The 72089-nt window shown below is 34.5% G+C and overlaps 1 protein-coding gene across 1 annotated transcript; it reads left to right on the top strand.

Moving 5' to 3' along the window:
- The first annotated feature begins 12246 nt into the window (after positions 1-12246).
- On the top strand, positions 12247-55996 carry LOC124363730 (sushi, von Willebrand factor type A, EGF and pentraxin domain-containing protein 1-like). Its single transcript, XM_046818992.1, is given in 18 exon segments — positions 12247-12305; positions 40661-40793; positions 41142-41312; positions 41397-41637; positions 42514-42726; positions 42868-43023; positions 43685-43799; positions 48345-48538; positions 48627-48800; positions 49212-49363; positions 49476-49662; positions 50463-50587; positions 50716-50866; positions 51887-51936; positions 51938-52086; positions 53456-53655; positions 54284-54397; positions 55362-55996. Coding segments are annotated over 18 exon segments (2616 nt in total). The 3' UTR covers positions 55394-55996.
- Positions 55997-72089: the final 16093 nt, after the last annotated feature.

Below are 72089 nucleotides of genomic sequence, written 5' to 3'. Positions count from 1 at the left end.
TTTGTATTTATACAACTGAGGTCCATTTATTTGTCAGTAGCAGTTTACCTCACATTAATCATTGTTGTGGGCTATGCGACTGATATTTATGAGATACTGGAGAGCGACACTAGGAGTTTGTATTTATACAACCGAGGTCCATTTATATGTCAGTAGCAGTTTACCTCACATTAATAATTGTTATGGGCTATGCGACTGATATTTATGAGATACTGGAGAGCGACACTAGGAGTTTGTATTTATACAACCGAGGTCCATTTATATGTCAGTAGCAGTTTACCTCACATTAATCATTGTTGTGGGCTATGCGACTGATATTTATGAGATACTGGAGAGCGACACTAGGAGTTTGTATTTATACAACCGAGGTCCATTTATATGTCAGTAGCAGTTTACCTCACATTAATCATTGTTATGGGCTATGCGACTAAGATTTATGAGATACTGGAGAGCGACACTAGGTTTTGTATTTATACAACCGAGGTCCATTTATATGTCAGTAGCAGTTTACCTCACATTAATAATTGTTATGGGCTATGCGACTGATATTTTATGAGATACTGGAGAGCGACACTAAGTGTTTGTATTTATACAACTGAGGTCCATTTATTTGTCAGTAGCAGTTTACCTCACATTAATCATTGTTATGGGCTATGCGACTAAGATTTATGAGATACTGGAGAGCGACACTAGGTGATTGTATTCATACAATTGAGGTCCATTTATATGTCAGTAGCAATTTACCTCACATTAATCATTGTTATGGGCTATGCGACTGATATTTTATGAGATACTGGAGAGCGAAACTAGGTGTTTGTATTCATATAATTGAGGTCCATTTATATGTCAGTAGCAATTTACCTCACATTAATCATTGTTATGGGCTATGCGACTGATATTTTATGAGATACTGGAGAGCGAAACTAGGTGTTTGTATTCATACAATTGAGGTCCATTTATATGTCAGTAGCAATTTACCTCACATTAATCATTGTTATGGGCTATGCGACTGTGATGTATGAGATACTGGAGAGCGACACTAGGTGTTTGTATTCATACAATTGAGGTCCATTTATATGTCAGTAGCAATTTACCTCACATTACTCATTGTTATGGGCTATGCGACGAAGGTTTATGAGATACTGGAGAGCGACACTAGGTGTTTGTATTCATACAATTGAGGTCCATTTATATGTCAGTAGCAATTTACCTCACATTACTCATTGTTATGGGCTATGCGACGAAGGTTTATGAGATACTGGGGAGCGACACTAGGTGTTTGTATTCATACAACTGAGGTCCATTTATATGTCAGTAGCAATTTACCTCACATTACTCATTGTTATGGGCTATGCGACTGTGATGTATGAGATACTGGAGAGCGACACTAGGTGTTTGTATTCATACAATTGAGGTCCATTCATATGTCAGTAGCAATTTACCTCACATTAATCATTGTTGTGGGCCGTGCGACTGTGATGTATGAGATACTGGAGAGCGACACTAGGTGTTTGTATTCATACAATTGAGGTCCATTTATATGTCAGTAGCAATTTACCTCACATTACTCATTGTTATGGGCTATGCGACTGTGATGTATGAGATACTGGAGAGCGGCGACACTAGGTGTTTGTATTCATACAATTGAGGTCCATTCATATGTCAGTAGCAATTTACCTCACATTAATCATTGTTGTGGGCCGTGCGACTGTGATGTATGAGATACTGGAGAGCGACACTAGGTGTTTGTATTCATACAATTGAGGTCCATTTACATGTCAGTAGCAATTTACCTCACATTAATCATTGTTGTGGGCCGTGCGACTGTGATGTATGAGATACTGGAGAGCGACACTAGGTGTTTGTATTCATACAATTGAGGTCCATTTACATGTCAGTAGCAATTTACCTCACATTAATCATTGTTGTGGGCCGTGCGACTGTGATGTATGAGATTCTGGAGAGCGACACTAGGTGTTTGTATTCATACAATTGAGGTCCATTTACATGTCAGTAGCAATTTACCTCACATTAATCATTGTTGTGGGCCGTGCGACTGTGATGTATGAGATACTGGAGAGCGACACTAGGTGTTTGTATTCATACAATTGAGGTCCATTTACATGTCAGTAGCAATTTACCTCACATTAATCATTGTTGTGGGCCGTGCGACTGTGATGTATGAGATACTGGAGAGCGACACTAGGTGTTTGTATTCATACAATTGAGGTCCATTCATATGTCAGTAGCAATTTACCTCACATTAATCATTGTTGTGGGTCGTGCGACTGTGATGTATGAGATACTGGAGAGCGACACTAGGTGTTTGTACTCATACAATTGAGGTCCATTTATATGTCAGTAGCAGTTTACCTCACATTAATCATTGTTATGGGCTATGCGACTGTGATGTATGAGATACTGGAGAGTGACACTAGGTGTTTGTATTCATACAATTGAGGTCCATTTATGTGTCAGTAGCAATTTACCTCACATTAATCATTGTTATGGGCTATGCGACTGTGATGTATGAGATACTGGAGAGCGACACTAGGTGTTTGTATTCATACAATTGAGGTCCATTTATGTGTCAGTAGCAATTTACCTCACATTAATCATTGTTATGGGCTATGCGACTGTGATGTATGAGATACTGGAGAGCGACACTAGGTGTTTGTATTCATACAATTGAGGTCCATTTATATGTCAGTAGCAATTTACCTCACATTAATCATTGTTATGGGCTATGCGACTGTGATGTATGAGATACTGGAGAGCGACACTAGGTGTTTGTATTCATACAATTGAGGTCCATTTATGTGTCAGTAGCAATTTACCTCACATTAATCATTGTTATGGGCTATGCGACTGTGATGTATGAGATACTGGAGAGCGACACTAGGTGTTTGTATTCATACAATTGAGGTCCATTTATGTCAGTAGCAATTTACCTCACATTAATCATTGTTATGGGCTATGCGACTGTGATGTATGAGATACTGGAGAGCGACACTAGGTGTTTGTATTCATACAATTGAGGTCCATTTATATGTCAGTAGCAATTTACCTCACATTAATCATTGTTATGGGCTATGCGACTGTGATGTATGAGATACTGGAGAGCGACACTAGGTGTTTGTATTCATACAATTGAGGTCCATTTATATGTCAGTAGCAATTTACCTCATATTAATCATTGCTGTGGGCTATGCGACTGTGATGTATGAGATACTGGAGAGCGACACTAGGTGTTTGTATTCATACAATTGAGGTCCATTTATATGTCAGTAGCAATTTACCTCACATTAATCATTGCTGTGGGCTATGCGAAATACTGTAGAGGGACACTAGGAGTTTGTATTTATAAAGTTAATGTCCATTTATATGTCCATTATATGTCCATTTAAAGTGTTAATGTATTGTTCATGTGATGTTATGTACCTACGAGTTGGTAAATAATATAAGTATATCTAAAGTATTTATCTGACTGCCCAGCACTGAATGAATCTTGTTCAGTAAGCAGTTCAACAAACATTGCAATCTTATAAGATATTCACTCATATACTCTGGAAATCAAGGAATTAAAAGGTAGTCATTTGCTCTCATGGAAACATATTTATAAAAACTTTTCAAGTTTTATTGCCAGTGGAGCAATTAATTTTGGTGATTCAATGTTTATAGCAAAATTTGTTAATATAAAATATATGAAAGGTACACAAAATAATGTAAATGTAATTTAAATGTCCATCGTGTTATACAACCCTCCTGGCAGAATAACTAATTACGGTTTTATACCTCCCCCAGTAACCTCACCCTACACACTGAAACTTTGTAACACCTCGAAATGTGTTTGGGCTGCGTAACTTTGAGGATTGTTGTTTTAATTAAGTAGGATTAAATTATAAACTAATTTTGAAAATTAAATGCAAAATTCTTAGTTAAGTATATCATTGGTATTTCATTTATAATTTAGTTCGTGATCAAACACAAACGACATTCGTTAATTGAAGACTAAATGGCCAATAACGATTACTTTATAATGATACTTTTCCATATGTAAAAACATATGAAATATTTCCCAATTTTATATACTCGCAACAAAATGTATGCACTTGTTCCAATGATTATACATATTTTTATACAGACCGCAAAAAACGTCTGAATCTTGGAGTTATACTATAAGATCAAAACCGCTCTCTATAAATAGAGGTGTGCCACAAGGATCTGTCCTTGGCCCTGTATTGTTTATCTTATTTACAAACGACATGCCTCAATATTTGGACAGTCTCTGTCATACGCTCATGTATACAGATGATAAAATCCTTCTCTCTTCAGAAAACTCTACTGAATGAGCCATTTATCTACAAAATTTTTGACATAACTTCTTCACTCGTAATACCTCCTGCACTGTGACATGTGGCTATCATATAACACTGTACCACAACTTCTAGAATAGGAACTGAAAGCTAATTTTCACTGTATAAGTACAGAAAAGCTGACAGAGACTTAAGAAGTGTGACATCAAGCTGACATCCAAGAGGTTAATGAATATTGCATATGCTTAAACAAGATAATAAATAATTTAATCAAAACTCACACACACACTAATGACATATTGGCCTCCTTAACGCTTACAGTCATCACTTATACAATAAACACCTTGAGGTTTTGTAAAATAGTCAATTGTCTCTTGAGTTGATAGAGGAATTTCCCCTCTGAAAGAAATCGATCATCAGCCCAGCTAGATATAGTGGAGATCAAAATGGGAGCGTGTAGGAAGGGTTAGAAATACAATATAATACGTTTTCCCTCATTGTATTTTCCAATGGTTAACAAAAATATAACCGCCCAGCACATTCATAATCGTCAGAAAACACTGTAAATCGTGAAACTTACCACATATAGAAATAATAGGTCTACATCAGGTTTGCTGGGGAATAATCTTTTATATTTTAACCCTATCCGTTTTGAATTTTATAAACACTAGCCCAACTGGCACTTGAAGACTTTCTTAGCGGGGATTCCTCTATCAATTTCACATAAAACCAAATATTGCGCTTAGAGAGATAACCTCTGGATATCTGGACTATATAGGAGAGATAAATCAGTAGCTCCCAAACCATTGCGATTCTCGACTATATAAGAGAGATGTCAGTAGCTCCCAAACCACTGCGATTCTGGACTATATAGGAGAGATGAGTCAGTAGCTCCCAAACCTCTGCGATTCTGGACTATATAGGAGAGATGAGTCAGTAGCTCCCAAATCACTGCGATTCTCGACTATATAGGAGAGATGAGTCAGTAGCTCCCAAACCACTGCGTTCTCGACTATATAGGAGAGATGAGTCAGTAGCTCCCAAACCACTGCGATTCTAGACTATATAGGAGAGATGAGTCAGTAGCTCTCAAACCTCTGCGATTCTGGACTATATAGGAGAGATGAGTCAGTAGCTCCCAAACCACTGCGATTCTAGACTATATAGGAGAGATGAGTCAGTAGCTCCCAAACCACTGCGTTCTCGACTATATAGGAGAGATGAGTCAGTAGCTCCCAAACCACTGCGATTCTAGACTATATAGGAGAGATGAGTCAGTAGCTCACAAACCACTGCGATTCTAGACTATATAGGAGAGATGAGTCAGTAGCTCTCAAACCTCTGCGATTCTGGACTATATAGGAGAGATGAGTCAGTAGCTCCCAAACCACTGCGATTTTCGACTATATAGGATGGATGATTCAGTCGCTCCCAAACCATTAACTTGATGGTTTCCAATACAGTAGAGTAGCATTAGGGCGCGCAGTGTAAGCCTGGATAATGAGAAACGCTGGAAAATACATTCATTAGATTGTTTGAGCCTGTGAGGTATATTAGAGTTTCAAATGAAATAATTGGAACTTCAATTATCGGTCCAGAATATCAAGCATTGAATCTAAGCCGTTGCGAATGCTCTTCCCATTTTTCACGAGGCCACTAAAACAATTTTATAATGTATACTGTATTATAGGGGTTTTCACGTATAGTAATAATTAACCTGCATAAAACCATAAAATTTATCAATCAAAGTGGAAAGTTTACGTAGATGTTCAAATGTTAAACGTAATGTTTAGTTCTTTGTTTGAAGTTTATTTTTACGATGTTTATGTTTAGATTACGAAACAAAAATTGAGTCATACACTGAGCATGTCCTATTTTAGGAATGCCAAGTAATTAAGACGGTTAAAGCCAGTATTTCAAACCGTCGTTCTACACATATTTTAGACTATTTTATGTTTCTGTCTCTAATATTTAGAATTAACATTATGTTAAATAATTACTGCTCTATTTTTAACTCCGCTCCTATATAATAAGTTATTTATAAATTGGACTAAAAGTTTTACAGCTTTCACCAATAAAATGTTACAGTAAAATAAAATTATTTTATTGACAATCACATACGTTTGTCATCACGTTAGTTCCCCGCAATCTATTATTTAAGTTTTACGAATATGAATTCTCACACTACTGTATGGAACTAAGCTAGGCACTGTATGAAATTAGCTAGATACTGTATGAACTTAGCTAGGTACTGTATGAACTTAGCTACGTACTGTATGAACTTAGCTAGGTACTGTATGAACTAAGCTAGGTACTGTATGAACTTAGCTAGGTACTATATGAACTTAGCTAGGTACTGTATGGTACTTAGCTAGGTACTGTATGAACTAAGCTAGGTACTGTATGAACTTAGCTAGGTACTGTACGAACTTAGTTAGGTACTGTATGGTACTTAGCTAGGTACTGTATGGACTTAGCTAGGTACTGTATGAACTTAGCTACGTACTGTATGAACTTAGCTAGGTACTGTATGAACTTAGCTAGATACTGTATGAACTTAGCTACGTACTGTATGAACTTAGCTAGGTACTGTACGAACTTAGTTAGGTACTGTATGGTACTTAGCTAGGTACTGTATGGACTTAGCTAGGTATTGTATGAATGTATGAACTTAAATACGTACTGTATGAACTTAGCTAGGTACTGTATGAACTTAGCTAGATACTGTATGAACTTAGCTAGGTACTGTATGAACTTAGCTAGGTACTGTATGAACTTAGCTAGGTCTGGTAAACCCAATGTTAAGTTGGAGCAATCTGTTGTGGTTACGCTCATTTCTCTTCCGAAGTGACTTTGCTCTAAGCCCTCATTTCACGTTCAAGAGATATGTTGGCGTCTTTTCTCATTTCTTTTCCGTACTTAGAAAAAGTTTTTGTCATATTACTTCCTCTACCTACATAAAGTTATAATATAGATAGATAAAACAACGCGAAGTTTTTAATAGTTACTCTGATTTTCCATATGTTTCATTGCTATGGTCTTAATTTATTTATTGAATTGATTTATATCAATGTATTTAAGTCAAGGAAATATAAGTTCCTTCGTATTAAACAAAAAGTATTATTAAACTTAAGCTACTTTAGAGCTAGGCAGTTGTAAAAGAATTGGTCGAGAAGACTAAAATATAATATTACATGGACAAACATTGACATTGTTACATCGTTTAAAAGGCAAAGTGCATTGATTAGAAGAAACTTACATAATTATTTACTTGTGTTTCAAATTGTAATGAAAGTTCAATCACAATTATCTCAGAAAAAACCAGAGGATAATCAATGACCAGGCAAGATGGTGGCCGCAATCAATTTTCATTATCAGCCAGGACATTGATGGTCTCACAGTTCTTGTAATAAAAAGTTAAAATATTCTAAATTAGTACTTTTGACTCATTACCCCCAATAACACAAGGTAGAATTACTCCACACCACATAACACGCTTTGGTGAGGCTGCATGTAACATTTATAATCACATTCTCGAGATGTCCTGCGGGTAGATAGACGGACAGACAATCATAGAAAAAAGAAGTTGACGCGAAAATGACGCAATACAGAACTCATTTTTGTAGACAAGAAGTTTCATGCAAAATTTTAAGTCTACATAGGACATCTTTCTCGACATGTCTTGCCACATGATACATTCAGATTTGTGTTCTTAAGTGTAAGAACACAAATCTGGTTCTTATAAGAACACAAATATGAACCCCCCAATGGGGGTTCATATCAGTGTTTAAATAATAAAATTCTACGCACCAAATCAGTCATTATCAACATGTATGTGTTTGAAAAGTTAGGCTACATGTATTCATATGTAACCTAAGGATGTATTTAGTTTGTTTGCCCAATTGCCGTCATGGTTACCCATAAGATTAATGTAAAAGTATTCGTGAACGCTCAGCCAAACTTGGTGGCGTGACTCTATCATCGAACTCAGTGTTCCTTATATAGAAATGAAGCTTCATGAACGATTTTAAGTCTATACGACAGATCGTTTTGAAATATCATGTGGAAAGACGATATATCCATATTACTATTCTTTAATACTTTACTAGGAAATGTATGTAATGTATGACTTCCCTATTACTTTGCAATTAACTCAAACTATAAACAGTTGAAATTTTTCCTTAACATAGTATGAATTTGAACACGGTCTTCAAATTGGTTTTGATTTTCAAATTTTGCTAGAATACTTTTTTTATTTCTAGAACATCGATTTATAAACAAATTTTGATATTTCGACTGTATATAAATGGGCAACCCTAATTACCTTGGTATAAATCATAACGTTATCCTATAGGAACTCATAAGGCGTTCATGTGGATATTCGAAAGGGTCTAGTAATCACGCGAGATGATATTGTGGTTGATTATCTGACACAAATATCTGCCGCTCGACCCTGCAACCCTTGGTTTGTTTAGCTAACCTTGTTGTGTTGCTTTGAGCCCACAGCCCTTAGGCTACTCGACCTTCCATGCCACGATAAACAGGCACAGAAATTTCAGCTAGGTATGCGATATTACCTTTTTTAGTCAGTGTTATATAGGTTAATGAATCCATCACCTTTTTTACGCATTGTTATGAACTTCAAAATTCTAATGCAAGTCTGAAGGAAGCGCCTTTGTAAAGATAACAATAGACTTGAACTTTCTTGTGGATCTCGGTATTTAATCTTTAATGTAATTAATTCATTATAATTAAATTACTGATCTTCAAAGTGAGCAACCTGCAGTTAAACTATAAAAAATGTACTATTATTGTGATTGGAAATCATACAAGATTATTTTAAGCTAATAATACAAAATATGGAATAAAACCATTAATAATTAAAATTATTCTATGTATTTAATTAAATATTCCCCACGATTTCAGTAAAATTTGATTTTACATAAATGAGCAGGAAGTTTACAACTGAAGTCCGTTAGATTTCTTTGTGAAAACACTTATGATGTAATCCGATGGAGTTCTATATTTTTTAAACGGAAAAACATATAACGCAGCAGGTAGACATTTAAAAGCGTTAATCGTTAGGTAGGTAATAGGTTAAGCTAGTTCCTAGTTCAGGTTTTTGCGAAGACTCCAAATTTTAGTTTGCTTTTTTACCCCTATACACACCTTAATAGGCCTATATATACCTTTGTAGTGAGTTTGGATTAAAAACAATGTCGTTTTCTATTGTTATGGGTGTTGATAATGTTATCGAAAATATAATATTTAAAACCAAAAATACAACACTTGCATTATGAAAGTTACGATTGAGTCCTATGACCATGTTAAAATGAAACATTTTCGTTTAAGAGGAACAAGAATAATAAACGAATTGTTATCAGAAACAAATATTTTTCATAATTTGATGAATACACTGCGTACTGTGCCATTCACTCCATTCTGTATACTGTAGGAATCTATTAGATGTGTACTAAGTCATGTTGTCTACAACTAGAGTCTAGAGCATTTTGGCGACTGCCAGGAAATGTGGTCATACTCCTCGAGTTGAAACATTTAACAGATGGCGTCTACTGTATGTTACTGCTCTCCGCCAACGTTAATTTCTGTTACCAGTTTTTTGTTGCGAACACTGCAACCAACAAATGTCATCACATAAGAGGTGCTCTTATGTTACAATTTGTTACACTGAGTAGCCTGGGTCCGTAAAGGATTACCACCTCGCCATAGACACAAGTGTTTCATAACGGTACAGAACATTATAGTTGTTTCTTATAATGATATTATCAAGTTCACCTAGACCAGACTCCAAACAGTTTTTGTTGCGAACACTGCAACCAACAAATGTCATCACATAAGAGGTGCACTCTACAAAACTTGTTACACTGAGTAGCCTGGGTCCGTAAAGGATTACCACCTCGCCATAGACACAAGTACAGTACTTTCATAACGGTACAGTACTTTCTAGTTGTTTATTATTATTATATAATAAGAAATGCTGGACTGGACCCCAAGCAGTTTTTGGATGTGTTTGAACCCTTTTATTTCCCTTATTTTCTTCCCTCTATTTTTTATTTTTGTATGTTTTAATATCCCCCCCCAACCTGACGAAGGGGATAGATTCCAATCCTCGAAACGTTGAGTTATATATTTGTAACATATAACGATGGCAAATGTCCGAAATTCTGTTACCCTTCAAAATCTTCCATCGTAAATAACAAAATTTAAACAAAGGACATTAATTAAATTCAGGTATCACCCCGGAATAAGGTAAATTGTGATATATTTTGTTATATGTTTCCATATTTGTCAGAAAAAGCTTATGTCCATTAGTAAATGTGTACTTACATATCCAAACAATGTTCTTCTTGTAGACTTAATAACGTATGCTTATTATCGATAGCGACTGTTGTGTTTGTTGGATTGTTTCTCATTGTTGCATTACCTCGTTATTGAATTGTTTTATAACAAAATTGTACTGTAATAAATTGAGATAAAATTACTTCCACCATAAGAATTAAATAATATTTCTTCAATTCAATTTTCATTGCAAAAAATGTTTAAAAATATTATACGGGGCTTATTTAATTTAAAAAACCGTAATTACCAAGAAATTGTAATTAATTATTTAATTATGTGCATTGTTTACATTGTTGGGAGGCAATAAAACCAGTCTGATTGTTTAGCGCACTAATTAAAAAATAGTAAATTTCAAAAATATTATTGAAATTAAAACACTAAAAAAAAATCAATATATATATATATATAATTTGCCAAAATTTGTTTTAAAAATTAATTAACCTTTATAGTATCAAAATCACAGAATGTGTAATAAAAACTTAGGTAGCGTTAAGCTGACATACTTAACAAGTCTGACATCAAGCTGACATCCAAGAGGTTAATGAATATGCCTAAACAAGATAATTAATAATTTAATCAAAACTCACACACACTAATTAAATCTCGGTCTCCTTAACGCTTACAGTCATCACTTATACAATAAACACCTTGAGGTTTTATAAAACAATTAATTTCCCTCGTGACCACCCAGGAACTCGCCAAAATGGTAAAATTTATTTGTCATCAACAGAACTTTCAAACGAGATTTCAGTTGATTTGATTTTGATAATTCAATATGCTCAGGAAGACTGTCAGTTCTATCTTCAACGTTAAATAGAAACCGTTCGAAATTCTGTTCTGCTGAACACGGAAATAGCTTACTGTTCCTTGGTTATATTAAAAGTAATTTTAATAAATCTATTATTTATAATTTATTATCTATTATTATTATTATATTATTTAGCTAAAATTTATTTGTGTACTGAAATAATTTATTCTTAGTCCTTAAACTATTTTAATGTTATATGCGTTATTTAAAAATAATCACCTTGAAAAGGTGCTTTTTTATATTTTCAGAAATTCTTAACAAAAGGGCTCAACCCCACTGACTTCTTGTATCTTGAATATTATTTAAAATTGCATTGAAAATGTTTAGACTTCCAGATGGTTTCGAATATTATGGTAAAGTAAACAATAACACTTTCATAACCTAAATCTGTAACCAAAACAACAATGTGTAAAGCTAGCGGAACAACAAAGTGTGTTTATGAGTATATGTATGAATAATTACAATTAGGCTTAAAATTTTGTTCTAATTTACAATGATAATATATGCATATAAAAGTATTATTTATTAAAAAAAGAATAGAACAACGAATCGTTTTCTGTGCTAATACCCAACATTTATTTAAATCTCCCCATTTTTGATCAGCATTTTTAAAGTATGAAGACGAAGAGTGATGCCGCTAATTACGAAATCAAATTATTTAATGCATTAGTATTTTTAAATTTAACACTGCTATTAAATCAAATTTGGCCAAAAGCCTATGTATGTGTGCACGTAATGATCAAAAGATGGGCTTCTCTAACAATGGGGTATGGAATAGATGAGAGTGTGAAAGACAAAAGGACGGAGTTGTCACGCAAAAGGTACTAATGACATTACGGCAGGCACAAAGAAAACGCGTTCAACGTGAAGAGCATATAAAATACAACACAATACAGTATTCAGAGACTGATCAGTATTGTACTGCTTATTTAACTTTGTATAGTCTAATGCCCAGATTTACCAATAAAGACGTAGAAAATAAGGCAGTGTAGGAAATTATAAGTATGTAGTGTACTGCAAAGAGTAATTACAAAACCCTTATGTAACTTTTACGACAGATGGCGCAAATGACTGAATTAAATTATTTAATGCATTAAGTATATTATTTAAACATTGCCATTAAATTATAAAAAAAACAATGTCCTGTAGCACGCAGGGGAGTCAAAATTGGCTTAATTAATAAGGTTGGCTGAGATTCTGTGGTTTTTTTAATTTGAGAACCTTGTGGACCATGTAAAAAGTCAGCAGCCTACACACAGCCTCCACAGGAAGTAACTTGACAGCATCCTGGAAAGGAGAAATATGATATGGTTAAAAACCTGATGGCTGAGTTCTGCAGCTTTTGGATTCTGCCAATGTCCTCTCTCGAAATGCTGTTCCCATAAGCAGGTAGACAGCTAGCAGTACAAGACCGACAGGACTAACGTCTGCACGATGACTATGACTATAGTGAATTTCACTCACATGAACAAACACAACATTGTAAGATTTTAAGGGCAGTACTTAGACCTAATCAATGGTAGCTAATGGGAATCAGCATCCTGACAACCGTGTCCTTACGAGTGCGGATATAAAGATATTAAAATCTAACAATAAACGTAAAATCACAACTTTGACTGTTTATGGTTATGATGTTGGTTGGAGACGTTGAAAGGCAAAACCATCGATTTCGTTATAACGTTTAGAAACAAATGTTTCTAAATAATATTATTTAAAAGTCCACTACTCTACCTTTATGCATTTTTTCGAATCCAAAATCAAACCGATATATCGAGTACCAGAGCCAGGACACAATGGTTATGACCTCGTGTTTATTACAGATGTTCTCTTTGATATTGTGATATTTGTTTATTCCTCAGCGCACTTGGCGGGTAAATGTACAGGAATGTACTCCTAACTGCTCTGCGTTTGTTGTTTAGCCACTACCATGTATGAAAATAAATAAATATGCATGTTTTCACTTTTTTTTACTACATTACACTAAATACGGTAAATCTTAAGCTTACACTACGTTTTGCTTTTGTTTAAAGTTTGTTATTGACGATGGAAGGTTTGAAATTATAACAGGATTTCGGACATTTGCCATCGTTACAGTTTATAAAAGTTATAACACAACGTTTCGAGGATTGGAATCTATCCTCTTCGTCAGGTGGGGAGGTATTAATACATACAGAAACAAAAAACAGAAAGAAGTATATGTGGGGAAGAAAAGGGTTCAAACATACCCACAAACATCCCCTTTTTAGGTTTTCTAGTTAGTTCTTTTTTATTATTGGTACCCAAAGTGGTCTAACGGTTACAAAGTGTTATACCTTTTATAATCTATAACAATGGCAAATGTCCGAAATCCTGTTATCCTTTCTGCACTACATTATTATTTTAAACAGTGTATTCGAAATATTAACAGTCCTATTTCTATAATATACTTTTCCAATTAATATCACCACATCAATCTGTTTACTCCAGATTACAAAATATTAAGATTTAGAGCTTAATATTTTTGACAATATCGTATCTGGACTGTGTTATTTTAGTTTGTACAATTCTCATAACACCCTTATTTACTCGACTAGAATACATAACTCTCTTAATACATTCCACCTTCGTTTACAATATCCCTGATTTTATATTTAATGTAATGTTTATTAACTTGAATATAAATATAACTTAGTTAATCGTGAACTAATGCATTTTTACAATGAACAATTTACCACTTATTAAACATTTTTCTCAGCGCATCGTACAAAACTCGTCAACATTGAACGTGACAGGCAAGTATGAACATGTCGGTCGTCCATATCGATGTGTTCATATTTTCACCGTGAATTGAACTCGGTGATATTGTCCTACATTCTATATCAGGTACCAATATTTTTCACGTCGGCATACACAGGCAATATGTACATATTAAACGGATAGTGGACACGTACAGTGTTCCTAGTAAAATGTTTGTATTTTATGAATAGTACGATAAATTTAATAAAACATTGTATACAACCTTATATTTCCAGTATAGTTCCTTTCTAAGTTGGGCTTTTGGAATTATTCAGAACTACATAGTACGTTGATCTACATAAAACTAGTTTGATGTTGATCATAGTTTTATTGACGTTCTGTGTAAAATTTGAATAACAATGTTTTAACAAAATTTATTTTTAATATACCGACATTTTAAGGTAGGTAAATTTAAGTTAAACATTATTTGCCTCATTAAGGTGAACCTAAGTATTTGATAAAAATAAATTGAGCGTATTTTGAGCGAAATCTTCTGTTACACTTTATCTCATGGAGGATGAAATCTATAGACCAGTTTGTTCTTGAGAGCGGACAGATAGACACAAAGATTGAAAGAACATTTTTATAGTCCTTCAAGTAATAGCTTTTTGGGGAAGGTAATTTTTTATTTTAATACTGTATCCCCTTTAATATAGCTAAGAGGAGGTCTAAGTCATACGCGAGACATTATAAGAGCTTAAATTAGATATATAGGTAATTTTGTAACCAGACACAATTAACAAAAAAAAAAAAAAAAAAAAAAAAAAAATGTACATTTTTACATTACGAGTACGAGGTATTGCTCCAGGGAGATCACATAGACCCTTAATGAAATATAAATAAGTAAGTGACACTTTTATTGTCAAATAATACCAAACAAATTACACGTTTTTATAAGTAAAAAACTTAAATTCTCAAGTTTTAAAATCTTCAAAGTGTTTCTTTGGGCCAGATTTTAATATGCCTCTTAATTTTGTTGAAGTGTATAAAATTCTTCATGTAATAAAAAAATCATTGTTTTAGTTATTAAATCTCAAAGAACTGGCCAGAGGTTTTTTAATAATGAAAGGAAACACTCCAACGACAATTTCATGAAAATTAATTTAGATAAATTATGAGAAGACTTCTTCTGCATAACGAAATGTCTGCTTGAGAAATTATTATTATTTATATATACATTGCATAAGATATTATATATTCATTTATATGTTACTATTATTATATATTTACGAGAGTTACACATAGTTACTCGTATTACACATTTTAAGAGTTCCTACCTGACGATAATATTGTATTTCAAATTAAAGACGTTTTTCTTTTCGTTTCGTACGACGTTACTGCCTTGAACAGATATTTTATGACTTTCTGTTGCGGAAACATTATTATACCCGAGTATTACACGTGCATGTGTTATCAGTTTATAGATGAGTTAAGTGGATTAAGGAGGCGAGCGGGTCCAAGTTATAACGGTATTAGCGCCAAAGTTTCTCAGCATGTCAGAGGCGCTGATGAAGGACTGAGGTGGGATGAGCGTAAACAAACCACCCGCTAGCCTGCAGATCTAAGCTTCTTACCCTCAATATCTCAACCCTTTCCACATATATCAGTGGGATGAGCGTAAGCAAACCACCCGCTAGCCTGCAGATCTAAGCTTATTACCCTCAGTATCTCAACCCTTTCCACATATATCAGTGGGATGAGCGTAAACAAACCACCCGCTAGCCTGCAGATCTAAGCTTATTACCCTCAGTATCTCAACCCTTTCCACATATATCAGTGGGGTGAGCATAAACAAACCACCCGCTAGCCTGCAGATCTAAGCTTCTTAACCTCAATATCTCAACCCTTTCCTCATATATCAGTGGGATGAGCGTAAACAAACCACCCGCTAGCCTGCAGATCTAAGCTTCTTAACCTCAATATCTCAACCCTTTCCTCATATATCAGTGGGATGAACGTAAACAAACCATCCGCTAGCCTGCAGATCTAAGCTTCTTAACCTCAATATCTCAACCCTTTCCACATATACCAGTGGGATGAGCGTAAACAAACCACCCGCTAGCCTGCAGATCTAAGCTTCTTACCCTCAATATCTCAACCCTTTCCTCATATATCAGTGGGATGAGCGTAAACAAACCACCCGCTAGCCTGCAGATATAAGCTTCTTACCCTCAATATCTCAACCCTTTCCTCATATATCAGTGGGATGAGCGTAAACAAACCACCCGCTAGCCTGCAGATCTAAGCTTCTTACCCTCAATATCTCAACCCTTTCCACATATACCAGTGGGATGAGCGTAAACAAACCACCCGCTAGCCTGCAGATCTAAGCTTCTTAACCTCAATATCTCAACCCTTTCCACATATACCAGTGGGATGAGCGTAAACAAACCACCCGCTAGCCTGCAGATCTAAGCTTCTTAACCTCAATATCTCAACCCTTTCCACATATACCAGTGGGATGAGCGTAAACAAACCACCCGCTAGCCTGCAGATATAAGCTTCTTACCCTCAATATCTCAACCCTTTCCTCATATATCAGTGGGATGAGCGTAAACAAACCACCCGCTAGCCTGCAGATCTAAGCTTCTTACCCTCAGTATCACAACCCTTTCCTCATATATCAGTGGGATGAGCGTAAACAAACCACCCGCTAGCCTGCAGATCTAAGCTTCTTACCCTCAGTATCACAACCCTTTCCACATATACCAGTGGGATGAGCGTAAACAAACCACCCGCTAGCCTGCAGATCTAAGCTTCTTACCCTCAGTATCACAACCCTTTCCTCATATATCAGTGGGATGAGCGTAAACAAACCACCCGCTAGCCTGCAGATATAAGCTTCTTACCCTCAATATCTCAACCCTTTCCTCATATATCAGTGGGATGAGCGTAAACAAACCACCCGCTAGCCTGCAGATATAAGCTTCTTACCCTCAATATCTCAACCCTTTCCTCATATATCAGTGGGATGAGCGTAAACAAACCACCCGCTAGCCTGCAGATCTAAGCTTCTTACCCTCAGTATCACAACCCTTTCCTCATATAATCAGTGGGATGAGCGTAAACAAACCACCCGCTAGCCTGCAGATCTAAGCTTCTTACCCTCAGTATCACAACCCTTTCCTCATATATCAGTGGGATGAGCGTAAACAAACCACCCGCTAGCCTGCAGATCTAAGCTTCTTACCCTCAGTATCACAACCCTTTCCTCATATATCAGTGGGATGAGCGTAAACAAACCACCCGCTAGCCTGCAGATATAAGCTTCTTACCCTCAATATCTCAACCCTTTCCTCATATATCAGTGGGATGAGCGTAAACAAACCACCCGCTAGCCTGCAGATCTAAGCTTCTTACCCTCAGTATCACAACCCTTTCCTCATATATCAGTGGGATGAGCGTAAACAAACCACCCGCTAGCCTGCAGATCTAAGCTTCTTACCCTCAGTATCACAACCCTTTCCTCATATATCGGAGCTTGAAAAGGGACATAAGTTGTTAGTTGAAAAGAACACAACACCCCCTTCTATGTCTTAATGTTTTTCTAATACTTGGGATTGAGTAAATTATTCGAATTTTGAATGATAATAATAGTTATTTATGCAACAAATATTATTTTTATGTTCTTGATGTTTACGAGCTCTCTGAAGATATTTTGGGCTGGTTCTTTGGGGCAAGCCAAAAAAATTTAATATTAATAGGGGTTAGAAATTAAGTCACTTTAAATTTTGTTTAAATGTTGTGCATTTTATTTTATTTTTTTAGAAACCAGTAAAGTTAAAAATTAAAATGTTTGCACAAATAATGTTCACGCTGTCACAAAACAAGAAATAATTTTAATATTAATAAAAATAATGACTATTTGGAGCGAATTTGAACAGTATATTTATTTTAAAAACCAACAACTTAACTAAAACTATTTTTTATAAATAAACAAGTATAAATAAATAAATTAAATTATGATATCAAGTTTCACACTGACGAACGGTTGATAGCGTAAAGTTAATAAAGTAAAACATAATAAAGTTTAGGATGGTGGAGTTTCAAATTAAAAATAATATATTAATTTCCACCAAATAAAGACTTGTCATCATAAACATTTCTTTATAAATCAAAATCTAAAGTAAAGTAAAGTTTTGGAAACTATTGTTTTCGATTCAGAGGTTCTAGAGGTGTTCTCTCTACGACTTTGATCTATCAAGGTCTTAGATTATGCGCATAGCATAAACTTGCACAAGCACATATACTATACTGTATATGAAAGTATATATTTTAGCTCTAAACAAGTTTAGTACGATAAACGACTAAACCATTTAAAATAATTAAAAACCTTTCTTTTTATATAAATTTCATCTAACGTGGTGTAGCAACAGTCCATATATTTAATTTTTCTTGAACACTAAACGAACAGCTCTGAAATTGGTTAATGTATTATTGTTATTAAAATCTGTTAAAGTTCTTAAATATATTTTAGGAGAAAAATAAAAATGTTTATAAGTTAAATAATTTTACTAGACATAGTTACTAATAAATAAATGGAGAATGAATCGTTATTATTTACACTAACTGAGAAACCTTTGATTAGACAGCTTAAAAAATTATATACTATACGCGTGTAATTTATTTGCCGCTTGTAACAGAGGTACTTAAATTTAGGTTTTTTATCTGTTTAAAGCCTCACGTAACAGAATAAAACTGAACCGTTCAGTAAAGGGGAGGAAAACGGTATAGCAGATATTTATGGCAGTTTTTGCCTCTTGTTTCAATAACGACATAACCGCCCACCGCGGTTTATCTGAACTTCACTCCAATTGATAACATCCATTTAATGTTGAGTTTATTTCTCTGAGTAGCAGAAACGTCTCTCACCTTCAACAGCTTCAGGGGTTTTGTCGAGAGCAATGATTTGAGAGATGAGAACAACTCACTCTTTTAGCTCTACTTTGGTTGGTAACCAAAAAGTTTATCTGAAATGGTACAGATTACGTTTATAAGGTCTTGAATTAAAAAACAAATAAAATTTTGGATTTTATAATAAGAAATGTATAATGTTTATTAGATTAGATAAAATTTCCAAAAATGAAGTAGTTTTTCAAACAAACAAAAAACATCCGTGTATAACTCCACTCCTCCCAACAAGTGTTTGATTTTTTAATATAAAAACGGCTATTTTTCATGTTAGTTCGTATATAATTGTGACTTCTAGCTCTACTTTGGTTAGTAACAAAAAAATTTTATCTCAAATCCTATGGATAACGTTTATAAGTCCTTGAAGTTTAAAAACAAATGAAATTTTGGATTGTTCAATAATAAGAATTTCGTGATGTATATTACATTTGATAATTTTGTCCAAAAATAAAGGAGTTTTTCACGGCCCAAAGAGAAATATCTCAGTGTATAACTCCCCCCCCCCCAACAAGGGTATGCCATTTTAATATAATATATGTTATTGCTCATGTTGGTTGATTTATAACTGTGGCTGGCTTATCATATTCAAAGGTAAAACGCCCTGTCAGAAAATCTTAAATAGTACAAATCTAGTTTTGCTCCAATTAATAAATTATCCGAAGAGTTGGTTAGATCTCTAAAACGCTTCATAGGTTTTTTAACAAACGATATGTACCTGTATTTTACCTAAAATATAAAACTAAATTTCGAGGTTTGCTGTTTAAACTGAAATATAATTAAAAAAAGCCTGATACATTCAACTCTGACATAGAGCTATGAATGAAACCATGAAGAATTGTACCCCGGATATGGCATGTTTGAAGCTACGGATACCTTACTCGGGTCACACAAGAATCCTTCCTATATAGTCCTCATTAAAGTCAAGAGAAGAAAACATTGTTCAGAAGATAGAGGATAATGAAGGTTTAGAACTAGATAATTTGTGTAATCCTTCCTGATTGTCTTAGGGTGTTTAAAGTTTTAATAAATCCATGTCCAATTTTGAGTTTAGCTTCAGTTCACCTGCCTTTATTGCAGCGTGTGTGGTATCTACATCAATCTGCTATCAATTTCAATTGAATCAACCCTTCCCACCATAGCAATGTTATGTGTAGAAAATTCAGTTGCTCCACCGTGCTCAAAGATCGTGTCTATCACATGGTAGTGCTCAAATAGTACTAAATTGTGTACCAGAATAGGACTACCACTTCAATTATTTATTGGTATCTCTGATGTCGAAACGATGTAAATGTCTCGTTTTAAGCTTCTTCGTCGTCGATTTTCTTTGGATCTCTTCAGACGAACATGACTCCAGATTCCACGTTAAAGTCAAGTCTGATGCAGTGTCAGATACCAGACGCTGCAATAAAAGGAAGTTGAACTGGAGGTAAACTTAAAATTCAATTAAATCAACCCTTCCTACCATAGCTACGTTATGTGTAGAAACCCATGTAGGTCTGATTTTATATAAACACAATCAAAAAGAAAAATTTTGTATCTTGTGTTTTTTCCCTAGACCATAATCTGGCCTAGGACGATTTTAAATCAGTAGGAAAACTCTTTGTAATATTGGAAAGTGATATAAATGTTAGTGTAGAATATAACCTACTATTGAAAATTAATTGTTTAGGGTTTAGGAGAAATAAATTTGCTGTTTCTAAATTTTCTGTTACTAAGAGATGATACAGTTTGTCGTCATCAGCCCTCGTTACCACTGATGCAGACAGAGGTGGAGACAAACAGACGGTAAATTCAATTTGTCGCTGCCACCTCTCGACTGTGACACCTTCTTTATATTAAATGTTTCCTCCAAGGAGGCAGTACATTGTCGTTGGTACACAGATACACCTCTAGATATTACCTTCTGTGAGTATAAAGAAGGTAATGATGTGACAAAGGTGGATGGTGTTCATGTTCATGATGTTGTCGGTAATCATTCAGGTGTGAGAGAATTGTTCAAGTCCTTTATAGCAGTGGTGTTAAAGTAGTGTATACAAAGTGTCGTTCACCTTTCGTAAAGAACAAGAATGGATTTCAAAGTAATTATTATAGGCCTAATTATTATATAATTAATTAATTAGCAGTGCTAAACTATAAATTTGGATTTTTTTGTTTTCTTTTGTCTTTGGCAAGTACAATAATCCCTATGTACTTGTAAAATGGTGTTAAATTTTACAAAACATGTAGATAAGTGGCAGAGACAGCTTTCTAATGAAGTTGTTTCACAGCTTAATCGAGTTCATATGGTGTGATATGATTAAGTTTACACTTTATTGACAATACCGTTATACACCTAAATGTTTTAGGATATACAATGAAATTTAACATTTTGCTTATTATCTAATACAAGCAAGAAACTATCAAAACTTATGCAGGAGTAAGTAAACTAGTACGCGATTTCATTTAATACTCTCAACAGCAAAAACATTGTGATAATGTAGTTTTGGAGACCAGCTCTTATAATTATGTGCAGCAGAACCAAAACTGTCATAAGTGGTTCATCTCCTAATTTTAAAACGAAAACTTCCAGTGACAGGATGTTATGGAATCATGGCGATTGATCTTAAAAAGACGAAATATACAATTACATGTTTGTCAAGGTCTAAGAGCAACCAGTTATTTATCAGTTATCATTTAAAATTGTAATTCTTGTGTCAGGAAACGACTTGTTAAGGAATAAGAAGAAGTTAATTAAGAATAAGTATCTAATTCCTACAAGTTTAATTGAGTAAATACCTCATGAGAAAGAACTAATAGTTAGACTATATAAAATATCTAATATACTCTAGTTCCTAGCTCTGTAGATATTTAGAGGTACTTAAAACAAAATCAGTCTTGTCAAATGCGCTGCGCTGCGTATTTCCAATAATTCCAGATACAACCACCTCTTACATTTAATAATTCCGGTTCCAATCACCTCTTACATTTAATAATTCCGGTTCCAACCACCTCTTACATTTAATAATTCCAGTTATAACCACCTCTTACATTTAATAATTCCTGTTACAACCACCTCATACATTTAATAATTTCTGTTAGAACCACCTCTTACTTTTAATAATTCTGGTTCCAACCTCCTCTTACATTTAATTATTCCGGTTCCAACCACCTCTTACATTTAATAATTCCGGTTCCAACCAAGTCTTACATTTAATAATTCCTGTTCCAACCACCTCTTACATTTTAATAATTCCGGTTCCAACCCCCTATTAAATTCAATAATTCCGGTTCCAACCACCTCTTACATTTAATAATTCCGGTTCCAACCACATCTTACTTTTAATAATTCATGTTCCATTATATTTTGCAAAGAGTCATCAATGTCAGTTGGTATTGATAGTAATAAATTTAGCATTTTAGGTAAGAATGGTGGTATTTCTTGTTCTTCCGCTGCATTAAATGTTTTCTCTCCACGTAACGATCTTATCAAAACCAATGTCTTACTTACTCTCTAAATAGATTCTGAGATTTAGTTTTAATTTCTAAGCCGTTGACTTCCTTAAAAGTTCATGACACACACACACACACACACACACACACACACACACACACACACACACACACACACACACACACACACAGTAACTGTTTACGTAACGTTTATGGATAAAATTACCTCTAAGCTACGGCCAATGACTGCTCTCATTGTTTTTAGGGGTGGTGAGAGGGGGCTTTACAGGTTTTACTTGAAGCCAATGTAATCTATTTTGTAAAACCATGTACGTGTTCCGACATCTCCATCGTAATTACACTATGATGTATATTAACGCAATGTTTTAATTTAAATTTGTAAGTCGCTCACTTTAAATGTTAGATTTATAGAAATTTCGCTTTAAAACGGGGGTTTTAAATAAAACTAATATTTCGCGGTATCTGTTGTTCGCGTAACATATTTTAAGTAAGTTAAAAAATGAACGTTTTTCAGTTTTGGTTATTTTCTAATTATATTCATGAAAGCCGAAAAATACCATTCTGACTTTCATTTTCATTATTAAATACGAATTAGGTTAGAGGACATAACGAACAGCTAAATATAACCCAGTTAGGAGAAGGACTTGTATGCAGATTGCTGTCAGCTGACAGCGACTAGTGACGTAATAGCAGCGAACACAGGTGTCTCTTTATAAAATTAGTTCAGAATTACGTTATTCAGCGTTATTTCTGCTGCTGCTCTCTACCCGATATTACACGTTTTTGTTTAGCATTTTGAGAAAATTACTTTTGGAGCTAATCCTTTTTAACGTGTTTTAATCGTTTATTTATTTAAATCAAAGAGTGTTTAAAAAGTGTTTTAAAACAATGGAATAACTTGTAAAATATACAACAGTTAGTACTCGTAAAACGGAGGATAGGGATGGTATTTTAACAGTTATTTCATCAATATAATTGTTATTTGTGTTTGATTATGTGTATAATCGCAATCCAAACTATACACAGTAGTACATATTGGAGGTTTTAAATATGTTATTTTTTATAGATATATCTGGAATGTCTAATAATCTGTAAGATATAATTATTTGTTCAGTAATGATATTAAAAGGAAATGCAAAAGTGTGTCGCGGTCAGTATTCATGATGAACTCAGTTATAAAGTCGACTAATTATATTATTAAAAGGAATTGGAAAATATTGTTGGGTTTTCTACCCTATTTAATTTATCGGCGGTAAAATAATACAAAATCTTTGAGAAATAAATAGTATTTTTTTAATAAACTATGACTGTGTTTTCAAATCAAAGTTATTTTGTTATATATTTGAAAATTCCCTTTTTAATTTTTTGTTTATTTAATTAAATATAATATTTCCTAAATTTTCTTCACTAGGGATGATTTTCTTAACTGTTAGGATATTTATTGCATACTAAAATAGATTGATTTGATGTTGGATTATATTTTTTTATTGCGTAAAGACACATAATTGTCCTTGATTACAATGTACGGTGTTTTACTGCCCTAATCACGGGAGCGATACAGAAATATGTTCCCAACTGGAGTAGCTCGTAAAGTACTTTTGAAAATCAAACCTTGAGTCCCCACAGAAAATATCTGACATAATATTTTGATTATTTGCATTAAGACATATCTGTGAAAAAATGTATCTGACACTTTAAAGTATTAAAAATAAAAGGAACCATTAAAATATTTAATGCCACCAGTTAACGGATAACTAAATTTTTAAACTGCAATAAATTAAACTTTGGAACATTACACAGCTTTTTCTAATAATTAAAACTCAGAGATAATTAAATATAGATGAAATAAATAATCAACTTCGCAGGAGAGTGTAATGTTTTAAGTGGTATTCAATAGTTCATGGGGGGGGAGGTTGTCACAACGACTTGTCACGCACCTAGCGGACGGGACCTTAATTACTGCAGAGCCATAATGAATAGACTTCCACATTCAGTCCTAACATTGTTGGCTTTTTCAGAGCCGGAACGTGAATGGAATTGTAAATTATTGAGATACATCGCATGGCAACCAAACTGTTTGCTCAAGAAATTAGTTTGAAGAAATACGTCTAGCCACCTAACCACAAATTGTGGTAACACAAAAATATCATTAACTTCATTAATATCTAATATTTTGCTCTTTTTTCATTTACAAACGCTGGTTTAATAACAAATTACATTATTAAAAAAATCAATCAAGATGTTAAGATTTACCGATTTTTTAGTATTTTTTTTAATATAAAATGAACTCGTATGTTATAAATTATGAAATCAACACAGAGTCAGGTTTTCAGACGATTCGATAATCCACTAATATTGACATTTAATTATTTCGTTTTCTATGGTGGAACGACCAATACAAAAAAACTTAAGGATATTTGTATTTGTGCAAAATGAAAATTTAATCCATATTATTATGTTCATACATACGCACTTTATTTATGAACGACACGAGACAAGTTATGACAAAGTTATCATGAATTCATTGTAAAGTTGTACTATCCATTTCCATGATATTAGCTTATATCTCAATTCACCTTCTCATTTAGGTTTTGTCTCTCCACCAATGTAACACAATTAATTTACTGTAATGGCTTTGCGCCAGTAATAAAATAATATGAACCTAACTATCGTTGATTCAAAAGTACATTTGCATATTTTGTACCGAGATATAGTATATTACGATAAAACGAGCTTAACTGAACACCTCCGATTGTTTTATACGTACGAGTAGCTGAGTTAGACGCCCACTTCCGGCACAAGTGTGGAAATGTCTGTTACACTAGTTGGCCTGTGTCAGCCATGGGGCCAAATACCACGAACTAACCAGAGACATTCCAGTAAATATCAATCTTAATGAATGAAAAACAGTAAATTATCAAAGTAATTGAGTTCGTACATTTTCGTTTTTGATCATTAAAGCCAGTAAACAAAGTTGCACGTGCTCATCCTTATGGTAAAGCAGTTTTTTATTTTATTAGTTAATGTCTTAAAACAATACTAGTCTGTGTGTGTTTTAGGCGGGTTTGAGGTTAAATACTGTATTTCGTGGTGAGCATGTGTGGTCAACATTCGTTGCAGCATCGTTTCGTGGTTGCAGCATGCTTGGAAATCATCCTTGTTACTTAGTTATAAAGAAGCATTTTTATTTGGAAATTTATTTAGGAAATTTGAGTGATTCCCAGGAAAAGTGGCATTAAGTTACATCAGTTTCTAATATTATAAAATACTATCAGCTCTAAAGGCTAAGATCTATTTATTGGTGTACCACTCCCTTGCAATTCGGTAAAATTTATTTTACCTTACAGACATAATTTAATTTGAAGGAGTTAAAATTACTCCTTGTGTTATAAAATACACAAACACAGTTTCTCAGTTACAGGAGACCTTGCTACGGTGGGAAGGGATGTGACGAAACAACCCTGTTACTGTGTCACAGAAGGGCCAAACCACGCGCAATAAACTCAGTTTAACGCCGCAGCTGTATTCCCATATCCGAGAGTAAAAGTTTTCAGCCAGCGTCAGCAAAGGATTGAATCCAAAAGGGAATAACATTATCGTCTAAATCCTCCGATTTTATTCCTGAACACATGGTCTAAATACTCAGATTTTGGGTTTTATGCCACTATTATCGTGTAAGTCAGTATTTAGTTCATATTATTATAAGCAGTATCTGATAAACAATAGACACAACTTCCCAGACACACATCAATTACTTAGTTGACTGTATAAATCAGATTGTGTATATAATGTGTGCAGAGAAAGGAAGTATTATTAATTTTTGTGGGCTGTATCGTACGTGCAGGTTCAATAAGTTACAAAGTCATTATTTTTATGAACATAAACATAAACATCCAGTGCTACGAATACGGTAAAACCGAACGCTCTGACTCACGCTCGAAACCATAAAACCTTCGCGGGTACTTCAAGTTTGAGTGTTGCATGCGTTTTAAACCTGACAATCCTACAGTTTATACTTGTACTTTAAAAGATTACTTATTTTTCTGTTCTACTCCCGAAAAAAATGTATGTGGCAAATTTTAGCTAACAAGTATTGTTAAATTGAAATGCATTGTTCATGTCAGTTTGCACCCAAGACGGAGGTAGCCTTCATTATAGTTTTCTAGAAGTAATTCATAATTTGTATCAGTGAATCGGTGATTCATGGCTAGTTGAATGATAAGGTATAATATTTTAAGAATAAATTATAAAGATTTGTACACTTTAATTAATTTTATGCGCATTTATAGAGTATTAATTGCTACAATAGATATCGAATGGGTGGCCTGAACTTCCATAACGACAGTGAAATATTAAATCTGGGCTACATAAATTATTGGTGATTCAATTGTACATGTATCCTTCCCATGCCGTTTAAACTCAAAGGATGCTAGTGTAAGATATTCGTAAATATAATACTTGCTACATAATACATTAAATTTTTTTGAGTTTAATATCAGCGTTTAAATAAGAACAGTCTACACACAAAGTTACCATAGTTGGAAGTATTGGAATAATTGGGGTACATTTGTCAAAACATCACATATTACATTTCTTAGGAGTATATTGAGTTTATTTATTCTGCTATTGAGTCGTTGCCATCATGTTTATCCATAAGACTAATAGTAAACTATTCGATAACGCTCAGCAAAATAGCATAGAGTGACATGGACCATGATTGAACTCCGTGTTCCTGATATAAAAATGAAATTCCATATTTCACTTTGTCTTCACGATATGTACGGACAGAAATAAAATTATTTCCAGCTCCACAACTGATAAACTTCGCTAACGCTCAGCTAAACACCATAGAGTGACATGGACCATGATTGAACTCCGTGTTCCTGATATAAAAATGAAATTCAATATTTCACTTTGTCTTCACGATATGTACGGACAGAAATAAAATTATTTCCAGCTCCACAACTGATAAACTTCGCTAACGCTCAGCTAAACACCATAGAGTGACATGGACCATGATTGAACTCCGTGTTCCTGATATAAAAATGAAATTCCATATTTCACTTTGTCTTCACGATATGTACGGACAGAAATAAAATTATTTCCAGCTCCACAACTGATAAACTTCGCTAACGCTCAGCTAAACACCATAGAGTGACATGGACCATGATTGAACTCCGTGTTCCTGACATAAAAATGAAATTCCATATTTCACTTTGTCTTCACGATATGTACGGACAGAAATAAAATTATTTCCAGCTCCACAACTGATAAACTTCGCTGACGCTCCGCTAAACACCATAGAGTGACATGGACCATGATTGAACTCCGTGTTCCTGATATAAAAATGAAATTCCATATTTCACTTTGTCTTCACGATATGTACGGACAGAAATAAAATTATTTCCAGCTCCACAACTGATAAACTTCGCTGACGCTCAGCTAAACACCATAGAGTGACATGGACCATGATTGAACTCCGTGTTCCTGACATAAAAATGAAATTCCATATTTCACTTTGTCTTCACGATATGTACGGACAGAAATAAAATTATTTCCAGCTCCACAACTGATAAACTTCGCTGACGCTCAGCTAAACACCATAGAGTGACATGGACCATGATTGAACTCCGTGTTCCTGATATAAAAATGAAATTCCATATTTCACTTTGTCTTCACGATATGTACGGACAGAAATAAAATTATTTCCAGCTCCACAACTGATAAACTTCGCTGACGCTCAGCTAAACACCATAGAGTGACATGGACCATGATTGAACTCCGTGTTCCTGATATAAAAATGAAATTCCATATTTTACTTTGTCTTCACGATATGTACGGACAGAAATAAAATTATTTCCAGCTCCACAACTGATAAACTTCCGCTGACGCTCAGCTAAACACCATAGAGTGACATGGACCATGATTGAACTCCGTGTTCCTGACATAAAAATGAAATTCCATATTTCACTTTGTCTTCACGATATGTACGGACAGAAATAAAATTATTTCCAGCTCCACAACTGATAAACTTCGCTGACGCTCAGCTAAACACCATAGAGTGACATGGACCATGATTGAACTCCGTGTTCCTGATATAAAAAATGAAATTCCCATATTTCACTTTGTCTTCACGATATGTACGGACAGAAATAAAATTATTTCCAGCTCCCACAACTGATTAAACTTCGCTGACGCTCAGCTAAACACCATAGAGTGACATGGACCATGATTGAACTCCGTGTTCCTGATATAAAAATGAAATTCCATATTTCACTTTGTCTTCACGATATGTACGGACAGAAATAAAATTATTTCCAGCTCCACAACTGATAAGCTTCACTGACGCTCAGCTAAACACCATAGAGTGACATGGTCCATGATTGAACTCCGTGTTCCTGATATAAAAATGAAATTCCATATTTCACTTTGTCTTCACGATATGTACGGACAGAAATAAAATTATTTTCCAGCTCCACAACTGATAAACTTCGCTGACGCTCAGCTAAACACCATAGAGTGACATGGACCATGATTGAACTCCGTGTTCCTGATATAAAAAATGAAATTCCATATTTCACTTTGTCTTCACGATATGTACGGACAGAAATAAAATTATTTCCAGCTCCACAACTGATAAACTTCGCTGACGCTCAGCTAAACACCATAGAGAGTGACATGGACCATGATTGAACTCCGTGTTCCTGATATAAAAATGAAATTCCATATTTCACTTTGTCTTCACGATATGTACGGACAGAAATAAAATTATTTCCAGCTCCACAACTGATAAGCTTCGCTAACGCTCAGCCAACGAGGTAAATAAAATTCTTATTCGGAACACTTATCTGGGTTGAACCAGATACATTTCAAGTAAGTGCTCATTGTATCTCCCTGCAGCTTCAGCAGTAAACTGAAAACTTTTAAAACATCGATCTTATCAACCTATTGAAAGTTTGAACATTTTCTTGAATTGTGGCTGCAGCTTGTATTCTGTCTACTACATCAAGTTCATCGTGTATTGTTGTACTATAAACGATCGATAGTTTTTGAGGTTTATATGTCTTCTCAATGACGAGTCACGTGGTTCACTGTCGGTTGATGTAGGATTCAATTAATCCCACACCATTAAGCCGATATGGACAGTAACTCAGTTGTGGTGGAGGCCACATTTGCAATATAGTCTGCTTATATAGCCTGCTCATATAGTCTGCTCGTGTAGTCTGCTCGTGTAGTCTGCCCGTGTAGTCCTGCTCGTGTAGTCTGCTCGTGTAGTCTGCTCGTGTAATCTGCTCGTGTAGTCTGCTCTTAGAGTCTGCTTATATAGTCTGCCTAGAACAGATAGCATAGATATTAAAATTGTAATATAGCAGTTTAAGTGATTCGCCATAATATAAGGTCAAAACATTCTGCCATCTAAATTTTGATCGACCCATAAATGATAATCAGTTTTTTAAACGTTAAAAGTGTACATACCTAGTCACTAAAGTGATGATATCTTTTTATTGGTGTAATTAGGCTCCATGTTATATGTTAAAATCTCATATGATTGCACTTAGTTTATTTATCCTGCAATTTTCTGGTTACCTATCATATAAAACTAGTGTAAAAACTTTAGCTAACGCTCAGCCAATTCCCGTGGAGTGGCATTCATCATCATGAAACTCAGTTCTTCTTTCATAGAAAAGACGCTTTATGCAAAATTTCAAGTCTGTATGTCAGTTCGTTCCCGAGATATCATGCAGACAGACAGACAGACAGACAGACAGAAATGAATTTTTCGCCTCTTCAATGAAAGGTGTCGATGACTCTCAGCCAATACCTAAGGACTCATCTGTGAATAGTTTTATTTAGGAAATTTGAAATGTCTTGGATTTATTTGGATATGGTATGGGTAGAATATTTTTATACTTTGGTAACTCTAGAACTGGCATCTGATTTGTGCTTTGAGCATTTGACAACTGCTCGAACGTCTTTTTTGGCATTTCGGTTAGTAGTTTGGTGTAGTGAACATTTTTCAAAGTCAAACAGACAATACAAACGCCAGACCTCTCACATAGGTTTCTACCTAGGACCAACCGACAGGAGCGCTATTTCCTGCAGGAGTTTCGAGGTCTGACAGTCGAATGGCGCTGTGAGTAATGTCCAATGAGACCTCTGTATTCTATCGCTTCTTTGGTTCTCATTACCGCGAATGAAATGCAGTTTAGTTAAATCTCACTTTAAATGAATTATTTTCATCTAGTGGATTATGTAAGAAGCCGAGCTTTATCGAAACATCACTTGAGGGCCTATCACTCATTTTGTCTGTCTGTCTATCTGTCTGCTGCACGCGCAATTTCTCAAAAGCCAAAAAAAATTAAATGAATCTTCATTTCTGTGTATGCAATATCGGGAACGTCACTCAATACAATTTCTATGAGTGGTATTAAATATTCTTACATCCTCTTATGAGTAACTATGATGGCAACGTGAAAATCGCAGATTAAGCACATTTATAAACAGAGCATAATCAAATGCTAATTTAATACTCGAATGTGACATGTAACGTGTAGTTTAATGAAATGAGCTTAAATATACTTGAAGTCTTGCAAGAAATCTCAGCGAAATTACGCAATACGTGGTTTGGGGTACCTTGTTCTTATTTTAAATAAGGATTTTATGGCTGCCTATCACAGAAAACTAACAGTGTAATCTTCTAACCTCTGAGGCACAGAAACACAGTTCACAGCAACATCTGACGGTCGGGACTAGGACCGACCATTGGAAGGTCATAGCACCATAAGTTCCGTTTAGTTGTCCCAGTTACTAGATCGTCCTTGCACTATGGCTTACAGAAATTTGCTATAGACTATATACACTATAGTTACAATTAATAATCTACAACTACCTCAAATATTTGCAAAAATGTAATATATATATATATATATATTATTTTGAAAAAAAAAAATACTCCTGAGTTAATAAATCGAGTAGTTTCTATACTTCTATATAATGTTTGACTGCTTATGTAAATTAATTACGTAAATAATTGTCGGTGTTATGTTACACCCCAGGGCTACCCGCACATGTTGTAAAGACGGTTACGATAGTAACATGCAATAGTAGTAACAGTGAAGATATCACAATAGCAACAAAAAGTACATTAAAATGTTATAGTAATTCAGGCTAACTAATTATATCACTATATAATAATACAAAACAATGTGATCTTACATAAATGTTAATTCTGTGATTTTTGTTTAACGCCTTTCAGTTGGCTAAGTTATTTTCACTCACAAATCAACAAAGAATTAATAAAACTAAAATTTTAGATAATTTCTCTTACGTGGATAACAATGGGTTACTGTGTTGTAAACAGCGGCATACAAACACATTTCTCATTGAATAATGTAACACTGTATCGGACATAGTGGACTAAGTATATTACCCACAGTTCTACCCACCAGTATTTGTGTGGGGTACAACATTGTAGAGAAAATAGTAAACTAAGTATATTACCCACAGTTCTACCCACCAGTATTTGTGTATGACAATACTGTAGAGAGTATAGCAAACTAAGTATATTACCCACAGTTCTACCCACCAGTATTTGTGTGGGGTACAACATTGTAGAGAAAATAGTAAACTAAGTATATTACCCACAGTTCTACCCACCAGTATTTGTGTATGACAATACTGTAGAGAGTATAGCATACTAAGTATATTACCCACAGTTCTACCCACCAGTATTTGTGTATGACAATACTGTAGAGAGTATAGCAAACTAAGTATATTACCCACAGTTCTACCCACCAGTATTTGTGTAGGACAATACTGTAGAGAATGTAGTAAACTAAGTATATTACCCACAGTTCTACCCACCAGTATTTGTGTAGGACAATACTGTAGAAAATATAGTAAACTAAGTATATTACCCACAGTTCTACCCACCAGTATTTGTGTAGGACAATAGTGTAGAGAATGTAGTAAACTAAGTATATTACCCACAGTTCTACTAACCAGTTGTGTATGACAATACTGTAGAGAGTATAACATACTAAGTATATTACCCACAGTTCTACTAACCAGTATTTGTGTATGACAATACTGTAGAGAATGTAGTAAACTAAGTATATTACCCACAGTTCTACCCACCAGTATTTGTGTAGGACAATAGTGTAGAGAATATAGTAAACTAAGTATATTACCCACAGTTCTACTAACCAGTTGTGTATGACAATACTGTAGAGAGTATAGCAAACTAAGTATATTAACCCACAGTTCTACTAACCAGTATTTGTGTATGACAATACTGTAGAGAATGTAGTAAACTAAGTATATTACCCACAGTTCTACCCACCAGTATTTGTGTAGGACAATACTGTAGAGAATGTAGTAAACTAAGTATATTACCCACAGTTCTACCCAATCAGTTGTGTATGACAATAATGTAGAGAATATAGTGAACTAAGTATATTACCCACAGTTCTACTCACCAGTATTTGTGTACGACAACACTGTAGAGAATATAGTAAACTAAGTATATTACCCACAGTTCTACTCACCAGTATTTGTGTACGACAACACTGCAGAGAATATAGTAAACTAAGTATATTACCCACAGTTCTACTCACCAGTATTTGTGTATGACAATACTGTAGAGAATATAGTAAACTAAGTATATTACCCACAGTTCTACTCACCAGTATTTGTGTATGACAATACTGTAGAGAGTATAGTAAACTAAGTATATTACCCACAGTTTTACTGACCAGTATTTGTGTATGACAATAATGTAGAGAATATAATAAACTAAGTATATTACCCACAGTTCTACTCACCAGTATTTGTGTAGGACAATAATGTAGAGAATATAGTAAACTAAGCATATTACCCACATTTCTACTCACCAGTATTTGTGTAGGACAAATACTGTAGAGAATATAGTAAACTAAGTATATTACCCACAGTTCTACTCACCAGTATTTGTGTAGGACAATAATGTAGAGAATATAGTAAACTAAGTATAATTACCCACAGTTCTACTCACCAGTTGTGTATGACAATACTGTGTAGAGAGAATATAGTAAACTAAGTATATTACCCACAGTTCTACTCACCAGTATTTGTGTATGACAATACTGTAGAGAATATAGTAAACTAAGTATATTACCCACAGTTCTACCCATCAGTATTTGTGTAGGACAATACTGTAGAGAATATAGTAAACTAAGTATATTACCCACAGTTCTACTCACCAGTATTTTGTGTATGACAATACTGTAGAGAATATAGTAAACTAAGTATATTACCCACAGTTCTACTCACCAGTATTTGTGTATGACAATGCTGTAGAGAATATAGTAAACTAAGTATATTACCCACAGTTCTACTCACCAGTATTTGTGTAGGACAATACTGTAGAGAATATAGTAAAACTAAGTATATTACCCACAGTTCTAGCAATCCAGTATTTGTGTATGACAATACTGTAGAGGAATATAGTAAACTAAGTATATTACCCACAGTTACTAGCTAACCAGTTCTGTTGTACGTAAAAATGTAGTAAACAAAGTTAAATTACCTTGCACAATTCCTACCCACCAGTATTTGAATATAGGACAATACTGTAAGAGATATGTAGTAAACTAAGAATATTTACCGACAGTCCTACCCACCCGTATTTGTGTTGGACTAACTAAACTGTACAGAATGTAGTGTAAACTAAGGAATATATTACCCACAGTTAATACCATACCAGTATTTGTGTATGACAATAATGTAGAGAATATAGTGAACTAAGTATATTACCCACAGTTCTACTCACTAGTATTTGTGTACGACAACACTGCAGAGAATATAGTAAACTAAGTATATTACCCACAGTTCTACTCACCAGTATTTGTGTAGGAAAACACTGCAATGAATGTTGTAAACTAAGTATATTATCTACAGTTCTACCTACCAGTATTTTTATACGAAAATACTGTATGGAACATACGAGACTAAATATATTGCCCAGAGCTGTAGCAACTGGTATTTGTGTAGGAACAACACTGTAGAGAACATAGTATGTTTCCGACTTTAAATGTAATAACAGTCTTGAGAATTAATTTTGAAGGGTGTAAAGAGTACTCCGGGCAACGTGAAGTGACAGTCTGGTTCCAATAACAATAGAACCGCTGCAACTTATCACTGTGGGACACATTTTATTTATGTTTTGTTTGAAAAAAAGTTCCAAATGTACGTATTTTACAATTACACTCAGCATTTTTTAATGTGGTACTAGTCATAAATACTATACAAAAACATAAATATTTTTCTACTAACGTAGCACTAGCCATCGCAAATAGACTAGAGTCTTACTTAAATCTGTATTTGCCAGTATTGACAACAATTTCATCACGACTGTCGTCGCTGTTTTTTTATTGTTTAAGAGATCTTTCAGTAGTTATAATTTATTATCATTAGTTATTTTTATGGTAGTACCGTTTCTTAATAAATATCTAAAATAACCATAGTAAAATAATGTAATATATATGAAATTTCTTCAATGAAGACTTAATTTTAAGAAATGCGTATATTCTATATTCCATACTTTAACTGTATTACAAGTGTAATAAAATGAAAGATATTTTAAAACCAATGTACAACAATGAGCTCACTAATCATAAAATTAAAATTAACACATGAAACAATGTTTTGTAACTATTTTTAGAGCCACTAATAGGAAGAGAAAATGTGTACGACTTAGAAAAAAACATTTATCTGCACCACTGTAACACCGTCATTAACAGAAAAAGTATTTAATGACTTGCCTTCAATACCAACAATTTAAGGTGAAATTCACAGATAGTATTATGTGTACAGTTTATGTATTTATTCAAACTATAAGGAGGTTCTCCTGGATTAATGTTAATATTTCACACGGGTCACGACATTGCAATAACAGTTAAGTTATTGGTCGTTGTTGTTGTCCTCACACACGTCACTGTCACTGTCACTCATCAGTTACGTCTGAGTCGGAACTAATAACCACAAGTTCAACTCTGTAACGTCAACTACACTTTCGACTGTACGAAATTTCTCTTGTATTTTAAAAACATGCTTCAAGCATTTATTTAAAAGGTTCTCAGTATATAACAATTATATCTGATGCCAGTTAACATACTTTGTCACATTTAATAGTTTACTATTGCATTTTGCCACCTCATCTTTACAGATGCCCACAATAATTCAAATTGCATTTAACTCGCAATGAGCAACGAAATTACTTTAATGTCCTTACTACTTTAAGCAACAATTTTGTCAAGTAATCTTTCCCTAACTTGAAAGTATAGCCTGGTGTGTTTAAATAGGAATTGATTTTGATACGCCCACAGCTTTTAACCATATACTTAAGGGGTTTCTTATTTCAGGATTAAAACGGCATGGTACGGAATCTAATAGGATAATAGTATGGCAGACATTTCAGGAAGAATATTAAAAACCTATCAAAACCATTCTTAGTAATGTGTTGCGTTAATTTCATCATTGTAGTCGAAATATGTAAGTTTTTCCAACAAAAAACCATATTAAGTTATAATCTTTCTTAGGCAATAATTGATCTTGCCTTTCTGTCCTTCGTCCTGAATCACGAAACCTTTTAATCTTCATTAGGAACTCAGCTCTAGCTCTTCTAATGAATTGATCGATTTCATTAGAATAGGGTTGGTATAAAGTTTCTTGAATTGAAAACCCATTAATTTTAATTGTTTTTAAAAGCGGAGATTTATTGGTGTTATGAAAACTTTTCAATCGTTGGAAAATATGTTTTAATGTAAAACTAGTGTATTCTAAGCCTTATTACCACCTTTAAATATTTGTTCAAGGCAAGTTTTGGACTTCATATACATCCCTTTATTTGGTGACCCTGTGTGCTTTAAGAATATTTAAACAATCTGTTTACATACGCATAATATCTGTGCAAATCCCTCTTATTTTCAAAACTTCTTAACAGATTATAAGAACATTTTGGATTTTTTACAAATAATTAATCCACTCAAAAGAAAATAATTATGAAAACAATAATGAATTTAACTTACAATCGGTTCTTAAAAACACTGAAAGTTACACAATTATTTAATACAAATACAGTACAGTCAAACAATTGTTGCCATAACATTACACGAAAGGGGTGTGTATCTGTAAGCGATAAGACAAGAAGTGCAAGAGCTGACCTTACACAACTAAGTCTGACAGCTCAACAAAAACGGCTATAATTGGAACTGACTTTACAATCCCATTACTCACTGTCGGCCGTACAAGAATACTTTTCAATTAAAACTGCAAAAAAGGAGCTAGTTGACTTTATTGGAAATCTCTTTAAATGTCCAATGCATATATAGGCACTTAAATAGAACTTACCAATTATGCAGGGTGTCCCGTAACTATGGACAAAGGTATATCACATTATTCTCAGGTCAAAACGAACATATTTCACTATGTGGATCTCCGATGCTTAGTTTCCCATTTGCATGTCTGTATGTGTTTTTTATAAAAAAAAATAATATCTTAAAAACTAATAATTTTAAGTTTTAGAAAATTTGGCTCAAATGTTTATAATAGGCCCAGTTACTGAAAACAATAAATTGGGATTATCTTTAGTATTTTCAAAATGGTGGCCAATACAACTTTTTAACTTTGACATCTTAAAACTAGCATTTTTTCTCCAGAATAATTGCAAGAATAATAGTTTTTCGAAAATGTAATAAAAAATCTAGAGAGACCAAAATTACTTAAATAGAATTATAAATAACTGATTTAGAGCAGATTTACTGTGACAAGACATGACTCGTATTAAGGTTTTCAGCGAATAGCCAACAAACAAAAACTAAATAAACGTAGCTCTCAGTCTGTACATAATTGACTTTTCTCTTAAGAATAAAGCTGATTTAATTGCTCTTAAGGGTGGCACACATCCTTATGTCTATACTAGCAACATCCCTTAACGTTTTGGGACTCACTAACTCCAACAGTCCGGAAATACTTCCCATCGTACTACTGATATCTCGACATTTGCAGTTAATGATGTGTCGCTCTTAACAACCATAAGGTTGCCTTGGAGGACGGGTGGAGTGCTAATGAATGTGTGTCTGAATGAGTTATACGTATTTAAATTCTTAAAGAGACCTTTATTATATCATTTTGTTATATTTTGAAATGCATTAGTTTTTATTTGACTTACATACAATATTATTGCATTAGGGTTAATTGTAAGACAGGGCCTTATGGCCCTAAATTCGCCCTTTTGTACATTATGTATATGATACAAATAACATAATTTGATTTGATTTAGATTAAAGTAACTCATCGGTTTTTGTTGCATTCGGTTTAGGTTTAACTGGAAGGTATAAACCAGCCAGAAGGAAACCCTCCCGGGTAGTATCACGTAATAGTCCAGTTTTTATGTATGAAAAAACATACTATAAAATCAAAATAGGGCTTTACATTGCTACAAACTGCTGTAAATTGAAGATTGGAAAAAATCGAGTACTAACACCTATAGCGTTAAACACTCTGGACATTTCGCTCACATATAAGCATTCAGTACCGTAAGTAACTCGAAAGAGTTTTGAAACATCCGTGATGACTATTGTGATAAGTTTTAATACTCCCTGGACACCCAATCGATACAAATTCTGCCCTAATTCGCAATACTTGGCTCAAATGTTATCAATCCGCAAAGAACTGTCTTTTTATACAAGTTTGACAGAGGTGACACGAATGTCATATGGAACTACAATCATGTCAATGTTGCTTGGAAAACGCACCTGTGTCTTCGCCGAGTTACTGACTGTACATATACAAGTATCCGGTTATACTCTGAACAAATCAATTCGCTATGTTAAAAACGCTTCATATAAACCACTAATTTAGTTCATTTACATAAACATTGTACAAGTAATTGCGTTTCATTAATGAAACATCTCGATCTCAATGAATATTTGTAATTTATATTTATGTTTAAATATTACATCACACTTATATCCAAATCGTGTTTTAAAGTAGCAGTGATGACCCCCAGTACAGTATTAAACTACAATATAAGCGTATAAAACACTATACGACTCAATACAGGGTTTTGTGATGCTAATCATCAGGTACAATAAACAGTAAGGTCCCAGTTGCCATAAAGCGGGATCTAAGGTTAACCCTGTCCTGCCAGAGTCAGCATCGTTAAATTACATCAGACACATACGCGGTGTAATGTTGCTATCTTTTGAGTTTATTTAGGCTCTATTATTTTTAATGAGTGTCACGGTTAGTAGGACATTATTTTGTAAATAACTCGGTATAAAATAAATCGCTGTTAGTTCTATGGTCCGCCGCAGGGCTGCGCCACGACCACAGCGTGTAATGAAGTGTCGTGCCGAGTGACAGCGCTAGTATCGCGATCGCCTCCATCTTCACTCTGTCATAGTGATCAGCGCTCCTCTTGCATAGCGGACTACAGTTGCAATCCTAGTGAGCCGACCTGAACAGAGACATCAACTCATCACTAGCTACGTCATCGACGGAGAGAGATGATAGGTTCACTTCAACTAAATGTTTAAGTTGTTTGAACGTATTTCCTTCTAAGTTTTTTCCTCAAAATTAGCTGAAGGGTTTCATGTAACACGCAACTAATAAATAGCTAAACATTGGAAAGGACAACAAGAAATCGTGTCTTAACTTTATACTTTAATTGTTCTTAAAACTAAGTTTTAATTAATTTTTATCGTCCAACCACATCGGATTCCTGAATGTTTTTGGGGTTCATTATATATATTAGTTTAGGACTTTCCTGGTCCTGATCGCCTTATCGGGTTAACAGCTCAATAACAACATCAAAGGAAAGTAATAACATGAACTGTGTGTTCTACTGGATATCTGGGAAATTTAATATCGGGATTAGTTTTATTAAGTAAAGTTGAAACATAAATTACGAATATCACTTGGTAAATATCACCGACGGCGCTTACAATGTTTGGTGAGATACCATAGAGTCTATTGCGGCGCTGAAATATAAGGTAAACAAGTTGGGTTGGTTCGAAATTTACTCTTTGAAAATAAACGAGTGATGATACTAAAATAAATTAAAATCATCTCTGAAAACTTGTAATGGGATATCAAAGCAACTAAATTGAAACTACAGGGAATGTTCATATTTCGTGCTTTATTGGATTCTGGAGCGGAATCCGAGTGATGGTGACATAATATTGTGGAATATTGGGAAGATACTGGTGGGAGGTTTTGAGGTAAATTACCTTTGATAGGAGGTGAGGAAGTGTTGTATAAGTCAATAACACATATTGCATGATCTCTGGTGTTATGTAATTGAATGTGTTAGGTATATTTTACGTTAAACATTACACGTAATACACACCTCCGCCTTGTATCCAATCGCGTAGATTGCCCAGTTTATTATTTACATGACTGTCTAATTGCACTTTGAATAGTTATAATACATTTTAAGTAACAGTTAAAATTAAATGTGTTTACTGGCCATTTGACCCCGCTATTATATTACTTGTTTAACCCTGTAACAGATGTATGATCATACGGTTGTGTTCTCGCACAAAATGTAAACTTTATAATTCGATAATTTGGGCGGATACGGGTTAAATGAGTCGTGTAAAACAAATATAAATGTAGTAATGCTACATATGCCATGCCTTGACATTTATTGCCAAAATAAAATAGTTTTTTCCCAAAAATATATCTTGAAATAAAATTGATCTTGGGGGGGGTGGGGGGGGGGGGGGGTGGGGGGGGGGGGGGGTGGGGGGGGGGGGGGGTGGGGGGGGGGGGGGGTGGGGGGGGGGGGGGGTGGGGGGGGGGAACCAGAGTCACCAGCGCCGCATAAATTTTTATTTTTATCCCTGAGCCAAATGTTATCGCATAAGATCAATTAAAATTAATATAAATGACCTTAAAAATATCACTGGTAAAATATGGTTTACTTTCTTAGATATGTCAATGCTTTTTTTTATAAAATTCTTGGATTAGTCCTGTTAAGTTCTTGTATGTGTTACAGTGGATGGGTTGTCCTTGGGAAACCAAAGTCTGACGGTACCAAAGCTTACACAGAGACAGGATTCCAAGGCCATTTGACGAAGGTGCAAATTTGGGGCAGAGCTCTTGATGTGACAAATGAAATACAGAAACAGGTATTGCTGTGGTTAACTCTGTAATAAATAAAATAATTACAATAAATGTTTAGAGAAATGTACTGTACTTAAATTTAATTTTTTGGTTGTTGGTGGTTTTGAGAACTAAATTATTTTTCAGCGAACCCCAATGTTATTTTTAAATGTTACATCATAAATTTGTGAAATCATAATTTACTTTTACATCATCAATTTGTAAAATCATAATTTACTTTTATGTCATCATTTTTGTAAAATCATAATTTGACTTTTTACGTCATTAATTTGTAAAATCATAATTGACTTTTACATCATAAATTTGTAAAACCTTAACTTAGTTTGAAAGTGAGACAAGCTAATCTTTTACAGGTACGAGACTGCAGGACAGAGCCAGTACTCTACCAAGGTCTGGTCTTGACTTGGGCTGGTTATGACAACATCCAGGGTGGAGTAGAGCGTAGAGTGCCTTCGCACTGCAGCCAACACTCTTGTCCGAGCGGATACACAGGCCCACAGTGTGACCAACTCCAAGTTGACAAGGTAATTTAAACACCATTGCCAACATTGCAAAGGGAAATTTTGTTTATTAAGAGAAAGCGATCTTAGTAATTATATATTTTGCAGATTCCTCCACAAGTGGAACATTGCCCAGGAGATCTGTGGGTGATTGCGAAGAATGGCACAGCCGTGGTGACATGGGATGAGCCACAGTTCAGTGACAATGTGGGTATCGCTCGGGTGGAGGAGAAGAGCGGACATAGGCCCGGACAAACGTTGTTGTGGGGCACGTACCACATCGCTTACGTAGCATATGACCAGGCAGGCAACTCTGCTACTACATGTTCCTTCAAGGTTTATCTGCTTTGTAAGTGTTTGGTTTCATTTATGCTTACAACGTAATTGAAAGTTTCTTGCACTATTAGAACTTTTTATATTTTATTCTAGCAATTCTTTAACCCTGCACGGGGCAAAAACCCAATATCAGGTGAATTAGTTGTATTCTAATTTACATCTTTAAAATATGTTCAAAACGTATCAGTGATGATAATGATAGAAAAAGAAATATCCAATTTACTTGAATAATAAACTTTTAGATCATTTTTATGTTCCGTTACGTATCTATACATTTTGTTATCTTGGAACTATTTCTTACATTTTTACATGCTGTACCAACTGAGCTCACTACGACGGATATTTATGTTATAGGCATAATATTCCAAATATAATACACTTAATATTTATAAGGAAAATGTTGAATGTTCCAGAGTATCTATTAAAATCTTCAAATTATTTTACTTACACTGTAAAATTACAAATAAACAATATTTTTTTAAAGTTTATATAATTTTGCATTAAATAGTTTATAACTATTGTGTATAAACTGTTGTGTATTTAGTACATAATTATATGGCAAAACTGTTCTATGTCAGTTTTATAAAAATGATCAAATCCAAAATTACGTGGGTAAAAACTGTCATTAAAGTTTGTTTATTTTATTCCATATTTTTAGCTCATTACTAAAAGACATCAAATTTTCTATACTAAACTCATGTATCATGTTAAATTACTTTAGAAATCATTATCTAACATAAAAAATGTCTTTTCCGTTCGAAAAGTTGGAGAGACTTATATGTACTAAATATGAAGTCAGTTATAAAATATTTTCGCTAAAGTAATCTAATTTCAGGCTTAAACTATTGCAAATATTTTTCCTGATCACTAACGAAAAGTGTGGTTGTAGCCGAGTTCTGTCCACCTTTGGCCGACCCTGTCGGAGGGTTCCAGCAGTGCAAGGACTGGGGCTCCGGAGGCCAGTTCAAGGTCTGTGAGATCCAATGTAACTCCGGCCTCAAGTTCTCGCAACCAGTGCCTAAGTTCTACACCTGTGGCGCTGAAGGCTTCTGGAGACCTACAGAGAACCCGGCTCTACCTTTGGTCTACCCTGCATGCTCAGGTTAGCTAACATTACATATGAGGCTTATATTTAGCATTTTTTTTTTTTTATTTTCATTTAAACTAAGCATTTGTTTCTAGCTACCTATCCAATGCTTCGAGTTATTAACATTAACATTAACATTGATCCCATGTCGTACAGTGGCCAAGCCAGCACAGAGGGTGTTCAAGGTCAGCATGCTGTTCCCGACGTCGGTACTGTGTAACGAGGCAGGTCAGGGCGTGCTGAGACAGAAGGTGCGCACGGCCATCAATGCTCTCAACCGAGACTGGAACTACTGCTCATACTCTCTGGAAGGTTGGTGCACTTCTTTTGAGTTACATACTGATCGGTAGTATCTCGAGGGATGATGTGGGAGACATTATTGTCAGCCCGTTCAACTATTAATCCAATGAAAAATGCCTTTATTAACAAACAGTTTTTCATAAACTATAATGCAATTTTTATATTTTATGACTGTAATAATATTTTATGACCTTTGTTTGTTTTGCAGTTAATTTTTTAACCGCAATCTACAATGTTGACTAGTGTTTAATTATACTGATACGAGATGAACTTAAATAAAGTATTACAAATAACAAATATTATTTATTTGAATAATACAAAGGATGATTTCAATAAATTTGCTATAAGAACCAAATCAAGCGTACAATAGCATTAAGATAATTAATTATGTTACCTTACACTGCTTCCTTTGTTTAATAATACAATGAAACGTACTACCAATGATGTTTGGTTACGTACTTAGTCCTTTCTGGTACATTTTGAATTGACGTTCACGAACGTCATTACTATTAAGAAGGACTTATTCTCTTCAAAGGGGTAAAATTTTTTTTCCCTTTCTCAAGATTAAATGTAAACATATCTGAATGATTACATCAGAACAATCTATTATAACTAACACCAATATATAATTTAAAGTACTTAACCTCACTTATGTGTATGTGGTGTACCGCAGGAACCCGAGAGTGCAAAGATCTCGACATCGAAGTGAAGTGCGACCACCGATCCCGACCTGTCAGGGACTTGACAGAAAGCAACGCTTACTCTCTCACAGCGGAGATGCCAGTAAAACAGGTAACTTGAGCCAACAACCATCCACCTAACTGCCTGTGTCATCTCACCTGTTTTTTCTCACAGGATGGCCATTCTTTGATGAGATCAAATGTTCTATGTAGCTACAGTAGTTGTTTTTGTGTGTGTCACTGTTTAAACGCATGACGGGTTAATGAATACAAGTTAGTCAAAAAGGACTTTATTATTATGAAATCAGCGGTTTGTTAAATGCTGAAATCTTAAACTGGTTGGCCTCATTGTATACTTCTGGGGTCCGCAAAATGCCCTTGAGGTTTAAGTGCATTGTAATAGGCCACCCCTTAAAAGAAGAAGAAACCTGTTGACAGGATCTTTACCATCTTTCGAGTGAAATCTACAATAAAAGCTGTTGAAAAGTTTGTTGTGACAATAATGTACAGGGAGCTCGTTTTTCAACAATGATTATTCATTTCAACATCGTATTACACTGACTGAACTCAGTACTACATTTCAAATAGTGCTTTGAGAGAAATGAAACCTCTATCAATTTCTGTCAGTTATCTTGATAGAGTTCTATATGTTTTCAATGTTGTCAAGTCCTTTTTGCCTCATTCTGTATTAAAAAGAGCGTATTTACATAAAAATTAATTATTCAGATATTTTATCTGTAATTGATCCAGATGTTGGTAACTACAGCTGTAGAAAATCCTAATCGTGTCCATTAATCCTATTGTTTATGCAATTTTGTCTTGTTGCAAAAAATCTTTGAAATATTTTACAAATATATATTTGTAGTATGAGTGCTAAAAATGGTTATTTGGTTTTATTTTAAATCGGGGGTTTTAGTGAATTTATGATTAGTGTTTACACTCTCAGCTACAAGGCTGGTAAATATTTTAACAACATCTAACAAATTAATAAATAAAAAAACAACAATGAATAAATGCTGTTAGTATCACTAAAAGCTGTTGTTTAAATATTAACATGAAAACAATTGCATTTGATTTTTTCAAGTACAGATAGTATTTTTAACTTTTCAATAAATTTATGTTCCTAATTTTTTTGGATGTTGGAACAATACACAATACAATACACAATTCTGTAATTTTTCATTATTTTTTATAAAAAAATGGAATATTTTTTTTATTAGTAGGGAAGTTGCTTGTTTCAAATGGTTTTCTTAAAGGTAATAAGAATACTTTACAACCAGAATATTACATAATTAGTGCAAAGCAGGCAACATAACATCACTGAAGAACATGCCTTACATGATAACCTCCCTTTCTTACATTCAAAAGCACTAGAGAAACAGTTAAAATTTTTGAAATGATGTAGCTGGTCTTGTTTTCTTATGGGTATATGGATCACATGAGTATTATCCACCAGTTACGCACTTTTTATCTGTCTGCGTTTTCTAATTTTTACTCTATGTAGTTATGATTTTCAAAACATAAATCATATAAACCAAACAATAAAGGATTAATATTAATCATTTTTTTTGGTATGCAATCTTTTTTACAGGGTGTTCAGTAAAAGTTCCCAATACTTTGAGATTTTGTTCGACATATAAAAATGAGCAAAAAAGTTCATATGAAGGTATGTTCTAAAACCTTTAGTTTTCGGTCTAGCTGTCTGTATATGTTTTTTTATAAAAATAATTATATCTCTTGAACCAGTTTAGATAAATTTATGAAACTTGAGAATTTTATTAACCTTTAGTGACAGATTTATTTGAAAAAGGTACCGTTGGAATTGGTATAAAAATTACTAAATAGTTGGTATCTTACGCATATTTTATAACTGTACCATTTTAAATTTTTTTTATTTGACTTTAACAATTTTAAACAGACGCCAATTTGAAACGGATCAAAGGATTTTGTTATTATTTTATTTTTAAAAAGGTGTACCGAAGGCTAATACAATTCCAACGTTTCATAACTTTAACTTAACTGGTTATAAAAATATATATTTTTTAATAAAAAACACATACAGACAGATAGACAGAAAACTAAAGGTTTTAGGACTTACCTTTGGCTCATTTTTTGTGTAGAAAATATCCCAAAGTTTTGGAACACTTTTACTGAATATAAGCCTTTCCAGGGCCAAAATTCATTTTTTAAAGCGCAATCCAATGCACATCACGATCACTTATTCACAAGTGCACTCATTCTCAAATGATTGTATTGGTAAAAAAACGAACTTGTAATTTGTGTTTTCACCCTCTGTCTGTGTGCACCCTGTAGTAGTGTAGTGTGTAGAACAGTAGTAGTGTAGCTGTGTGTTGTAGTTGAGTTGTCTGTGTTCTGTAGGGTGACACGTCAAGCCAGTGACACTTACGCTGTCCAGATCTCTTTCCCTGCCGTCAAGTAAGTCTCTTTCTGTTGTGTTGCCAAGTGGTGTCGGGTGCTTTGTTTCTCTGTCATTTGTTTTCGTGTGATTGCCATTTCACTTGTCACACTCTTATTTTCTCCAATTTACTTACTGTATACATAGAATTAATGAAAGTACTATAATGGTTTACAAGCTATAATGTTGGTTTTCAATATATCTATTTTGGGATTATTTGAGCCATACAAGTGACTTTTACGAGAACGTTTGTCTTTATGTACAGGCTATGAGTTGAGTAAAGAAACTGGAAATGGATTATTTAAGCCATACTAAGTGATTCTTATGAAAATGTTTGTCTTTATGTACAGGCTATGATTTGAATAAAGAAACTGGAAATGAATAAGAGGAGAAATAGTAAGAGAGAACTATTTTTCTCCTTAAAACATCAAGCTGAATAAAAACAATCATACCCACTCTGGAATTTATCAAAAACGTTTTTAACTCTTTCACCAGTGTGCCAAAGGGTAGCCGAATAATTTCAGTATTGGCCGTTTGGTCCTGTATGACCTTACTCGCCTTTGGCAGACTCCAGAAAAGATATTCTGCCAGACCCATCATATCCCACCACTGTGCTATTCGTCGACACCGTCCCTTCATATAGATGTGTAGGGGGCCTGCCTGGGCCCTCTGAAGGCCCGGGCCCTGGTAAAATTGTCTGAAAAAAACCGGTCTGAGTACAGGCCTAGCAATCTTCATAGGCTAGTACGTACATAGGCTGAGAATTAACGTTTGTACTGATGTATTGTGACATCAGTGAACTGTTACTAGCCAAATGTGCACTCAGGTATTGCTGTCACAATGCACAACATATGCCACGCACACTCGCAGAGTGTTCAAGTAGACATATGATTAGATTAGTACTCCCAATTTTGAGGATTTCAAAACTGTCAGAACTCTTTCTGTCCGTTTCAGTGCAACTCGAGGAAAACAAAACACTTTTTTTGGAATGGCTAATATACAGACTGTATTAACAATTGAATTGAAATGTACAACAGCTGAGAATAACGAAACATCATTTTTTCAGCCACGCACATATGCAGAGTTGCTTCTAATTCTGTACATCTCTGTATCAGTTTCTTTACTCACCTCTGTCTGTGCATGTGTGTAGTAAGCATCAACTATGATCAAACAAACCAATCAACTTTAGTTTTGTATACGGATGCGCTTAGTAAATACTATCTAGGCATTTATCGTTTTATACAATATTTCATTTAAAAAGATTTTTTTGTAAAATATTAAAATCTTTTCCGAGTAGTTATTAAATTCGAGTTATAATCTCATAGTTTACATTCCATTACATGCTTATCAAAATGTGTCGGGTAAACATATTTTTGTATCAAGCCTAAAAAACTAGATTTAATTTTGCTGATTTTCAGCCGTCTGAGAAGGGTAAAAGGGAGAAAGCTTGTACTGAATGTAGGTATCGTTTATTTATTATGGACAGGCATTTGTTGTAAATGCAATCTCCTGGTTGACTTATCTCTATGCACTTCTGACACTACTGGTCTTTTGATGCAGGAGGAATACTTATTTGCATTTTTATAATATTAACAAATTTAAGCAAAACTGTTATACATCATATATTATTTTAAAGAGTTCTCTTTCTTATAATTTTCAAAATACACAATCAATTTAATTACTATGCAAATATTGTCTTGTATCTGCTGCCTTAGTAGAATAGAATGAACAATTTAATGGTTAAACTGTTAAAACAGCATAGCAATAATGTCCTCCATAAAAGTTAGTTATGGTAAGTTGAAAAATCTCCATTAATTGCATAGGATAAAAGCTAGTGGCAATCGGAAGGAATTGGAACTAACACCTTTTAATGGAATGATGTACAAAACGTTTTGTATTTTACGCCTAGGTAGAAAAACAAGGACTACATTACTGCAAATAGATGATCTCAAAGCAAATTAAATAAAAATAAAATATTAAAAAATGGTAGCACAAAGCAAAACAGGGAAATCAGATTTAATTACCAGGCACTCCGACAAGGCAATTGGAGAAAAAACATATAATCATGTTCCAACATGACAATACAATCTCTACCTCAGATGGAGGAACAACCTTAAATTTGCAATCCAATGTAACAATTAAAATAATGTAACATTTGATTCTAATGTTATAACTTGCATATTGTAACATTTATGTAAAATTACGAATAAAAAACAGATCTAATTGAAATGCTCTTGCAGTGATCCTGTGGTGAACCTCAATTCCAACCAGAGGTCAACAGTACAACGGCTGCTAGAACAGCTGATCCTAGAAGAGGACCAACTGGACGTCCATGACATCCTGCCCAATACTGTCCCAGATCCAGCATCTCTCACGCTCACCTCCGACTACGCCTGTCCCACTGGCCAGGTGGTTGTCGCTCCTGACTGTGGTAAGTTTCAGAGGCTTTTCCATACCGCAGAACTTTTTCCAATGTGAATTGTATATTATATTTGATGATTTTTATGTTTGATTTGCAGTGCCGTGTGCTGTCGGTAGTTACTACGACAAAGACAGTATGTCCTGCAAGCCCTGCACAGTAGGAACCTACCAGTCAGAGTCAGGCCAACTGCAATGTTCCGTGTGTCCTGCAATCGCAGGCAGACAGGGTGTCACCATCGGTCCTGGAGCTCGCAGCGCTTCCGATTGTAAAGGTTAGTTATTTAACCCTTTCAGGACAACGGAAATTTTTGTTTTTTTCTGGTACATACTTTTTAAGTGACTACTTTTTTCCAAAGGGTGTATTGAAGAAGAAGAATGTGATATACATATATTTTTTATCCTGTCATTTACAATATAATTGCCTACAATATAACATTATCTAATAATAATTTGATAGTGCACATTAAAAAAAAGTTTAACTTTAGTTTTGTTTTATTGTTTAACTTACATTAACAGACATTAAAACAAATATTGGACTACAAATAGTCTGCATTGTCTTCTTGAACAACGAACTTTGTGAACTATAAATAGCCCGTCATCCTTAAAGAGTTAAAATTTGCAAATATTTTTTTAATATAACCTTTTTATATTCATGGAATTAACACTGTTACATTTCTGTGTAGAACGGTGCCCTGCTGGCAAGTTTTATGATGAAGAGGCAGGTCTATGTCGTAGCTGTGGGCATGGGTTCTACCAGCCCAGCGAAGGCAGCTTCAAGTGTCTGCTCTGCGGTCTCGGCAAGACTACTCGTACTTCAGAGGCTGTATCACAAGAGGTAGTGTAAAGTTCATTCATAACCTTCCACTATGAGTCTATTTGGATCTCTTTTACCTCATAACATTGAGGAAATACTGTACCGTACTAATGATGTACTGTGTGTGCTACAGGAATGTAGAGACGAATGCGGATCTGGTATGCAGCTGGCGCTGGAAGGTCAGTGTGAACCGTGTCCCAGAGGCTCGTATCGCACGCAGGGAGTGGAGGCAGCATGTCAGCCCTGCCCAACAGGTCGTACCACACCCAAACTGGGAGCAGCCACTGTCGAGGAGTGCTCTTTGCCTGTCTGTGGTCCAGGTTAGGAGTTCATTCTTTAATAGCAGTATTTAAATTAGCCTCAGCTCAGCATATCCTTCCGAAAGAGAAAATAAATACTGTACTCAAACACAATATTTTGCAAAGCAAAATCAAAAATAAAATTGAATAATCTTACAGTTCCACTTCCTTAGTTTCAATTAACATATTGAAATTTCATACAAGACTGGATATGTTATTTGGGTTGTATTCTCCAAATACTGTCAATCAACTTGCAGAATCGTAAGATCTTAGGTTTTTAACCTAACATCTTCAACTCTTCCAGTTCACACCATTCCTCAAGGCTAGGCCAAAATATTTTGAGAAGATAATAAATTGTGTAAGTACCCAATATAATGCACTACCCGAATCCATGAAGAACCTCAGCTCTACAAAACTCAAGAAACAACTGCATGACTGGCTGATGGAACGACCACTTTACACACTGGAAGAATTCTTCACTACAACGAAAAACTCATAAGCAATGTAAAGCAAGACCAAGAAAAATACCTACTATGCAATTTTGACACCATTACATTTCTTAACGAAATTGTAAATAAAGCATTTTTGACTTTGACTTTGAAGTATAATGTTTTGACACAGTGTGAACTGGAAGACTTTGATGTCAGTTAAAAGTTATGTAATTACAAAATTTTTAATTGAAAATTTTTGATAGTTTGAACTTATCTTTTGATCTGATTTATAATCAAGAAGAATTTGAGTTTTTATATCGATCCTTTGAGCTATGAATAATTTAAATTCCACTTGCTTGGCCACATGATTACATCGTTTTTTATCTACAGGATCGTTCCTAAACACAAGTCTCAACAGCTGCATTGCCTGCAAGAAAGGAACATACCAACCTTCTGCCCAACAGACTCTCTGTCTGCCTTGTCCTCCCAACACCAGCACCAAGGGAACGTCCTCGGTAAGTTTGCTTATCATTTTAAACTTTGAATATTAAAGTGACAAAAAGAAATCTGAATATATATCTTTACTGAGCTGCACACATAGTAACTGTATGGAATATTAACACTGCCTTTATAATGTCTGCAGAAGAGCAAGTCTGACTGCTGGAACCCTTGTGAGATGAATGGTCCGGAGATGCACTGTGACCCCAACGCTTACTGTCTGCTTATACCCGAAACCAGTGACTTCAAGTGTGAATGTAAGCCTGGTTACAATGGAACGGGCAAGCTCTGCACAGGTAATGCCAACTGCTGTTCATAGTATTTCCAGAGAATTTCTTAATGTCTAAGATGGGAAGTTATTAGATTTTCATGATTGCATTGTCATTATACAAAATACAAATCAAATATTATTTTTTTTCAGTTGCTTCATTATATGTGGTTGATCTATGCTACTTGCAATCATTTCATCCTCTATGAAAAGTGAACATTTCATCAAAATAGCCTTGATAACATTAAATTATTGTATTTTAAATTTTTGTAAATATGTACCATGATTTAAATTGAGTTCAAAAATATTTAAAATTGTTAAAATATAGAAAAATATCTAAGATTGACTTACTTGAATATTTTATAAAGATCACATGATCTATGTGGATATTATGATAGACTCAATAGCATCTTACATTTTTGGTTTTGGCCAAAATCATACTTAAATTTTGATAATTTTTGTAACATAGAGATTTGTGCAAAAAGTAGAGATGTTTTAGTAAAAATCATTATAGTGTCTTTTATAATTATCTAGGTACATTTCTTTGGCCACCCATCTTTTCCCATTTCTATAAATGGGAAATAACAATAAATTGAATATTTTCATTCGTATTTCCTCATATTGCACTTTAGCACCATGGTTTTGCTGTTCTAAGACACCAAATTGTAATGAGGAAAAATAATGTAATTGAACTTTTTCATTTTGCAAACATTAACAATCACCTAACATACTTCTTGATCACTTTTAATGTATTGATGGAATACATCATTGTGCTTTTTCAAACAATTTTATCCATTATAATTAACTGGTTTGATCTTTGTCTTTAAAAACACTCTCATCTTAAAAATTCCAGTAAATTTTTATTTATCAAAACCAATTTTCTCTTTTCAATGATTTAAAATTGGTAAAAATAATGTTAAACACACAACGGCTCATGACAACAACAAAGGACTTCATCAATCATAATCAGTTAATAAAACCAAACTAAATAAGTAGAAATATTAAAACTGTTGTGAAGTATGTAAAAGTAAAACATTGATTGTGACAGACGTGTGTGCCGGATACTGCGAGAACAAAGGCACATGTGTGAAGGACTCCCCGAGGCCAGCCGTCATGTCGCTGCGTCGGCTCCTTCATCGGTCCTCACTGCGAGGACAAATCTGAGTTTGCTTACATCGCTGGAGGCATCGCTGCCACTGTCATCTTCCTGATCATCATCGCTTTGTTTGTCTGGATGATTTGTGCCAGGTGAGTCTTTGTTCTATTGTACGTGCTGCTGGGTACGTGCTTATTATATTCATTGAAGTTTGTACATATCAATGATTATTTATATATGCCAGGTTAGCTTTAAAGCAGTGGCTGTCAAGTATTTATTCATCAACTATTTTTTCTATAGCAGATTCAAACAAAACTCTTGCTGTATAATTTTTAAAAACACTATACAAAACATTGAAGGAGGAGCTCTTCTTACTGGAAAAACTATTTTCTATAACAGAAAACTCACAATTGTCCATTAATTTCAATTTTCTCACACAAGGCCTTTTCGACATCTAAGATGCCATTGTCAGGTGTTAATCAACAATTTGAAAAAGTATAAAATTTTACAATTTAAAACGATTATCAACTGAATAAAGCTTAATACAAGATTGGAATAATTAAAAGTAAACTAAAACAAATATTGATATATGTATAAAAGTTTGGGTCAAAAAGAATTTAGTTATGTTTTAAAGGAAGGGTGAATTTTGAATCGGTCCAAAATCATTGTTTAGTATTTTATCTTAACGTTTTTTTATGTATAATGTTTCATAAGCATCGAGTTCTACTTGTTTATGGACTTCTTTTAATAATGTGAAGTTTTTAAAGGCGTGATTTGTTTCTAATGCATGTTTGGCAATAGCTGATTTTTTAGTTTGTCCTTATTTATAATATCTTTCATGTGAGTTTTATAATATATTGGACAATTGTGAGTTTTCTTTTATAGAAAATAATAGAAAACTATACAAAACGTTTTAAATTTTATATTTATTATAAAAGAAACTTTTTTTATATCTGCAGGACATCTTTTTAGGTTTTAAAAACAATTGGCTTGTGCTTATGCACAGAAAAGTTGTCTCCAATTTCTTATATTTTTTTGGAGTAAACATTTTTAACAAATATTTCCAATATAATGTTTTCAATATAAATATTAATGTAACCTTATCACGAATATAAGTATATTATATGGAAATAAATATTGTTTTGATTTATTTCTATAAAGTTGTTCATAAATTCTTTTACCATTTTCAACGTTAGTAAGAGACAGATAATGAAGAACAATTGAGTGTGGTAATGATAAATTATAAAATCAAACGTTATCACATAAATATTACTAATTAATTTTTTTAATTGCACTAATTTGAAGATAATACAACTTTTTTTATACTTTGTGAAATAGTACATCATGGTAGTTGACTTATTACGTTAGAAAACCTCCTGAGTTAAACTCTATTCAATTCAATTTACACCCAAAAATAATTTTATTCATACTGTAAATTAGGTCACATAAACAATTATCATGATTCATATGGTACTATAAAGGTTAAATATTTCACTAAACAATTTAACAATTTTTTTTCAGATCCGAACAAAGGAAAGAACCAAAGAAACTCGTTGCACAAACTCAGGACCACACTGGGTCGCAAGTGAACTTCTACTATGGCGCAGCTCCGTATGCTGAGTCAATAGCACCGTCGCATCACTCCACCTACGCTCACTACTACGATGACGAGGAGGATGGCTGGGAGATGCCTAACTTCTACAACGAAACTTACATGAAAGGTGTGACTTATGTTGTATGAAATAAAAATAAAAAAACTGTTATATCTTTTATACATTAATTTGGTATTGAAACAAAATGCAGTTTATTATACATTTTTAACTTTTAGTGATGTTTCTTACAGCTACAAGAAATAATCTTTCTTTAAGGGATTCTAGAATTTTTCATGTTATACATGTTCTTGAAGCAAAACTTATTGCTATTTCAGGCAAATCGATGTTCCACTCTTGACTGGGGGTTTTAGATGTTTGTTCAAAAAATTAATATACAATTTCATAAATAATACAATTTTATTACATACGCTACTTTAGCACATTATTTTGTTTTAAAGCAACAAAGTTTTTACGAAAATGTAATTGTTTGTATGTTGAAGTTGAAAGAGGTTTTTAAATTTATTCTTTACCCAGATCTAAATTATATACTCAGATTTCAAGTATTAAATGTATTTGCAGCCCAAATAACAACCACTACCATCTAAAAATACTGTTTTGAATATGATTATTATAATCTATAAAAAGAATATCAAATATTTAAAAGGTATTTCTCAAAACGGTTTTTCATTTACACAAGAAAATGTTAAGAGAAAACTTGTAATATTTTGTTGATACAATAAGTTGGTATTTGTTTCAGAGAGCTTACACAACGGAAAAATGAACAGTTTAGCAAGATCCAACGCTAGTATTTATGGCAACAAAGAGGAGCTTTACGATAGACTGAAACGCCATGCCTACCCAGGCAAGAAAGGTATGGAAACTGAAACTTGTCTTTACTTTCCCAATCACCTTTTGCTGATGAGTGTATGAGAAAGTTTTGCTATTAAGAAGAACTGAACATAAGCATCAATAATATATAGTTTTAATAATTTTTTGCAAATATTTCCTGTTGGATTGCTCTACGTAGCTTTAAACCCCATCATTAATATTTGTATAATATATAGGTGTCCATATTAAATTTACCATCACTATGTCTAAAAAACATTATTTTTGAGCAATCTATTAGTATTGTGTCATAGATCAGTAATAAAACCTTGGAATAATCAATCAATTTCCAACGTGGCTGTTATAATGTAATATTACACTCTTCTTTGTTAAAGTTTGTTATTCACAATGGAAAGTTTAAAAGGATAACAGGATTTCGGACATTTGCCATCTTTTTAGGTTATAAAAGGTATAACACTAATTTTATACCTTTTATAACCTATAACAATGGCCAATATCTGAAAGACTACTCACTTGTTTGTCTTTATATCCTTAGTATTCCATTTTTTATGCATATCAGTGATTTATTAACTACACTAAAATTTAAATTTCTGATCTTTGGACACAGTACTAGCAGAAAATTTTAACAACAACGTTCTTTGCTGTACGTCAAAACACAGCATTATTAAACTGGTAGTCTGTACCTTTTAAACAAGTGTATTAAAAAGAAAACTATCAAGTATTAAAAAGTTTTAATAAGTTATTTTATATTATGAATGTAATATAAAATAAAAGTTGACTCCATTTTCCATGAAATTTCAATTGGCCTGATGATTGTGGAATCTGTTATATTTAAAAACTCTTGATGATAATTCAAATGTTTCTGTTGTTGAAGTTGATTGATTGTACGTAACCTTACGATCTTGCTACGGTTGTGAATTGTGAGTTTCTCCGTTGACAGTATGGTTATTTCTAGTAAAAGTCACCTGAATTGGTCTGTTTTGTTCCAGATAAGAGCGACAGTGAGAGTGAAGGCCAGTAGGCGCGGCGGCTGTGCTGACATGATATTACATGAGTGTGCATGTATGAGTGAATGTTTGTGCGAATGTAACAGATGTGTGTTTTGTATATGAGTGACGAGTTCTTAGTGTCAGGAGTAGATCATAGCTTATTTATAACTGTTATAGTTAATCATATTTGCCAAAAATTTTGAATTGTTACAACGAGCTTTGCCATATTTATTTTGTACGTCTATGAAAGAGCAAAATTTGTTGTAACGATGAGAGGCAAGGTGCCAGTGTACATACGCTCAACTGTCGGTAGTCAGTCAGGGGACGCACCATTCCGCAACTTGAACACTAATCCCAGCATCACCGGAACACTGTTTCTGTATCGATCATTAACCGTACCAACATTACGTTGTTTACTAATTTCAAGAAAGCGTTGTTATAGTAGTTTTAAGTCCGTATAGCTAAGATATAATGTAAAAATGTAATTTAAAATGTTGTGTTACAGTTTTGTAATATTACCTAGCTCTAATCAGTCATAAGCTGTATGTTGTCCTCAACCAATATATGTATACAATAATATGTTGTATTTTTGTAATTTAATTATGAATTATATAGAAATATACATTTTTTAAACACTTGGTCTTGATTTAAAACCTTATACCTGTAGTAATGTTTTCAAATTGGAGTGGGCTCCAGGTTACAAAATGGCATTTGTTGTTCAGTAAAAAATAGCTAAAAAACTATTTCTCATTTGGAACACTGTAGAAACAAAAAAGACCTCTGCTTTTCAACTTAGTTTACACTGGTATATCTGACTCACTCATTTCTTTATCTACTTATTTTGCTGTGGGTTTACAAAAGAAATGCTGAAGACATTTTTCAGTGACTAAAAATTAAGGCAACAGCAAATTTGGGATGCTAATCACATTGGAGAAAATTTTAAATGTTAAAATCTATATATATAAATGCGAATGTTTGTTTGTATGTTCCGTTATAACTCTGGAACCAATGCACGAAACATCGTGAAATTTTGTACAGTGATTCTACACGTTCCTGGAAGTAACATAGGCATACATACTAGAGTAAATTTGGTCCAATTTAAATAGTTTATTTAATTAATTTTTTAATTATAAATCGTTGTTGATGTTAGAGTGTTTTATATTGAATCCGACAGACTGCGCTACGACTCAATACAAAGCGAACTGATACTTAACAGCTGTTAATACTTTCAGCTGAAGTTCATCAAAGAGGCAGAAACATTTGTTTACATTTAAAATTTAGAAAAATGTTTATTGTAAAGTGCTTGATCAGTAGTGTAATGCAGGTTGAATAGAAGACGTTATTGCCTAATTTTAAATTCAGATTGCACAAATGATCAATAATAATATATAAAAATGAATGTTTGTGTGTTTGTCCTTTATAGACTCAGAAACTATTGGACCGATCACTATGAAAATTTGTATTTATTTGTATTTTTTCTATGTAGAAGGTTTATATGCAATGCCCATTGATGTAACTCACCACCAGGCTGTACTGCAAGATATAAAAGTTATCAAAGCGCCTGCACATTATAAACTGCAATTACGACACAGTTAATTTAGGAAAATATTAAATAGCCAAACACTATTTGAAGGCAAAGAAATATATGGGCAAAGCTTAAGAGACGCGTGCGAAGCCGCGGGAAACAGCTAGTTTCTAATAAAGACAAAATAATTAAATAAAAGACAACATTGTCTTCAAAAGGTCACACTAATTGTGATTTGTAACAAAATAAATGCAATCATAATAAAAATCACAATTATGACACAAGAAACAAGAACTATTTTTGATAGAATCATAAATTTGTACTTTTTGAAGAAAGCAATCTAGAAACTATTTAAAACCAGCTTAGTAATAGTAAAATTATATTATGGATTGAAAAAAGTAATTTTTGTTCAAATGCTTTTTATTGAGAAACCTTTTGCTATTGTAATACAACTGTGAGATGTAAAACAGCAGTCTTTCCCGTTATCTTCTATCTCACATGCGGCTACAGAGCAAAGTATAATCTACTTTCTGGACAGCCGTTGTATATAAGCAAGAGTGAGTTAGATGGTGTTGGTCGTCACTCCATAGGATTTGGCTGAGTGTTAGTGAATATTTTGTACATTGGTCTTATCAGTAACCATAATGGCAATAAGAAAGTAGCAGAATAAATAACTTGGTAAATAAAACTGAATACAATATGTAAGGATTTTAACATGTGAGACTTTTATTCATAGAGTAAACAAAAATAAGAGTGGAAAGCTAATGTTGAAAAGTTGGTGACAGGATGAGATTTCAGCGCACTCTTGCATTTTGGTACCTTTGTATAAATAACTTTAGATACAAAAAAGCCCACTGGCTAACTGGGAGTTGGTTAATGGATCTGGATTAACAGTAATAAGCAAAAAAATAAAGTTACTTGATAAAATTCACTTTATTACAAAAAGTTAAAAGATATGTACAAACATAAAATAATATTAAACATTCTTTTCTTTTTTTTAAAATTATTTACACTAAACTTGCTTCTGCATGCAAGCTTTGGCACTCTGTGATGGGGAGGTTGTCTGGCGTCAGTTGCCTCAGTTCGGAGGGGAGAGGGTAGTGGTGAGGGGCAGGGTAGTGAGGGTCCAGCAGAGGGGAGGGTCCCCCCAGATAGTGAGGGTCCATGGACAACCCCTCAGGGTGAAATGGCACTGCGCGGTGATGGTTTGTAGTTGGTAGACCTGCTTGGTCCATACAAAACTCAGAGACTACGCCGTGTAAATCATCTCTCTGAAGGCGGCCTGAAAATAAATCATTATTAGCAAAATATTTCTTAAAAACTTTGATTAAATGTGTTCATTAAACAACTGATTTGACCACATGAACTGTTTCAATTTTAAAATTTATACATCATAATCATTAGAGCACCTTTTACATTATATCGTAGTGCATTGTAATAAACAAAATTATATTTCTTATCACAACTTATTTTTTAAGCATGCCTTTCCAGTATGATAACTGTTTAACCCTTTGAGTGCCAAGTGCTTTTGAGGAGGTGGCGCTGTTAGTATCAAGCATGTATGACCTTTTTCAGTGCGAAGCACTCACTATATTAGTATTTGTGTAGTTTTCCGCCAAATAATGAACACCTCTTTCCAAAATGAATATAACGAGATGATTTTTGTTTTACTATCAATATTTATTTGAATGGTAATACTTGTTAATATTTTTAAATATAAAAATGTTATTTTTTAAAATTTTGAAATAAAAAATTGACGTTTTATGATTTCAGTTTATTTGTATGCATCTTTTTTATTGCTCCTTATATCCACCAAACATACCAGGTTTCAAAAAAGTAAAATATCTATATGACTGAGTATTGATTTTTTTTATTTGGTACTTATGTAGTATTCCATAAAACAATTCACATTTCATTTTGTAAAAAAAAAAAAAATACAACACGATGATTTTTGATTTTTGTTTTATTATTTAGGGGGAAAGTAGGCTATAACTAATATTTATTTAAATTATAAAATCTAGTGAAATTTTTAAAATAAAAATAATACGATAAAAAATTTTACGTTTTTATATAGGTACAAAAATTGTAACACTATGATTTTCATTCATTTTTATCCACCATTTTTATTGTTCCCTCAGATTTCTTGAAATTTTGATCCAAAAGTGTTCATATTACTATTACTACTTTCATACCAATTGACTTTTTTTATTTTGTCCTATATGAAACACTTATAATATATAATGGATAATTCAAAAACTACAACAATGTAACAACTTGCATTAATTTATGAAATTTAATTGAAATAAATAAAAACATGTAGGCCTGTACAGACAGACAACTTAGCACTTTTATTCATTGATATTTTTATTGATAGAAGAAAATTTATTTTCTTGCATGGAAACAATATACAACTGCTACAAAAACAAAACAAAAACAAAAACAACATTTATGAAACTGCACAAGGATTGCAACTTACTGTCTAAAGTGGATACAAGAGAAACTATGAGCTGTTACTACAAGAGTTGTGAGTGCAGGTGAAGAGAAGAGCTTTTGAGTTGTGAAAATACTTAACTACTAAATCTAATTAAAATCTTTTCAATTGTGTTAACAACAGATGGACACATTACTAAAATCAATAGTTGTTTTATGAAACTGATTCCAAATTTCATAGTTAATCGGTTAATTACGATTAAAATATTTTAACAATTTGGATTGGCAAGGTTAAAATGAAGTGTATCAATGTTACAAGACCTCAGACTGATAAACATGAGGTATATAACATTGCGCCAGACTATATCAGTCTAGACATGACTGACAATTGGATGAAGTGTATCAATGTTACAAGACCTCAGACTGATAAACATGAGGTATATAACATTGCACCAGACTATATCAGTCTAGACATGACTGATAATTGGATGAAGTGTATCAATGTTACAAGACCTCAGACTGATAAACATGAGGTATATAACATTGCACCAGATTATATCAGTCTAGACATGACTGACAATTGGATGAAGACAAAGAAACTATGTAAGCTTAGTGAGCAGAGGGTGTACACGTACAAGAACAAAAGTAATAGATTTCCAAAAATCCAAGACCACTAGTCAAATGACAAATGACTAGACAAATGAGTGAAGCAAACTGGATTTGACCTGACATTTCTATTGCTGTGTCTCCTAGTTTACTATAGAATTCTTTTTGGAACCACCTGAAGTTTAGTCAACAAAAGCATTTTAAGGAATTCTTCATGGATCATTTAAGAGGCAAATTTACAAACCAAACCTTCAAGTAAATTTTCCTGGCTGTAAAATACGGTGGGTACTTTGTTTCATCTACATTATTTATAGAACTCTGTCCCAATTTTCAATAAATTGATAAAATTTTAATTTTTTAGATATTACAAAAAAGAGATTAATAAAAGCTTAGCTTTATTGAAGTTATATTAACATACAATACAGTCTAAAATTTAGTTTTTTATTTCTCCATATTGAAAAACACACTGTGAAATTCCAAAAAATCCATTTTAATTTTTAGGAGCTCTTTCGATGACAATGGCAATTACAAGAGAGTGCATGAAACTTTTTTAAAGAACAAATGGTTAAAACTGAATTGTAAATATTGTTATTGACAAAAATGTTTGTGGCATATTTTGTCATTTATTAATTTATAGAATGTTATTTATACATACTTGTATGAAAACAATGACTCACATAATGGAAACTGTGTTTGTTTGATAACAGTTTGTGTAATTTTGATTTGAATATGTTAATACAGAAGCAGATACACATTTTTACAGACACTTTTGGACTCTATGTTATACTTTTTTTAAACTCCTTATTTATATATTCTTTACGTTTTGAGGAGCACCAATGTTCTCAAGTTTTAGAGTTTTATCTTCTATTCATGTATGTGTCACAGTATCAGCTTCACTGCAGTCATATTGAGTAATTAATTCATCAATAATTTTTGTATACGCTAAATTAGTAACTATTTAGTAATAATTTGTAATGATCAATAAACATGATTTAAAAACTAACCAGATAGGGAAGGTGAAGGGCCTTGAGAGTTACTGCAGATTTTGGTGCTGTAGCCAGAGTCGTTGTTGTCTCTGTCCAGAGTAGGGCTGTACACAGCACTGCGACTTCGATACGGCAGCCGCTTGACCTCCGCCCAAGATTCCGGTCGCTCGCACTCCTCTCCGTCACTGGAGTCTGAACTGTCTCCCTCCCCTCCCTCAGCCCCACGCCGCCATTGCAGGGCCTGCACCGCGCGACACTATCTCATGCACAGACCTGCGCAGTTCGTGGCGCCTCCAATTTGGCACAGCACTGTTGTCTTTATCACATTTAGAAACCAGAGGGAGGTCTTTCTCGTCCGGTTCCCTCACTGCCAAACACTCTTCATTGTGGGGGGAAGCGTTACATTTTTCTCCCTTGTGACTGACAGATGATACGAGATCGGGACACTTTGTTTTGTTGTGACTCGAACCACGATACCTTTGCAGTCTCTCACTTGCAAACTGAGTCCTCCAAAATTTACCGACTTTGTCCACAGTAGCACCGGCAAAGTCTTGTCCGTTATCACTGTCGCGTTCCGAACACAGATCGTCCATACTTCGATGTTCCACTGGACCAGTTCTCCGCTCCTCTCGGAACTCTGTGGTGATCTCTGCTGGATTCTCGTTGAGTAGGGACTTGTCGTCGAGGAGGTCCAGACTTCTGGTTCGTGGCAGATACGATTCTCCACGTAGCCACTGGGTCAGATGCTGGTGTTGGCGTCTCAGCTGGGAAATTCTGACTTCAGTCTGTCGTTCCAAGTTTTGCACCTTTTTATCAATCCTCTTTTCTGCTGAACTGATATGTTTCTTGAGTTCTTCTTTGTCTCGCTCAAGACGAGCTTCCATGTGTTGAAAGAATGGTGCACAGTAACAAGTGTAACCCACACCAACAGGCCCCTGAAAATAAAATCATTTGTACAGAATGATTTTTATGAACATAGACATAATACACAGTTTTGAATTCCAAAACTGCTTAAATGGCTTTATGACGTAAAGGTGCTGGTAGGATAAACTTTATTAGGCAATATCAAAATAAGCAACAGTTATATGTGTTTTCACTGCTCCAAGAAACATCTTTAAAATTCTCCCAAAAATGTATTTCAATTTCCTTTAGCAGTTCGTTACTTTAGAATATCAAACATAGAATAAAGATGAGACAATACAATAAATTGTTTCTTCACTACTTTCATAATAGAATTATTAAGTCCCACCGTCAAATTGTCCAAGTGCATTTTATTGCAACAATATTTTTAAAATCTTGTAGCTTCCCTTCATGTATATGTGATTTTTAAATAAGAAGCCCAGTCCAAAGATGCTGCTTTGAAAATCAAAACACCAGCAGCTGTTTGTTATGTTTTAACCTTCCATGTGGGGGGGGGGGGGGGTGGGGGGGGGGGGGGGTGGGGGGGGGGGGGGGTGGGGGGGGGGGGGGGTGGGGGGGGGGGGGGGTGGGGGGGGGGGGGGGTGGGGACAACTTTATATGTATGCAAAATATCCCTAAATGTTGAAAGGTCATCATAATTGCCTATCAGAAAAGATTTCCCACTTCATATTCCATGCCTTCTCGCTGTAATCGCGATCCCTGAACATTTGAGTGTGTCTCCCAACAACGAAAACAGTGGACAAACTTGATATGGATGGCAACAATATCCCTAAATTTTGAAAGGTCATTATAATTGGCCTAACAGAAGGAAGATCCCCCACTTCATATTTCCATGCCTTCTAGCTATGTATCAATCCCTGAACATTTGGGCTACCAACAACGAAAACACGTGGATAACTTTATAATGGGATGGGCAACAATATCCCTTCGAAATTTCCATAAGCTCATTATAATAGATACCTAACAGAAGAAAGCCCTCACTTCATATTCCATGCATTTTAGCTGTATCAATCCCCTGAACATTGTGGGCTCCAACAACGAAACAAAGTGGATAACTCTTAATATTGGATGGGCAAAATATCCCTAAATTTTCCAAAAGATCAATTATTGGGGATAACCTAACAGAAGAAAGCCCCCACTTCATATTCCATGCCTTCTAGCTGTATCAATCCCGGAACATACCGTTGGCTCCAAGAACGCGGAAAACTAGTGGATCAAAACCTTTATATTGGATGGCAAAGTATCCCTGAGTTTCCTAAGGATCAATGTTGGGGATAAAAGAATCCCCCACATTCATGTCTTCATCGCTGTATCAATCCGGAACATCGTTGCTCCCACAGAGCGAAAACAGTGGACAACTTTACATGGATGGCAAAGTATCCCTGGAGTTTCCTAAGGTCAATGTTGGGGATTAAAGAATCCCCCCACATTCCATGCTTTCTAGCTGTATCATACCGGTACATCGATTTAGTAATGTAGCTCCAAGAACGAAAAACAGTGGACAACTTTACATGGATGGCAAAGTATCCCTGAGTTCCTAAGGTCAATGTTGGGGATTAACAGAAGAAATCCCCCACTTAATATCCATGCCTTCTAGCTGTATCAATCCGGGAAAACATCGTTTTGGCTCCAAGGAACGAATACAGTGGACAACTTTACATGGATGGCAATGTATCCCTGAGTTTATCTAAGGTCACAATGTTGGGGATTTAAAAGAAATCCCCACAATTCCATGTCTTCTAGCTGTAATCAATCCCGGGAAACATCGTTGGCTCCAAGAATCGAATACAGTTGGACAAACTTTTACATGGATGGCCAAAGTGATCACTGAGTTTTCCTAAGGTCAATGGTTGGGGATTAATAGAAATCCCCCACATTCCATGGTCATTCTAGCTGTATCAAATCCCGGAAAAATCATCGTTGGGCTCCAAGAACGAATACAGATGGACAACTTTACATGGATGGCAAAGTGATCCCTGAGTTTTCCTAAGGTCCAATGTGTGGGGGATTAATAGAAATACCCCACATTCCATGTCTTTCTAGCTGATATCAATCCCGAGACACATCGTTGGCTCCAAGAACTCGGAATACATGTGGACAACATTACATGGGATGGCAAAGTATCCCTGAGTTTCCTAAGGTCAAATGTTGGTGGTTAAAAGAATACCCTCAAATTCCCTGCCTTCTAGCGGTATCAGTTCCCCGAATATTGAGGATCTCCATCAAACGAAAAGAATGGTCAACTGTACATGGATGACAATCTATCCCTTAGTTTTCCGAGATCAGAGATAGTCATGGACAATCTCAATCTCAGGAGCATAATTTTTATCTGGCACTCTCTCCCTCTGGTTTTGGGTTGTTAAGCCGCGTAATTCATGTGTAAGTCACTTACTAAATACTAAAGTACCAGTTCTTTAGACTTAGTTCTTCTGTTAGGAAGGCCAAAATGATAATTCATAAGACCACCATTTGAATTGCGTACAATACAGACCCAACCTAGAAGTTGGTTGCATATATATACTGATCGATATGGGTTTGGTGTTGCCAGGATGATGAGGTGATGTTCGGCGGATATGACTGCTGCCTTGGAAGATGCGTGCTGGCGCAGTCCTCAGGACATATCCAGGAGTTGGCTCGGCTGCTCGCCCGCCCTGATCCTGCTAAGTTCACTCCGGACTCGGTAAGGTTTCAAGTAAGCTGTTAATGTCGTAATTAATCCGAACATCGTAAGTATTGTATTGCCAATGGCGCAGTGTAGCGGGTACAAACGGTTATCGCAAGGATAACCAGATCAATCAACGTACGAGCGTGGCTGCTGCTGTGGGATGGGTGATCTCTCAGCTCGATTCCTGTTCCTTGGCAAAGCAGTCGCCTGCCCTGGCCCGTTGGAGGGTGGGTTCGGAAGTTCGACCCTTTTAAGAGCCGTTGGTCCCTCAGGTTGTGTTAAAGAGGGCTTCTTAGGCCCTAAACTTCGCATGGTAAAATAAGTACCAATCCTTTACTTTGAGGTGCGTGATGCAAAATTGTGTTTTGGGTTCATATAATTTTTAAATTAGTAAGTTTTTTAGTTACAAATGCTCTTTTCTAAGAACATGGAAGTTAGAAAAGATTGTTTAATCATCCTATGGGTTGCTGATATTTAAAGAAGTATTGGGTGGCACGCTTACAGTCAGATCCTCCAAGAAAAAGGTATAGAACCGATTAGGATGATAGGGAAACAATAAGTTTTAATATGAAAAACATAATTTTAGTTAACAAAAACTTGTGATATTTTATTCATTATAAATTGTCACTTCTTAATTCGAAAAAATCATTTAAAAAGCAGTTTACCCTGAAACTATACCTCTTAATTCTGTAAACACTGTAAAAATTCGCACATTTTTATCTGCAGCCGTTTACAACTTAGACCCGATTACAAAACTGCTCTAAATTTCCTAACTATCAATTCACTAGAATTTCCTACGTGAAGTTAATCAAAAAAAATATGTTTATACCTATACTTATTGTCTTTAGATAAGGTTTATATCACAAACAAGGCTGCCAATTTTGAAATTAGAAAACAATTCCTATACAGAAAACCCTATCGCACTGCCTCCTTAAGAGAATATTCCATATTAATAAACATACAAGAACAAGATTTATACTCTCTAAAACGATTAGCTAAAACTGTAGTAACAATAACCACAATAAAATACATCAGATGGTTGATTAACTACGATTCCCAGGTGCTCTATTTCTACAGTCGCCTACATAACGCTCATTCCTACCCACCCCAGTACAGCAGGTTTTCTTCAGAAAACAGGCAGGAGCCGACGTGGTTTGAACAGGACGTGACATTTCTTCTTAAACCTTTAGTTGTTCTTTTTTTTGGTTTCTTCTTAAAGGACCGGAAGCTTTGATATCTGCCAATCTAGTCCTAAAATGGACCTTTGCGCTGCTTTCCGGAGTATGGTGACACCATTCTGGAGAAATGGTTAAAGGTTGGGATTAGAGGGCGCCTCCTCTCGGAAATCCATAGTAGGAAGAATTACTAGGGCATTAAACCTCAGTCTTTGCCCCCTCGGAAGAAGGGGGAAACCATCTTCGGTACTTTGGGATTATAACCGACCCCACTCAGTCATGAAGCAGGCAAAAATAGGACAAATTCCCTTATGTCTATAGCAAAACAAGAACCTTGTGTCTCTTAGAACGAAAAAACAACTCATCAAATTACAAAATTACAGGCAACTCCCAAGCATTATCCAGGTAGATCGTTATTGTGTTCGCTGTTATCTTATCTTTCTCGAGGAATCCTGATGTAACGGCCAGACCGCGCGGCATCACGTGATAGTTGCACAGTGTATAGTGATTGCCTTTTCCCTTACAATTCCAATTTTATATTTCTGATTAGCCCCTCTAGAGAATTTCCGATCATTTTCATGATAGGTTGCCAGTTCTAGTTTGGTAAATGTTTGTTTTTGTTGTAGATTTTTGTGTTTGGGGAAATGTAGAGGTATAAACACGCAAGAAGTACAACCCTAAAGCGATGCATCCAGCTGAACGGGTTTCGGCGAGACTCTGCAATCACGTTTGTTCTGATCTACTAGACGCTCGACTCCTTGACCTTTGTCATCTGAGGATGGGGAGGGTTTGCCCAGATTAAGCGACAATTTCCTGTTTGTATATTGACGAAAATATTGTTCTACTGGACGCTAATCTAGTAATCAGCCAGTAGAAGTGAAACCCTCCTGTGAAATAACGATCATGTCATGGTTGTGGTCGGATAATCCCAATAGTACCGCCATCTCTAAACCCAGCTTCTGATCTAGTCAAAGCCAGGCACTCCAACAGATCATCTAACCCACATTCGAATAGACCTATCAACTTACACCTTGCACCCCAGAATCTCAAGAAGACTTTTGAAGTAGCTCTAAATTATCTGTAGCAACTTCTGTCTGTTGGTCACACTGTAACTCTGATAATTGCGTTGGAACAGGATGCACTTCTCTCCCTAGCAGTGGTCGTTGCAATGGAAATCCTGGAATATTTAGATTAGCTGGTTCTGGCTTGTATGGTTTAGTCGGCTGCGGAATGAATGTCTCATCAGTGTTCAAACGAGAACAGAGTTGATCAATAAGACGTTGCATTTCAGTCCCATCTTTGGTTATCTTAAAGGTCCACTCTTACAAGTGACTCTGGCAGGAATCCAACTCAGCCTCCGTTGGTTTTAGTTATTTGCAAATACACCGTCATTATCCTCGTTGCGCATATTAGAACATGTATGAACAAAATTTATTCTCTCTAAAAAACAGTTTAACTAAAACAACACTTATAATAATCCCAAAACGTGCATCAGGGACTGTTGATTAATACAGCTCCAGCTGATCGATTTGCCAGCACATGATTGCCCTAGCTCATTCTTCCTCGATTAGGCTACAAAAAGAAAAATATAGCCTAATCGAGGAAGAATGAGTGAAGGCAATCGCAGAGGAAATCAGTGCGAAAGTTTTATTAAGTTAAAATTGACTTCATGGTGTAATTCCAAGCCAGCTGTAAGGCATTTAGATTTAAAAAAAACACTGGGTTTTATTCATTTTTTTACAAATCCATTAGTCTTGGTTCTTAGTTTAAATTCCAACAAAGGTCCATGCCTTTATTTGAAATGAGGTTTGAAAAGGAAACAGCGAGGCACAGTGAAACCAGGACAAGTGAAATTACATGTACATAGATAGACTAATGGCGTTGGTCTATTATGGTCTATTAACTATTAATAACGCAGAGTATAAGCTTTCATTAAACCACGTCTACATTGAAGTGTGGCTGACATTTGAGTTTCATTACTTGTCTGGAACTAAAGTGTAAGAAAACTTGCTCAACAAATCTCATACCACATCCTGACACTCGATGCTAAGTGTGGTACTTAACCTACACATCTGTTTGCTAATCACACTGGTACTTAATGACACGTTAGACAGGTTAGGTTTAGGATTGACTTCCTGCCAGACTTTTTTATCACCGTAAGTCCAATTTGTTTACATGTTTTGTATGTAATGGCTCTTAGTTATAATTATGCCATTTTAACTAATTTGAAATGCAAAGTATAAGTAACTGAATCAGCTATTAGTGAAGGACTATACGTATTAGAAGATATAAAACACATTTAAAAATTTGAAAGTATTTTTGTTGCTAAAATATTTACTGCATACTGTGTAATGTCTGCAGATATTTAATTTAGTTTTTCTTGTATTTTAATTGGGTAGGTATCCTATATTTTAAGAAAATGTTTATGTTTTAATCATATTTTGAAATATTTAATTGTATCAAAAGTAGCCTACAACATTTAAAAACTCTTAAATTTAAGTATTATTTAATTTTTTGTAAGTGATTAATTAAAAAAAAATGAAAGCCCGCACTGATGTCGAGGGGCATATCCGATCGGTACTAACGCGATCTGACGTCGGAAAAGTTGGACGATCTGGGGCGTAATCTGAGGCGGCGGGCTTCGGTGGTCCCGCACTTTGGCGAAAAAACCACAACCAATTCCATTTTAATTTTTTTATATTTTATTTGAAAAAAGAAAAACACATCCTTCGAGGTAGTACCTAAATTCAAGCTCAGATCACGTTAGTGCTTATAAACGTTATCTTCAGTTTTTTTTTCTGTTTATAATACGTACATATGAATGTACCTTCTTATAAAGAGTGTAAGAAAAAGATTGGGCTAGCTATGTATTTTCAAATTTTTTGTGTATGATTCTAAGCTAAAAATGAAGAATAACCTTTTTTTCCAATTTCCACTTTGTTTAGCAGTTAGCCGCCATTTTGTATTTTGTATTAACAAATTATTATCTCTAAAACTAGTAAAGCTAAAGAAACCAAATTTGGTACATTGGTTTTTAATAGGTAAGAGGAGAATAAAAACTGTGTTATTTTCTTTCATATTAACAAAATAACGTCTGTTGAAAAATCTTTATAGTAAAAAAAAACAGTATAGTTATAAAAGTGACAACCAACTATTTGGAGAATTTTATTGCAATTCCAACGGTACTAGTTTCAACGAAATCCGTCAACGCATAAGCGAGCAACGACCACTTTACAGATACGCTTGCACAAGCCGGGAGCGCCAAACATGTCATAGTTAACTGTTATCAGTTGTTTGTTGCTCCTGACCTCTACCAGAGTATCTTTAAATTGGTGAAGCTCACTTAGGCATTGACGGATTCCATTCTAACTAGTACCGTTTCAATGAAATCAGTACCAGTCATGAATTAAGTGCATATTCTCTCTAAAATTCTCTAAAAAAGGTAAGTAAATAAACCTTTCTGTTTCATATTATGCTCTCAACCTCTTTTCAAAATTTTAGGGTTAGAAGTAGCTCGGGTGACATGTACAATTTTTTCTGAGTTGTTTTAAAAATGTTTTTAAAACATGTCCTGTTTATATGTAAAACAATGTTAAGATATTTTTTTAAAAACGGTTACTGGCGGCATGTGCATAATTTATCTGAGGTCGTTTTTAAAACATGACCCTGTTTATACAGGATTATCATAAAAAACAATTGGCGTGGTTTCAGTAATTCAAGGGAAGATAATAGGGAAATTTCTAGATGTTATATTGGTGTCCTCTGAAAGACAAAAGTTTGTTTATCAGCTGTTCTAACCTCAAAATCAGTTCTTGTATTGTTGCTATTAGTTTAGTGAGTTATTATGTTCTCGGATAAGATAAAGCAAAGTGTGTTATACTGTTGGCTGAATTAAAATTCGTAATTTTACTTCAACGGTGTGTTCTGACAAGAATTTAGAAGAGATCCACCACTCAAAAATAACATAACACGTTGGTTTAAACAATTTGAAGAAACTGGAACAGTTAAAAAACAGAAACAACCGGCAGACAGGTGTACCAGACGAAACGGTAGAACTAATTAAACGATAGGCAATTAGAAGTCCTGTGCAGCAGTCCATCCCTCGTCGAAACGTTGAATTAGGTATTCCAAAAACAATAGTTCACAAATTTTTACATAAAAAAACTCAAATTACAAGCTTATAAAATCCAGATACTGCAGGAATTGAAACCCAATGATTGTGTAAAACTGTTACAATTTCGCTGTTGAAATGCTGGACAGAATAAGTGAAAACAAATCATTTTTAGATGATACAATTTTTACAGACGAAGCTACTTTCCATGTGAATGGATGTGTGAACAGACATATTCACGAATATAGGGAAAACCCACGTGAAATTGTTGGGAAACAACATGATTCGCTAAAGTTAATGTTTGGTGTGGTGTGATGAAAAATCGCATAATAGGGCCTTTCTTCTTGCTGAAAAAAAACAATTAAATGGAGCTGTGTATCGTGACATGTTAACCAATTGCTTTCCTCAGCTAGATGAACTCGAAAACATTCAACTTCATTTCCAACAAGATGGTGCTCCCCACACTTCAGTGCATTGGTTACGAACGCTTTGAACGAAAAATTTGGAGATCGATGGATAGGCCGGCAAGGACCTTTGCTGTGGCCTCTAAGGAGTCCAGACCTGACACCCTGTAATTTTTTTCTTGTACATCAAAAGTGTTGTTTATTCACAAAAATTCACGGCCTGAACCACTTAAAACACAGGATTATGAAAGCAATGGACAATCATAAACAAAGAATTAATAACGAATGTTTGGAGAGAAGTTGAGTATTGTTTGGACATTTGTCGAGGCGACTAAGGGCGCAACATATTGAAATAGATTAATTATGTAAAAAAAACTGTTTGAGACGACAAATTAGATTGAATAAACTACATTAACTGTAAGTAAGATTGGATTTTCTTTAAAACCATGTTCGAAACCGCACAATTCTTTTATGATAACCCTGTACATAAAACAATGTTTAAGATTTTTCAAGTGGTTCTGGGCGGCATATTCATAATTTGTGTGAGGTGGTTTTTTTAAAACATGAACTTCTGCTTTATGGATAAAACAAGTTAAGACTTTTTTAAAGAGAGGCGATGGCAAATATCATTTATCTATCTCATCATCAAACCTCAAAGATATAGAATAAAATCGTGGGTGCTCTGTGCAGGTAGCCACTATCCTTTAACATTACCTCTATCAAACAATATATACACCAATAATACATCATGAAAACTTGGGAGTTTGTTCTTAATAAATATCATTCCATAAAATCCAGATGGTACTTTCTGATTAAACAAAGGCCACCTATTCAAAGCATGCTGCGGCTGATGTGGTTAGGTGATTTAGGTTTACTAACCTCACTAACCTAACCGTTAGTATTTCTTGTGTAACTGCTCACCCAACAGCTGCTAAATCCCGTTTATTATCGGTGGCCTCTGTTTAATCAGAAAGTACCAAACCTGATACAGTAAGAATTCACACATAAGCTAATAATAACACATTCATAATGAATATATAGTAAGTTGCATTTTAATACGGTAAATTCTCCTCATTATAATTGAGCCGTATTCATATTCCTCATCACTCTGATTGTTTGATTCCAGGGACGGACGTTACAAAGCCCTCCATCTTGCCGCAGCTGCCCCGGCACATAGTCCGAGGCATCCACCGCTCTCGTTACTGGCAGGCAGCCCCTGTCAATGCCCCTTGATTCGGTAACATATCCTTATTCTACCAAATTCCTTTACACTTCAATCTTAAAATTTAACATTAGTCCTGTGTCCTGTAATTCAGCTACTTAAGGGTTTGGGAATAATTTGATAATGTTTTGAGGACCCATAGTGTAAAAGAATCTAATCTTTACTTTGTTGTTTATTTTGCACCAACACCATTAGGTTGGATATGGAATCCTTGAAAAGAGACACTTTTGGAGACTGTAGAACTGTAGTACCACCAACACCAAGGTCTACAGGGAGTAGAGGAAGATATCTGAAGATTTAGTGAGGGAACCATTAGGCCACTTATGGGCAGTTACTTTTATAAAGTGTTCTAAGTTGAGAAGTGCTGAGGAAGAACAATTACCACCCAAGGGGAGAAAATTTTTCTTAAACATATAGTTTTTGAAAAATAATAATTCTTTTCCCATCATATAGGACCCATGTTACCATTATACAAGCTGGAAATTGATAATTAAAAACAAAATGGTATTAGAACTCGTGTCCCAGCTAGTAGACATATAATAAGTGTAGTCTGTTAGGCTTCTAACTCAATATTTTAATTCAAATATTGGTTTAAATCTGAATACTTGGGCCTTGATTAGCAATTAATGAGTGACACCTATGTACAATTCAAAATTCCCAAATATTTTTGATTTCAAGTGAGC

This window comes from Homalodisca vitripennis, chromosome 5, assembly GCF_021130785.1.
Source record: "Homalodisca vitripennis isolate AUS2020 chromosome 5, UT_GWSS_2.1, whole genome shotgun sequence".
NCBI classification, from domain to species: Eukaryota; Metazoa; Arthropoda; class Insecta; order Hemiptera; family Cicadellidae; genus Homalodisca; species Homalodisca vitripennis.
The sequence above is the reverse complement of the archived record's forward strand: the minus strand, read 5'-3'. Positions and strand labels throughout refer to the sequence as shown.